The 71,654-nt window shown below is 42.6% G+C and overlaps 7 protein-coding genes and 1 pseudogene across 7 annotated transcripts; 2 read left to right on the forward strand and 6 right to left on the reverse strand.

Moving 5' to 3' along the window:
* Nucleotides 1–8,160: 8,160 nt before the first annotated feature.
* Nucleotides 8,161–15,967, forward strand: LOC139104327 (uncharacterized; annotated as a pseudogene).
* Nucleotides 15,968–26,433: 10,466 nt separating this feature from the next.
* LOC139103895 (uncharacterized) lies at nucleotides 26,434–29,224 on the reverse strand. The gene has a single exon (XM_070658995.1). It carries the CDS (start codon nucleotides 29,115–29,117, stop codon nucleotides 27,444–27,446), a length of 1,674 nt encoding a protein of 557 aa, XP_070515096.1. The 5' UTR covers nucleotides 29,118–29,224; the 3' UTR covers nucleotides 26,434–27,443.
* LOC139104328 (uncharacterized) lies at nucleotides 29,119–31,078 on the reverse strand. The gene is made up of 2 exons (XM_070659753.1): nucleotides 29,172–31,078; nucleotides 29,119–29,127 (listed from the first exon to the last, which is right to left on the reverse strand). The coding sequence occupies exons 1-2, from the start codon at nucleotides 30,459–30,461 to the stop codon at nucleotides 29,119–29,121; spliced, it is 1,299 nt and encodes a 432-aa protein (XP_070515854.1). The 5' UTR covers nucleotides 30,462–31,078.
* LOC139104329 (uncharacterized) lies at nucleotides 30,794–32,195 on the forward strand. Its single transcript, XM_070659754.1, has 4 exons — nucleotides 30,794–30,812; nucleotides 30,890–31,215; nucleotides 31,278–31,502; nucleotides 32,118–32,195. The coding sequence occupies exons 1-4, from the start codon at nucleotides 30,794–30,796 to the stop codon at nucleotides 32,193–32,195; spliced, it is 648 nt and encodes a 215-aa protein (XP_070515855.1).
* Nucleotides 32,196–46,316: 14,121 nt separating this feature from the next.
* LOC139104331 (uncharacterized) lies at nucleotides 46,317–47,498 on the reverse strand. Its single transcript, XM_070659755.1, has one exon. It carries the CDS (start codon nucleotides 47,496–47,498, stop codon nucleotides 46,317–46,319), a length of 1,182 nt encoding a protein of 393 aa, XP_070515856.1.
* Nucleotides 47,499–47,511: 13 nt separating this feature from the next.
* On the reverse strand, nucleotides 47,512–49,113 carry LOC139104332 (uncharacterized). The gene has a single exon (XM_070659756.1). The coding sequence runs from the start codon at nucleotides 49,111–49,113 to the stop codon at nucleotides 47,512–47,514; it is 1,602 nt and encodes a 533-aa protein (XP_070515857.1).
* Nucleotides 49,114–49,149: 36 nt separating this feature from the next.
* On the reverse strand, nucleotides 49,150–50,028 carry LOC139104333 (uncharacterized). Its single transcript, XM_070659758.1, has one exon. The coding sequence runs from the start codon at nucleotides 50,026–50,028 to the stop codon at nucleotides 49,150–49,152; it is 879 nt and encodes a 292-aa protein (XP_070515859.1).
* Nucleotides 50,029–50,099: 71 nt separating this feature from the next.
* On the reverse strand, nucleotides 50,100–51,829 carry LOC139104334 (uncharacterized). Its single transcript, XM_070659759.1, has one exon. The coding sequence runs from the start codon at nucleotides 51,585–51,587 to the stop codon at nucleotides 50,100–50,102; it is 1,488 nt and encodes a 495-aa protein (XP_070515860.1). The 5' UTR covers nucleotides 51,588–51,829.
* Between the last annotated feature and the right edge of the window lie 19,825 nt (nucleotides 51,830–71,654).

Here is a 71,654-nt window from a genome sequence, read left to right on the forward strand (position 1 = left end):
GCGCTATTTATATTCGATCTCCTTCCTTTAATTTTCGATACATTTCAACGAACTTCTGAGTTCATTGCTCCGGAATTATTAGCTTGTCCTTAAGACGCGTCGCTGTCTATATTTATTTTGCGTGTTTATATCGAGTTATTTCGTTTTCGTCCGCGCGCTTTGTTCCGTCGATCTTTTTTGAACAATCTGGTCATTTTCAATTATCCGAACAGTGTGCGACTACTATCCGCACGTGCCGCGCTTACCTTTTTATATGCCTACTATTTACAGAAAACTCTAAAATTTCCTTTGTCTGTTCGCTCGCGAGTCGTTATCCTCTGTGTTTTTCTTTTCGGTTATTATAATAAATATATAATAAATATGTTTATGTACAGTGGCCTCGTCATAGCCAAGAAAAATATGTTACAATAAGTCTTTTTTTTAATTTTAATTTTGTTTTGTTTAATTTTTTTTTTATAATACCATGTGCACAGAGAAATCATATTTTTTATAAATAAATTGTTATTTCGCTGTAGCAATTTATTTATAAAAAATATGATTCCTCTTTGCACATGGTCTTTAAGATGGACAGGACAAAATAGGCAAAGCGAGCAAATCTGGCAAAGATCTGTTATTTCTATATGCACGCATATTACGAAGCTCCAGATATCGCCACGTTCCGGTACAAAATTTGCGCTTGACCTGTCATATCGACGCCGTGCAAGTTCGGCGACGGCTTTAGCCTCCTCTTGACGAATTGGACATACGCGTTGGTTGGCGCCGGTTCGTTGGTATACGTTCTATCTGAACGCACAACTACGCCATCTCGGTCTTCATCACTTATGGTAGTGAGCACGAGTGGGCGCGAGTCGTAATCGGCATTACTTGGGAACTCTCGCATTTGATACATGCTTTGGAAGCGTCCCATAGTCTGACACCATTTAGCGACAATAACATCATTGATTTGCCAACATGGTTCAGGTTGAGCTGGTCGATTAAGAGGAGTGACATGGTAAATCACGCCACGAGAACGTGAATTAAATCTCCCCAAAGAATAGAGTAAATCGGCGAGCGTGGCAGGAATTGGTATCAATCTGTCAATCCTGACAAAGTGGTCTGCTCGACGCATCTTCTCCTTCTCGTAAACATCTTGAACTCTCTTCAAGATGAGTTTTCCACATGCGGATGAATTCCTGTCTCGTGATGACAAGGTCTGCCATCGTTAGTTGTTCCATCTGATCGAAGGTAGCTCCCGAGAGCGTGTCTTGTCCATCGATGGACACGGGAAACTTTTGTACTAATCAGTCTTGGTCTCGGCGACCGAAGGCTGATAGAGTCTCTCCTGTTAATGACGGAATCTGAAGCCCTAGTGGGCGATTCAATGTGGAGGGTTTTGCAACACTCTTTAGTGTTGGTGCTGCAGACAGTACGACATTCGTTGCTTCCGCTTTCTCTGTCCTTTGCTCTAGCGGCTTTTCGCTCATCCTCCAGGATTAATTTCCTAACTGAAGAACTTTGTAAATTGTAAGGACAAGCCTTACGGATACGATCAGCGGCTTTAGGGTATCTCTTGACACTCCTTTGACTGTTAGACATAAAATATACTTGGCTTCTTAGAAGATATAGTGTAAGTGGCAACAGTTTTTACACACTTATCCAAGCTACTTATTATCATAAACTTTTGTTTACATACCAGGTTGAATACCTCTTACTAGCACTCAATTCTTTGCTCCTAGTACTCTAGCGAGCGATGATTATCTCAGTGGTAAAATTATCGTCAGTTGATTTTTACCCAAATTAAATGCCTAATTGTCGTTCTCTTCTGCAAAAAGAAAAAAAAACAATCAGGTCCTTGCTTTTGTTTAATTTTTATTCGTCCGATCTTTGTTTCCTAACTCAACAGTACTTTAGTCGGATAAATAATGTTCGTTGAACATCGAATAAATAGTCGCATGACATTGCATCCAATACGCGCGTACAGTACTGAGGCAACGTAACTTTTGTTTTCTAGCCTATTCTATCTGAAAAAAAACAATGCAAAAAAGATGAATTTCGATGTAAAAATTAAGATTTCATACCGGAAGCGAAGTTCTGCGACCTGGTGAAGGACTGTTCAGATGGAAGCGATTAGTACGCCAATTGTGTACGCGATGTAAGTAAATCGATGCGAATTTTCCGTCTGTTATCTCGCAGCGTTTGCTATTGTTCCATGCTTATTGATTTTCTTGAAATAATAAACTCTGCTTTTATTGCACAGCTGAACTGCACCGAAAGGTTTCGATGCAAAGATCAGCATTGCGTATTTATGGAATGGGTTTGCCACGGCAAAAAAGATTGTCCCGATGGTAACGACGAATGGAACTGCTGTAACTTTTTTTTAGATTTATAATTATTGCAGCAATAAAATTTATGTATATATCGTATACAATTTTTCTTCACGCTTTTCCAGCAAATAATACGACCGATTGCGATTACAAAACTTCTCGCTGTTTGTGTAAGAATTATCGAAGTATATCTCTTAACGCAATATGCAATGAAAAGGATGATTGTGGTGATGGATCGGATGAAGGTGCTGGTTGTAAGTATGCTGTATTTCAAATTTTAATTATTGTTGCTTTTTATTGTTATAGAATAAAACCTTGATATAATCTGTACTGCGTACTGATGTATTGCGAAGCATTGCCATACGTTGCTATATATTTCTATTGTATTGCACGTATTGTTAGTAGTTTCTGTTTTATTGTTGTATTATCATAATATATGAATTTACAGAAAAAATGTACAATGATTCCCACCTGTTCATCCCTCGTGAGCATTATATTAATTTTTTTCTCTTTTAGGTACATCTACTGTAATATATTTGCAATATAAGATTCCTGATAATTCTATCTATTTAATGTAACGCGAGCACACAATGCAATTGTAATGGATACTAAGAAGTTGTGACTGTCATTGGTATTGTCTCGGAGCATCAGCTCATCTTCTTTATCTAGGAGCTTCAGTTCCTCTCTGACCGTCACGCAGTACGTTAATAAAAGTTCTTATCTTACTTCTGTCTTGTCATCTTAAATATAACATCTACTTGTTCATCAACGAGATGCAACGTAAACTCTGAATGCAAGCAAACTCCTAAAGAAAGTATATGTGTCTGTAAACCAGACTACGAATTACTAAGTGATAATCGCACTTGCACAGGTAAAAAGTAAAGAAACGTAATAATGTTCGAATTATATTCTAATTTCGTGTGTTAGCGGCTCGATGTGTCAGGTTGTATGTGACGTTCGCGTGTTCGATCAGCGGGTCAACCGAGCGTCAGTGTTTTTGTTGTTTATGTCGAGCGATATACGGCTTCAATGTAATGTATTGCGATAAAAGTTTATGTCCAAATTTTTCCTTATTATATTTTTGTTTAAATGCAGCTTCCAGCATTTTCTAGATAATTCTTTATGACGTATTTCCGCTTGCTTGATATGTCTCGAACCTTCGAGAGGTAGAAAAAATGTATTTAAGGAGATACCACGTCGAGTTCTTCACATTGTATTCGGTGCTATTTAGACTGTGCAGTTGTTTGTAAAAACTTGTTATTACACGTAGCAAGTTCTCGGTATCAACCGCAGGATTTTGTAAATCTAGTGCGAATTTTTCGAAACTGACTTTGTAAATATAGACTTTTTTTTTTGAATGTATTAAGGCTTGGGATTCTCTGTTTTTTTCAGCATTCCACTCTGTATCGTATGCTATTTTCGTTTCTTACAATACAAATAATGATATAAAAATTATATTTTATTTGTCTAACAAGTTTGTTTTTTTTTTTTTGGTGAGTGCATCAATTTGAAAAATCGCTGTAACTTGAATATTTGTAAAACTAGATGGATTTATTTTACATTATTGTATACAATATTTATGCACAGAAACATGAGGAGATCAATAGATTTTAATTAGAATGCGCAAACATCTTTTATAATGAAGCGGTCGCCGCTCACGCTCTGTTCACGTCACGTTGAACGTGTCCGCTAAATACCACACTGGGCGTAAGTTCAGTCGAGTTGAGAAGCACAATGAGTCCACAAATAAGAGAACACAAAATTATATTTTCGCGTGTAAATCTATTGTCTGATTTTGAGTCTATTCTGCCGCGAGTATCACTGAACCTCTTGGCGTTGATGAGATGACAATGGTGATGTATCTGTAGTTTGCGCTGAGTTGCTCCATTTTATAAATTGAGAAAGCTTACAATTTTAACTAAGTAGCTACCGTTGAGTCGTCCTAATCGCCAATGTAAATCTTGAGTTACACAATTCGTGCACGTGTTATCACATTGAGTGCCAACGTACAAATTGCCGGCACCGGAACCGGCATCGAGCGGGCGGAACATCAAAGCGCCGCTAATAGATTAACGGATCGATTAGAATTTAATCGGCGCTGCCGTGCGCTGAGGTGCTGCCGCTGGTGGGCGCGGTACATTTAATCGCATTATTATACACTCGAATTTTGATTGCACCTATCAGTCGGACGAGCAAAATTGTGGTATGCATAAGTGATAATTACGATAACAAATGTTACATTCTAATTCTGCCTTTATTTATTAATTACTTTACTTGATATTCATAAATATTTTATAATTTTTCACGTTTCCGGACAATCTCCCGGTTTGTAAACGTAGTAATGAAGAATCAAGCAATGTTAAAATCAAAATCCTATGTGTTTATGTATTTATTTTAACAAGATTACAAATATTAATAAGTTATATATTTCTTTGATAGGTGAGAATTCTGACGACATACAAAAAAAATTTATACATAAAATATATCGTATATTAGGAATTATTTGTTGCGTGTTTTATATTTATATTCTACTTTTGTTTATGGATAAACTTAAAACGATAAACTTTATGGAATATCCATCAATCACTCAGCGATAAAGGCCAGAGTATGTATTACATTATGGCGTTACTTTTTTATTACAAAAAAATATTGTTACGCCCGGTATACGGAGCAGCATGAAGCTGCCTGCTCGCTCTGAGGTTTCGGTTCCCCGTTGCCAGGGGAACGAAGATGTTTGATTATGGTTAAAATGACAGTTCTGCCCGTGTCTCGTATCGGTGCAGACGTTGTATCGTTTGTTTGCTCTTTTATTAAATCGTTCTCGTTCATTTCTATACAGACGTCTTTCTTTCTTTCGCGGAGCTCAGGCGCCGCGAGTGTGAGTGAGTGAGTGAAAGAGACGCGAACGCGGAGACGCTCGCCGACCCGTTCCCGGGGTAACATTTTGGGGGCTCGTCCGGGATGGCTACGCATACGGCGAAGAGGAGGCGATCCCGTCAGGAGGATCCTGCTTTGTCTGAGGCGGCGGCGTTTGAGTCGCTCCGTCAGGAGATGCGTCAGCTGCGGGTCGAGCAGGAGCAGAGGGAGGAGAGTCTGCGATACGTCTGCGCGATGATACAATCACGAGGATGCAGAGCCGAATCCTGCAGCTAAGTCCCTCCAATAATTTATCGCGCGTCTCCGGTGTTCTTCTGGCGGAGGGGGGCGCGAGTTTCGTTCCGGATGTCCCTCCGGTTGAGGGTGACGCGCGTTCCGTGTCCGGGTTGAATTTAAAATTAGATACGTATGACGGTTCCGTTCCATTGCGGGAGTTTTTCTCCCAATTTGATTTGATCGCTCGGGCGAAGCAGTGGGGACAGGAGGCGAGAACTGTTGCCCTTGTTTCTTGCTTTTGGGGCAGAGCGCGTTCGGTTCTCTGTACTTTTCAGGATTCCGAGGGCATGGGCTACGCGGAGCTTAGAGCAAAGCTCGAGTTGTGTTTCGGGGAACCGCGGTCTTCTCAAAATTATTATTCTCTTTTTACAAATCGGAGACAGAAGGAAGGGGAGGATTTTGCTTCTTTTGGGACGGAATTAGAGCGGTTATCTCAGTTAGCTTATCCTGAATGTCCCTATGAAGTACGGGACAAGATCGCTTGTGCACAGTTCATTTCTGCGTTGTTAGATGGTAGGGTTAGGAGAACGCTGCAATTAGAAGGGATCTCTTCATTTAAAAAGGCGATAGAGAGATCGAAAGTGATCAAGACGATTTTCGGGGAATCTTTCGATAGGAGAGCGTCAGGTTTTCAGGGGCGCGCGAGTTCTTTTAGAAATTTTAATTCTTTTCGTTCGGAAAAGTCCAGGGGGACGTTAGAGAAAATGAAGGAAAGGGGGAAAGTTCGGTGAATCCTAGGAAGTATAAAGGGAATAAGTTTTCTCGGGAGACGAAGGGGGGCTCGGGAGAGTGTTGGCTTTGTGGGAAGCCGGGACACTTCCAGAATCAGTGCCCTACCCGTAAGGAAAACTCGGAATAGTCGACCTCTTCGGGGGGTCGGCTATAGGAAAGGGGGCCCCGAGGGAGTTATTTTCCAGAAGAATCGGCTATTCTTCACGCGATTTTTGTTTCGCAGGAAAGATTAATGGTAGGAAATGTAATTTCAGGGTTGACACGGGCTCTGATATTACTATTTTGAGTTCTAGGTTTTTCGGAAAGGGGAATTCAGGTTTACAATCGCTTAGAGAGGGGCTAAGATTTCGATATCCTACAGGGGAAGATGTTTCTATTAGAGGAGAAGCTAAAGTTTCTATGGAGGTAGGGAAATTTGCTTTTGAAATGAGCATGTTTGTAGCGGAGATTTCGGATGATTGTCTTCTCGGGGCGGATTTTCTGAGGAAGGTTGGTTTTTCCAAAATTTTTGATAAAGCTTTTAGTTCTTGTCGGAATTCTTTGAGGGTGGCCAGAATCAAACAGACTTCCGGGGTGAATTCTTCTTTTCCTCAGAAGCTTTTTGAAGAAAGCTTAAAAGAATTAAATGATGAGCAGAAGAATGTAGCTTCTTTATTCTTTAGAGAATTCCAGGGGACATTTTCGGAGGAAATTGTTGCAGGGAATTGCGAATTAGTGAAACATAAGATTGATGTAGCGGACGCTCTTCCGATTAGACAGGTTCCTCGTCGGATTCCTTTTCGAATGAGGGATGAGGTTGATGGAATTATCGAAGATATGAAGAACCGTGGGGTAATTGAGGAGTCGCAAAGTCCTTGGGTTTCTCCAGCAGTTTTAGTCAAAAAGAAGGATGGGACAATTAGATTCTGCGTCGATTATAGGAAAGTTAATGCGGTCACGGTAAAAGATTCTTTTCCTCTTCCGAGGATAGATGATATTCTAGATCGTTTGGCTGGGAATTCCTGGTTTGCTACTCTTGATCTTAAGAGTGGGTATTGGCAAATCAAGATGGATCCAAGAGACAAGGAGAAAACGGCTTTTTCCGTAGGAAAAGGACTTTGGCAATTCACTGTCATGCTTTTTGGTCTCACAAATGCTCCGGCAACTTTTGAACGGTTTATGGAAAGGGTCTTGGAAGAGCTTCTTTCTAAGAGTTGTTTTGTATATTTAGATGATGTAATAGTTTTTGGAAAAAGTTTCGAAGGACTTATGGAGAATCTTAATGAAGTGTTTCTTCGTTTAAGAAAATTCAATTTAAAAATTAATCCAGGGAAGTGTGTTCTTTTCAGTAGGAAAGTTAAGTACTTGGGTCATGTGGTTTCTTCAGAAGGGGTAGCTACTGATCAGGAGAAAGTAGCAGCAGTGATAGATTGGCCAGTTCCTCATACGAAGAAGCGATTGAGAAGCTTCTTAGGTTTTTGCTCATATTATCGGAGATTCGTGAAAGGTTTTTCTTCAATAGCAAAGCCACTTTATTCTTTGACGGGAAATTTGGTAAAATTTTCTTGGACGGATGACTGTCAAAAGGCTTTTGAATCCTTGAAGCGGGCCTTAAGTTCTCCTCCAGTGTTAGCGTTCCCGAAGGAGGAAGGTCAGTTTATTTGAGATACTGACGCTTCTGGAATAGTAATCGGGGCTGTTCTTTCACAGAAGCAAGGAGATGAGAAGAAAGTTATAGCGTATTTCAGTCGGGTTTTATCAAAGTCTGAAAGAAATTATTGTGTTACTCGACGCGAGCTTTTAGCCATCGTTGATGCAGTTAAATCTTTTCGTCATTTTCTTTTAGAAGGGAAATTTTTAATTCGTACGGATCATATTTCTTTAAGGTAGCTCTTGTCTTTTAAGGAACTCGAGGGCCAGTTAGCTCGTTGGGTAGAAAGGTTACAACAATTTCAGTTCGAAATTGCTTACAGGAAGGGGACTTCTCACGGGAATGCCGATGGCTTATCGAGGCGACTTTGTGGAGCGGAAAACTGTCGGTATTGTTTTAAGGTTGAGCAAAAGAGTCTTTCTGAGGGAGGTGAGAATGTGGCTCGAATAGTCTTCCAAGTAGAAGAATTAGATCTTTGGAAAAAGGATCAGCGGGAAGATCCGAGTCTGAATGTTTTAATACAGGCGAAGGAGTCTGGGGAACGTCTTTCCCGTTCGGGATTTTCTTCTTTAGATACAACGGGAAGAGTTCTTAATTCATATTGGGATTCCCTTGTTTTAGAGAACGGAGTTCTTTATAAGAAGTGGATAGCTCCGAATTTGAGGAAGGTGCTGTTTCAGTTAGTGGTTCCTCGTAAACGGATTAAAGAGGTTCTGACTGATGCCCATGATTCTCCTTCGGTTGGGCACTCGGTCGGGATCAACAAGACTCTAGATAGAATTCGAAAGCGTTTTTATTGGGTTTCTTGTAAACAAGATGTAGAAGATTGGTGTCGTTCGTGTTCGGTTTGTTGTTCAAAGAAGGGACCTTCCGGCAAAGGAAAATCTCCTTTGCAAATTTACAATGTTGGATCTCCGTTTCAGAGATTACAGATGGACGTTCTTGGTCCTTTTCCTATATCTTCTTCTGGAAATAGGTTTCTTTTGGTAATTGTTGATTGTTTTTCTAAATGGGTGGAAGCATTTCCGGTGAAGAATATTAGGACAAAAACGGTAGCTGAGGTTTTTGTTAGAGAAATTATTTCGAGATTTGGAGTTCTTGAGGAAATACATACGGATCAGGGACGAAATTTTGAGTCCGGTCTTTTGACAGAGTTGTTGAATCTTTTGGGAGTTAGGAAAACTGGGACTACTGCTTCACATCCACAATCGGATGGGCAGGTGGAGCGACAGCATCGTACAGTTTTGGAATATCTTTCAAAATTTGTTTCAGAAAATCAATAAGATTGGGATCGTTGGATTTCAATGTTTTTGTTAGCTTATAGGTCTTCGAAGCATGAGGTTACTGAGGTTTCTCCGGCGGAGCTTTGTTTTGGCAGGGATTTAAGGTTACCGTTAGATTTGACGCGGGGAATGCCTCCTCAATCTTCTCAGTTTTCAGCTTCTCAAGGAGAGTTTGTTAGGGGTTTAAGACAAAAGCTTGATGAAATCCATTCTCAAGTCAGGAGGAAGATGACGGTTAAGTCCTCTCGTGTTAAGGCGTTTTATGATAAGAATGTTAGGGATATTTTATTCCAAGAGGGACAGAAGGTTTGGTTTTTTAATCTTTGTAGAGTTAGAGGTAAGGCTCCTAAGTTACAAAGTAATTGGGAAGGACCTTACTTGATTTTGAAAAAATTAGGGGAGGTGGTGTTCTGTATTCAGAAGTCGCCTAAGCATAGGAAAAAAGTCGTTCATGCGGATAGGTTGGCTCCGTATTTTGAAAGGAAAAATTAAATAGATTTTGGGGGCCGTGTTTGTTTTTTTGGGGGGGAAAATTGATTTTTTAGATACTGCTTTTCTTCTTTTTCTCTTTTGAGGAGGAGTTTAACTAGACGGGGAGGAAGGAGAATTTTCTTCAGGAGAAACGTGTTCCGCCCCATTTCGAGATGAAGGAAGACTTTTCGCTAAGAAGACTGTTCTTCCCATGGTTTTTGATCTGTGGTTTTCCATGGGACGAAGGGCTAATGCCGGAACAGAAACTTGGGGAGACCTTGAGTCGGAGGGTCCACAGAAAGTTATGCCCCCCCCTTGTTTGAAGATTTTAATTTCGAGAAAAGGAGCAGCGGAATCGAGCTAAAAGCCAAGGACAGAAGATTCTTCGCGTCGTTTCGTGGTGTTCAAGAACTTGGACAGGAGTCCAAGATGGAACAGGAAGCCACGGAGGCCCCCCCCTGATTGTCGGGGCGACAATCTGGAGGAAGGGGGGGGGGGCGTGTTACGCCCGGTATACGGAGCAGCATGAAGCTGCCGGCTCGCTCCGAGGTTTCGGTTCCCCGTTGCCAAAGGAACGAAGATGTTTGATTATGGTTAAAATGACAGTTCTGCCCGTGTCTCGTATCGGTGCAGACGTTGTATCGTTTGTTTGCTCTTTTATTAAATCGTTCTCGTTCATTTTATAAAGACGTCTTTCTTTCTTTCGCGGAGCTCAGGCGCCGCGAGTGTGAGTGAGTGAGTGAAAGAGACGCGAACGCGGAGACGCTCGCCGACCCGTTCTCGGCGTAACAATATATTACAAGATTTGATTTATTACCGTTTACTCAAATATTTCAGATTAATAATCTATGTGAGTTTAACTCGTGTTCTCAATTATGTATAATGAATAAAAATTAAGAATATACATGCGCTTGTATTTTGTCTAAGGAATTAAATCTCGATAATCGTACTTGTGTGATTTGTGTGTTACACAATAAATGGATTGGGAGCATATGTTAATAAAGTTAATTTTTCTGCTATAAATTGGATGTTCATATTTCCTTCCCAAACAGTTAGAAGAACGTCTTACATTTTTTGCGATAATAGTCGAGATATAAATTTAAAAAATACTAATATTTTTGGGCGATAGACCGCTGCTCTTATTCCATCGCGTGACTTACTCGACGTATGTATGGATGGGCAATTGATCGGCGGCTAGGCAAGCGGAAAATGCTCGAAAGTTTTTTTATTAAAAAAGATTTTGTACATGTAGCGCTTGCGCCATCTTGGAAATAACGAAGCGTTGAGTATGAGCCTTAAACTATGTCTTTATTTACACTTATGTACAGTTTTAATTTTGGAGTTATCTCAAATCGCACCACTAAGGTGCTTTCCACAAAAACCGAAGAAGTCGAGTTAGACCCGACGTTCTCGGTAGGATATATGGGGTGCCGTTAAAGTGACTTTAATCGGCCCCCATTTCTCGTCCCCCGGGTAGGCTATCGGTTCAGAGTCCGAAGCGGACGTAGTTGCCCACGGGTCGGTTTGCGTCCCGACTTCCGTGGTCCGCGGCGCGTGCTGGATCGCCGTAGGGGTCCCGCTGGTCTGAGTTCCCTGTGTGGTCGGCAGAGGCCTCGGCGTCGAGGGGAGTCGGTACCGCGGGCTCGTCAAGCGGTAGGCCCGGATGTCGCCGGGGATCAGGGCCGACAGCGGAGGACGCGTCAGCTGCGGCGGCGGTAGCCGCAGTGGACACGGGGCCCAAGGTCTTAGTGCCACTGGCGGTAGCCCTCGTGGCAGCAGAGGCAGCACCGGTTACGGCTGTGGAGGTCCGGCTGCTACTGGTTGCTCCGACTTCGGCCTCACAATCAGCAGCGACTGCCCCGGCGGAAAGGTCTCCACAGCGATGACCCGGGGTGTTAGCGGCCCTGTGGTGCTGTCGGGAGAGCTGGCGTCCTTCGGCTGCGGCTTCCGTCTCCCTCGCCTCACTTTCCGCCTCCTGGGTAGACCAGGGTCCTCGCTCCCTACTTCTACGTTCATGCAGAGTTCGATCGAGACCGAGCCTCTGCGATTACAGTTCAAAAGCGGCTAGCTTGCGGTGCTTATCTGGCACTATCGGTTAGGATGTGTTCTAGACTGGCTTAATGCAGGCTGAAGCGAAATCCGATCGTTATCTCGCTCCTTAAGTAGGACCTGTAAAGTGATCTTACTTCCGAGAGAGCCGCGCCGCCTAGCGGCGAGCTTTATACTACTCGGCTTTTCTATGCCTGCCGGGTCACTATCCGGCAGGTGCTTGTGGCGCACTTGCATGGTCGCTGTGGCGCATTTGCATGGTCGCCACAGTACACCATTTCTTAGAATTGCAATTAAAAACAAATTTTAAGTTAAGGCAGATTGCCGTGGATTGGATCACAGGAAATATATATTTTACTGGTACGAATAATAACCGTGTGGAGTGTGCAACAATAACAACGGCAGGAACTGCACTGTATTAATTGATGGACTTTCTAGCTATTTTTTTCTATTATACGTCTGCACAGAGCATCCAGAGAACGTCAAATATTGGCGAGCTTGACGTGTAAAAGCGATGTAAGGATCTAACATCCTTTATGGAAAGTCTGCTGTAGGCGACGAAGGAGTCCGGGGTCGGCAAGGACGGGCTGCTTGTTGCAAACGAACTTAGGAGTTTTTCGGTGATTATTAAGCTACACATTTTAGTATCACCGAGACATTGTTATGCTAATTACTATTTACGCTGTTACGCGTCCCGCTCTGGTATACCATGTACAACGTCTATAACATAGAAAATACTTATCTGGATGTTAGTGTAATGTAATGTTATGTGGAAGGTGTTTGAGTTAGATTAGGTGTTACCTTATCAAGATCATCTGACGCATGCTTCTTTAATTATATGTTTCTCGTTACTAATATATAATTTTGAAAATAAAAAATAATATCGTCGACATTCACGAAGGATCGAATAGGAAGGGTTCTCAAAGACAACCCGAGAAATAATGGTGCTTAGAAAACACAGAATGATACGAATAAAACAGAGAATCGAAGGCGATACGGTTTCGCTTGTATTTCAAACTTCTTAAGGGCGCGCACGAAAGAGAAAAAGCTCAGAATTGTTAAGTCAGCATCTTACTGTCTCTAGAATGTTAAACTCACCGCGATTTTACCGGCTCCTATCTAATTGCGGCCAAAATGTAGATGTCAGAAGATGGAATCTGCCAACGAAAATTATTGCTATCTAGATGGGTGAGGCGTTTGCGTGGCTGTAATCTTGATTTTTTTCTAAAGCAGTAAAATATGTAAACGATAACCCCCACTTGTAGCAAGAAGCTTGGACAGTCAGTTTATGAGGTAGGTGGAAGGTTTTCCACAGTTTCTAAGCGAAATTTTCTGTCTAACTCTGTCTAACTGATCTCCGGCTGGCTGGCTATCTCCACCGCTCACAAAAAAAATATATATTGATCACGGCAACAGCTTTAAGTTGTATACCGAAATTGAACAACAATTTATTCTAAGTCTCTACAATATACTTGTGAAGGAATCACGCAATCCCTTGTTACAAGAGCACGACAGCGTGATGCTCGGTGAAATCTCGCTCTATCATGAAAACTACGACAGCAACTCTTTCACGGAAATGCCACCCAGTTACAATCAGCTCAATTACAACGAAAACATCGAGTGGTTTTTCAAGAGCAGCTCTCTGGTTGTGACTATATACGGCAGCGACGAAAAGAACATCAACTAGAGCAACGACGAAGGCAGTAAGCGTCGTTTTTTTTTTTTTTTTTTACATATAATTTAAATAAGTCGCCGATAAATGGCAGCGGGGCAAGTGGTAGCGGTAGCGCGGAAAAACTTAGCAGCGGTACCAACAATAAAACCAGCACGGCGAGCCGGGGCAACACGTCTAACACCGCCAGTAACAGTAACACCGCTACGGAAAGCTTCAAGCTCCCCACACTCACAGAGTCGTTACTGAATCGCCACAGCGAAGACATGGAATACCTAATGATGCAGAAACACCGGGAGCTACTCTCCAGCATTAAGAACAACGACAAGCTGAAGGATACACGCATCGAGACAGATAAGGCAAACGCCACAGATCAGAGCGTTTATTACGTTAATCAGGGCCACGGAGTAAAAAAAAGTGGCAGTCACAGCTGGGAGGGTGACAATTTCAAGGTAGAAGCCTTATAGGAAACTAATTTTGTTTTCAAATAATTCTCATTAAATAAAAATAAATGTAACAGCGGATATATAAAATGAAACTTATACAAATTTAAATAGTAATATATGTTATTGCAGATATTGAAGTATGATAAAATCTCGAAGACGAGTATGGCAAGCCCAGTGAATCTTATGACTACCGTCACCAGTTTGAGTGTAGATCAATCGACCGTAGTACAAACGGGGACGAATATTAATCTGTAGCCACTGTTATCGGTTACCGTACCTTCTACCGCACCTCCACAACCCTGTATTTTCTCTCACAAGTAAACGAGCTCTTTTAAAATACTAACAGCATAAAATATAATTATATGGATTGTAACGGAAATAATAATGAAGATTATAATTTTAGTGCCAATTTGGAGGCTGTATCAAGACTTCCACTACTCTTATCAGTGATACCGGTGTACTACATGCCGGTACAGCAATCCAGCGAGTTAACCACGACAATGTCGTCATCGTAAGTGAAGTTGGGTCCGTCATCGTTGCAATCGACGCAATCGGTACAACAAAGTCCTTACAGTAAGTGTCTAACGCGACAAAAAAAAAAAAGAAAATATCAATTTAAATTAAAAACAATTTTCTATTTTTTTCTTTTCGTTTTTCTTGTGATTGTTCTATGTCTCCAAGTAACACGCGGGTTGAGATTTTTAAAAGAGATTTTCCCAAAACAAAATTTAGAAAGGAATTGAATTCGATTTAAATCAACTATCAAGAAATAAGTTTTTTTATAAGGAGCTACAAAAGAATTTTAGTGTTTGCTCCAGTATCTTATGTCGCGACGGCGATGACTGGGTGATTTATCCGGCTGTGATTGGCACATCTCAATCGCCTGCTATGATGTACCGACCTTTTTTAATACTCAAGCAAGCACCGGCGGCTACAACGTGCGAGAACCAGCAGCTCAATGACAAGTATTTCGATCGCAAACGACCGGTCAGTCAGACGACCAGCGTCAAAGCCGAGCCGGAAAGCATAATGGCCATATCCGAGTCCTTAAAAATGGTAACATTATTGTACCGAATCTTATAATTTTTTTTTATTAAATACTGGAACAAACAATAGCCCACGACGTTCCCGTTTTAAAATTTGTATATAAAAAAAAATTACGTCCGATTTGCGGAACACACGCTCACCTTCCCTCCAACCTCGGGCCAACTATCCGTCTATAATTAAAACAATTAAATCGTTTATTACACAAAATATAGGAAGTAACCTTTGGTATAATTATAATTTTTCAATAAGATATTATTTTAACGCTGATTCTAATAGGTTCTATCACCCAGAGAACTATTCTCGTCATGTGTGAGCAAAGACGGAGGGTGCTCAAGCGTGATGGACTTCTTGAAACCAGTGGTCACAAAAGAGCATTGTCGGCTGATCGATTACAACGGGGACGAATCGAGCTTGTTTAGCTTCTACAGCAGCTTTTTGTACAAGAGCAGCAATAGCAGTTGCAATCCGGATCAAAAGACGTGTGAGGTATGTTCCAAGGTAGAGAATCAAACGGTGCAATTCTCGAAAAACGTCCAAGAAGCGTCTCAATTTTTTGTACGTTTTTTTATTATTTTTTTTATAACTCTAATGCAATATATACTAATATCTAAATATTTCCGTGCTACGCTGTACAAATTTAAATATGCAGGAACATACTAAATGTCATCGAGGAATGCAAAGAAGGGATCCACCTTGGTTGGAGGACGTTCAATTTACACCAGAATTAATCTACAAATACCAGATACATCCAAAGACATTGAACAAAGTGCTAAAAGCTGACTTAGACACGATGAAAAATTTTAATCAACCATTATTGGTAAACGATTAACTAGGGCAATTCTATCTGGATCTGGAGATGGAAAGTTTCGGCACCGAGCTTATTCTCGAAGAAGGAATTACGTCGAGCGGAAGCGACAGCGGAAGTAGCAATGGTAGCTGGACTGAATCGCAGGTGAGAGAAATTATTAAGAACGCGTCGCGGCATCGAATCAGGTTTGTTTGAAATATTTTTTGTGCCATTACGCGACTTACCCGATTTACTTACAGCACAAGCAGAGGGGAAGAATGATAAAGCATGACAAACTAGTGATGGTTCATGAAAAGAATGCACCTTTACCGCCTCCATTGTCAACTCTGTACTTTGCCAGCATTCACAAAAGTTTCAACCGATTCGTTACTAACAATTTTAAAAGGTGCTCCAAAAGTTAGTGTTTATTTTATCACACTTCCATTACTTTCAAATAAATTTGGATCAAATCTAAATTAATTTTTTCAGTCAATCAATAATTTTTTTAAAAAAAGGAAAGGTTTTAAAACAAATTGATTTATGCGTATAAGCAGCAAAATAATTAACGGTTTTGAATAACGCTATTTCGATTGTTATACTTGCATTTACGGAAGGATAATTTTCTATCTAAGAGTAAAAAGACGATCAAGATACATCATAAATGTTATAAGACAGATTAATTGAAGGTACAAAGTTCAGAAAGACTTTTAAAATTGCCTTAGTCAAGCAGCGAGTACACTTTACAAAATTCTTAATGCGAAATCGAATATATAATCTATGTATAATATCTATATGAGATTCACATAACATTGCATTATATTTAGGTATGTAGTAAATAAATACCTGCGAAAAAGTCACGTAAAGAGTAATCAATATTTTATATTTCTAAAAGCGATAGATAAGCGACATATGATATAGCTGTGCGAAAAATCTTACAATCATCTTCGGGCTCGCAGCAAACAAACCTCGCAAAAACAAAAGACCAAGCAGTGAGCGATCGGACCTGGTCAAGGGTGTATCTTAAACTAATAAATACTTCTTTTTTTGAATAATTCTACTTTATTTTCGCTCAACTTCAATTTCACCTTCTTACAATATCAGAAGTGGGATTATCAAGCCCAATTGAAAGAATCGAGATTGACGATCGGAAACACTAACCGCGAGAAGTTGACAATAAAAAGAAACGGGAAGTGTATGTGTGAAGTGCCCAGGCATAAGTTTGAAAGTGGTTATCGCAATCTCCAATGGAAATCAAAAAGAGAGATCCGACTACGTTCATCGTTACAACGTTTAGAGAAAAGCTGCGTGAGCTAGGTTTGAATGTCACCGGTGTAAAAAGCGATCTAATTCTAAGACTAAATGAGGCAGAGTCAACGAGTCAGTGGTCGACATGGACGAGGAGAATCCAGGACGCAGCTTCGATCCCAGAGGAGCGGCCGAGTCGTGCTGCCACCCCAAACAGTGAAACGCTGCTCACGCGAGAAGCTGAGCTAGCAAGAAGAGAACGAGCGCTCATACTAAGGGAAATGAACATAATACGTCGAGAAAACGAACAACTGCGAAATATGATGAAGAACGACACTCTTCGTGGAACGGCTTCAAAAATCACCCTGGTGAATTTAAAGGAAATGTTACCGGAGTTCGACGGAAAGCAAGGAGCCTACCAGTGTTAGAAAGAAAAACTGCTGTTAGTGAAACTAATGTATCAGTTAGATGAAGGAACAACTAAGTTGTTGATTGGAGTGCGGCTCGGTGAAGACGCGTCCGAATGGTTTCATTCGGTACCAGAACATTTGTCGTTAACGGTCAACAAACTGTTAGTACGTATGGGAGGATTGTATGGCATAAGAGAAAAGAAACTGTCCTTAAGAAAAGATATTGAGGCAAGAATGTGGACGCCGGATGAAACGTTTGCAGAATATTTTCATAAGAAGAATGTATTAGCCAGGAAGGTCCCAATACCTGAGAACGAGCTGATTGACTACGTGATAGACGGCATCCCTATAAAGTCATTCAGATATCAAGCAATGATGCAACGATTTCCGAGTAAGGAAGCACTACTGCAAGATATGGAAAACATTACGTTAAATCCGGACCATAAAGTGTCAATGAAAAGTGAAAAGAATCTGACACTTAAGCATACCGCCAAGATGACAGGTACAACCAGGAGGAGCAGCGAAGAAACAAGTGCCAAAGCAGAAATTAAGTGCTACAATTGCAATGCAGACGGGCACATGACTGCTCAGTGTACAAAACCGAAACGAGAGAGGGGAGCATGCTTCAACTGCTATCAGCTGGGGCATAAGGCAAAGGATTGTCCAACGATAGGGCGTGTAAGGAACGTCTCAGGTGCACACGTTGTGGAAGAAGAAACACGCAACATCGCTAGAAACAATGCAGATGTAAGAACCAAGGACGTCAACAGTGTAGCAAGTAACGAAACCGGGAATTTTTGCAGGAAAATAAGCTGTTTGTTAACTGATGAAACAAACATTGTAACAGTAAATTGCATGTTTGATACGTTGTTAAATACTGGCGGTCCGGTCAGTTTTATAAAGGAAACGTTTGTGCCGCCAAAATTAATTTCGTTTGTAGTTCCGGAGGATACGAAATATTGCGGACTAAATAATAGCGTATTAGAAGTTAAGAGACGCGTTAAGGCCACAATGGCACTAGACAATAAAAAGCCGAAGTGCGTCTCATTACTAATCGTGCTCGAGCGATTGATGAAGACATCTGTAATTATTGGTCGCAATATATTAAATCAATTTTATGAAAATGGAACTACAGATAAAGAAACACTAGAAAGTCAAGTAATTAAAAAAATATTAAGCATTGGCGTTGCAGAAACAGGGGAGGAAAAAAAAAAGAAACGGAAATAAATATTGATCCAAAGTTAAGTTCCGCGGACCAACAAAAAATAAAGAAGTTATTCATTACTAAATATGTAGATCCGACAAGGCCTAGTCAGCCTCGAGTCAGCGCGGAACTTCAGTTAAGATTAAAAAACGATAATCTATTTCACTTTGTGCCAAATAAACCATCTTACGCAGAAGGAAAGAAAGAAATTACGCGTTTTATTAGATTCCTTGTTAGAAAAAAACTTTATACGACCAAGTGAATCAGAATATGCCTCATCTATCGTTTTGGTACGAAAAAAGACGGGAGACTTACGATAATACGTTGACTATAGAGAATTAAATAAGTTACTGTTAAGAGATAATTATTTCTTATCAAATATAGAAGAACTTATCGACTCGTTGTTTGGTAAAATTGTATTCACTGTTACGTAAGAACGTGCCGTTTACATTCGGACCTGACGAATTTCGAGTGTAGCGGTCGACGTATTTTGTGAAGCAGCATAATGCGTTGTCTGCTACAGGTAACCTGTCAACCATGACACCGCGATCTGTCAACGAGAAGTTTGCCTTGACGTCGCTAGGTGGCAAATTCAATTCTTAGTAGTAAGAATTGACAGCCAACTGGTCATATACCGAACCAGTTAACCGATCAATTCGCCAACGATCTGAGCTTTAGGGCAAAATTATTGGAAGCTTAATTAACCGCTGCGGTGTGCTTTGGCAACGGAAGCACCCAACGGAAAGTGTCGTAACTCATGAACAAGATTCCTCATAAGAAAATTAGAAGAGGGAAGAAGCAGAAGAGGGTGATCACACCAGCCTTCCTGCCATCCTTGCCGGAGAGCGAAAAAGAGAATAAGCCGAGAATCATACGAATAGAAGACTTCCAAGGGAGAATTAAGATCCTGCCGAAGAGGAACAAATTCAACGAGGGGATCAGCCTACTACCTTGAAAATCTTATCCCTTTGGAACGATTACCGGAAAAGACCAGACTATTAAGGTTAGCGTTAGGAGAAGAAGACGCCAGAAGGAGAAGGTCCACAAGTCCTCGCTGGCACCTCCAAACCGAAGAAGAGTTCTTAAGAAAACTTTAACCGAAGAGGAAAAAAATAGCAGTCCAGGCAGCACAATCAACGAAAGAGGCTGGAAACCAAGCTAAAGTTTCCTCTTAGGACAGGACTACGCAAACCGAAGAAGAAGAAAACTACCCGCTCAAATATTCTGGGGACGACAAGTGGGGACCCATCCAAGTAACCTTAACTGCCTCACACATAAGCTTCAGAGAACACCGGCAAAGCAAGTAAGCCTCCAGCATTTTGAAAAGGCACCTAAATCAGAGCGCCGCCTAAATAATAACAAACATATAAACTTGTACTTAATTGTAAGAAAATAATCAATAAAATATATGTTGAAAAACCTGTGGGGAGCCGCTGATCATACCATAGCGAGTTTTTGAAGAAATAAAAAAAAAATGACCCAAGCTCCAGTTTTAGTTATATATAACTCGGAAAGTAAAACCGAGTTACATTGCGATGCTAGTACTGTTGGATTTGGAGCAGTACTAATGCAAATGGAAAGTGATAAGAAATTTCATCCGATTTTCTTCTTCTCAAAACGAACTACGAATGCGGAGAGTCGCTACCATAGTTTTGAGCTAGAAATGCTCAATATTGTTACGCCGGGAACGGGGTTAGCGAACGTCTCCGCGTTCGAGCTACTCACTCACTCTTTCCACACTCTCTCACTCGCGGCACTCGGGCTCTGCGAAAAAAAAGAGACGTTTTAGAAAAGTAAAACAACAACGTTTTAATACAAGCAATAACCGGGAATACAAAGTGACATCCACACCGAACGAAGTCACGGGCAGAACTGTCAATTAACATAAAACAACATTTTTCGTTCCCCTGGCAACGGGGAACCGAAACCTCGGAGCGAGCCGGCAGCTTCAAGCCGCTCCGTATACCGGGCGTAACGCTGCCCCCCGCTCCTCAAGATTGTCGCCCAGACAATCAGGGGAGAGGGCTTCCGTGGCTTCCTGTTCTATCTTGGACTCCTGCTCAAGTTTACGAACAACGATGCCAATCTTTTTGATTTTCTGAAACAAATTTTGAAAGATATTCCAAAACTGTACGATGCTGTCGCTCCACCTGCCCATCCGATTGTGGATGTAAAGCAGTAGTCCCAGTTTTCCTAACTCCCAAAAGATTCAACAACTCTGTCAAAAGACCGGACTCAAAATTTCGTCCCTGATCCGTATGTATTTCCTCAAGAACTCCAAATCTCGAAATAATTTCTCTAACAAAAACCTCAGCTACCGTTTTTGCCCTAATATTCTTCACCGGAAATGCTTCCACTCATTTAGAAAAACAATCAACAATTACCAAAAGAAACCTATTTCCAGAAGAAGATATAGGAAAAGGACCAAGAACGTCCATCTGTAATCTCTGAAACGGAGATCCAACATTGTAAATTTGCAAAGGAGATTTTCCTTTGCCGGAAGGTCCCTTCTTTGAACAACAAACCGAACACGAACGACACCAATCTTCTACATCTTGTTTACAAGAAACCCAATAAAAACGCTTTCGAATTCTATCTAGAGTCTTGTTGATCCCGACCGAGTGCCCAACCGAAGGAGAATCATGGGCATCAGTCAGAACCTCTTTAATCCGTTTACGAGGAACCACTAACTGAAACAGCACCTTCCTCAAATTCGGAGCTATCCACTTCTATAAAGAACTCCGTTCTCTAAAACAAGGGAATCCCAATATGAATTAAGAACTCTTCCCGTTGTATCTAAAGAAGAAAATCCCGAACGGGAAAGACGTTCCCCAGACTCCTTCGCCTGTATTAAAACATTCAGACTCGGATCTTCCCGCTGATCCTTTTTCCAAAGATCTAATTCTTCTACTTGGAAGACTATTCGAGCCACATTCTCACCTCCCTCAGAAAGACTCTTTTGCTCAACCTTAAAACAATACCGACAGTTTTCCGCTCCACAAAGTCGCCTCGATAAGCCATCGGCATTCCCGTGAGAAGTCCCCTTCCTGTAAGCAATTTCGAACTGAAATTGTTGTAACCTTTCTACCCAACGAGCTAACTGGCCCTCGAGTTCCTTAAAAGACAAAAGCCACCTTAAAGAAATATGATCCGTACGAATTAAAAATTTCCCTTCTAAAAGAAAATGACGAAAAGATTTAACTGCATCAACGATGGCTAAAAGCTCGCGTCGAGTAACACAATAATTTCTTTCAGACTTTGATAAAACCCGACTGAAATACGCTATAACTTTCTTCTCATCTCCTTGCTTCTGTGAAAGAACAGCCCCGATTACTATTCCAGAAGCGTCAGTATCTCAAATAAACTGACCTTCCTCCTTCGGGAACGCTAACACTGGAGGAGAACTTAAGGCCCGCTTCAAGGATTCAAAAGCCTTTTGACAGTCATCCGTCCAAGAAAATTTTACCAAATTTCCCGTCAAAGAATAAAGTGGCTTTGCTATTGAAGAAAAACCTTTCACGAATCTCCGATAATATGAGCAAAAACCTAAGAAGCTTCTCAATCGCTTCTTCGTATGAGGAACTGGCCAATCTATCACTGCTGCTACTTTCTCCTGATCAGTAGCTACCCCTTCTGAAGAAACCACATGACCCAAGTACTTAACTTTCCTACTGAAAAGAACACACTTCCCTGGATTAATTTTTAAATTGAATTTTCTTAAACGAAGAAACACTTCATTAAGATTCTCCATAAGTCCTTCGAAACTTTTTCCAAAAACTATTACATCATCTAAATATACAAAACAACTCTTAGAAAGAAGCTCTTCCAAGACCCTTTCCATAAACCGTTCAAAAGTTGCCGGAGCATTTGTGAGACCAAAAGGCATGACAGTGAATTGCCAAAGTCCTTTTCCTACGGAAAAAGCCGTTTTCTCCTTGTCTCTTGGATCCATCTTGATTTGCCAATACCCACTCTTAAGATCAAGAGTAGCAAACCAGGAATTCCCAGCCAAACGATCTAGAATATCATCTATCCTCGGAAGAGGAAAAGAATCTTTTACCGTGACCGCATTAACTTTCCTATAATCGACGCAGAATCTAATTGTCCCATCCTTCTTTTTGACTAAAACTGCTGGAGAAACCCAAGGACTTTGCGACTCCTCAATTACCCCACGGTTCTTCATATCTTCGATAATTCCATCAACCTCATCCCTCATTCGAAAAGGAATCCGACGAGGAACCTGTCTAATCGGAAGAGCGTCCGCTACATCAATCTTATGTTTCACTAATTCGCAATTCCCTGCAACAATTTCCTCCGAAAATGTCCCCTGGAATTCTCTAAAGAATAAAGAAGCTACATTCTTCTGCTCATCATTTAATTCTTTTAAGCTTTCTTCAAAAAGCTTCTGAGGAAAAGAAGAATTCACCCCGGAAGTCTGTTTGATTCTGGCCACCCTCAAAGAATTCCGACAAGAACTAAAAGCTTTATCAAAAATTTTGGAAAAACCAACCTTCCTCAGAAAATCCGCCCCGAGAAGACAATCATCCGAAATCTCCGCTACAAACATGCTCATTTCAAAAGCAAATTTCCCTACCTCCATAGAAACTTTAGCTTCTCCTCTAATAGAAACATCTTCCCCTGTAGGATATCGAAATCTTAGCCCCTCTCTAAGCGATTGTAAACCTGAATTCCCCTTTCCGAAAAACCTAGAACTCAAAATAGTAATATCAGAGCCCGTGTCAACCCTGAAATTACATTTCCTACCATTAATCTTTCCTGCGAAACAAAAATCGCGTGAAGAATAGCCGATTCTTCTGGAAAATAACTCCCTCGGGGCCCCCTTTCCTATAGCCGACCCCCCGAAGAGGTCGACTATTCCGAGTTTTCCTTACGGGTAGGGCACTGATTCTGGAAGTGTCCCGGCTTCCCACAAAGCCAACACTCTCCCCGAGCCCCCCCCTTCGTCTCCCGAGAAAACTTATTCCCTTTATACTTCCTAGGATTCACCGAACTTTCCCCCTTTCCTTCATTTTCTCTAACGTCCCCCTGGACTTTTCCGAACGAAAAGAATTAAAATTTCTAAAAGAACTCGCGCGCCCCTGAAAACCTGACGCTCTCCTATCGAAAGATTCCCCGAAAATCGTCTTGATCACTTTCGATCTCTCTATCGCCTTTTTAAATGAAGAGATCCCTTCTAATTGCAGCGTTCTCCTAACCCTACCATCTAACAACGCAGAAATGAACTGTGCACAAGCGATCTTGTCCCGTACTTCATAGGGACATTCAGGATAAGCTAACTGAGATAACCGCTCTAATTCCGTCCCAAAAGAAGCAAAATCCTCCCCTTCCTTCTGTCTCCGATTTGTAAAAAGAGAATAATAATTTTGAGAAGACCGCGGTTCCCCGAAACACAACTCGAGCTTTGCTCTAAGCTCCGCGTAGCCCATGCCCTCGGAATCCTGAAAAGTACAGAGAACCGAACGCGCTCTGCCCCAAAGGCAAGAAACAAGGGCAACAGTTCTCGCCTCCTGTCCCCACTGCTTCGCCCGAGCGATCAAATCAAATTGGGAGAAAAACTCCCGCAATGGAACGGAACCGTCATACGTATCTAATTTTAAATTCAACCCGGACACGGAACGCGCGTCACCCTCAACCGGAGGGACATCCGGAACGAAACTCGCGCCCCCTCCGCCAGAAGAACACCGGAGACGCGCGATAAATTATTGGAGGGACTTAGCTGCAGGATTCGGCTCTGCATCCTCGTGATTGTATCATCGCGCAGACGTATCGCAGACTCTCCTCCCTCTGCTCCTGCTCGACCCGCAGCTGACGCATCTCCTGACGGAGCGACTCGAACGCCGCCGCCTCCGACGAAGCAGGATCCTCCTGACGGGATCTCCTCCTCTTTGCCCTATGCGTAGCCATCCCGGACGAGCCCCCAAAATGTTACGCCGGGAACGGGGTTAGCGAACGTTTTCGCGTTTGCGCTACTCACTCACTCTTTCCACACTCTCTCACTCGCGGCACTCGGGCTCCGCGAAAGAAAAGAGACGTTTTAGAAAAGTAAAACAGCAACGTTTTAAGGGTCAAGTAGGGTGACGGCCAAACTCCGAATTGATGTTGGGGGCCTCACGCGGCCACAATGAGAAACTCCGACTTCAGGGTTACCACATTGAGAAATATAATACTGACTACGTTGTGTGGGTTTACGTTTGTATACGTACTCATACGATTGCCCCGATTTCGTGGACGCACCGCAAGAGAGGAAGGACAGAAAAGGATGGATGCAACACTTTTCTCTTTGTTCTTCCAACAGGGCGCTTTAGCCGAGCTATCGTCTGAAAAGTCTTTCTGGCCTCTCGCGGCCAGAAAGCAGTAGCGTCGCAAAATAAATGGGGTACTTATTTGTTGTAAATTTTATATTTATATTATATATTTAGAATAAAAATAAACAATCGTTGCAATTTTGTAATAAAAAATTGTTAGTAAACTTTAATAGTAAATGTAAAACTAAAAATTCTATTATTAAAAATAAAAAATTCTCTTTTTTTAAATTTAATTTTATATAATATGTTATATAATAAAACTTAATTTATATAAATTTGTATAAAATTAACAATATATATATATATATAATTAATATTTTATATATTAAAACGTATATTTTTGTTCTTAATTTGTTGTTAAAAAATTGTTTTAAAAAATATTAAATTTATATTTTAAATTTATATTTCCTTAGATTTTTATATTTCCTAAGTTAACAAATTGATATTTTTTATGTAAATGCTTTTCATTAGGTAACGGTTGTTGCTATCGATTCGGGATAACAATTATTTTGTTTAAAAGTTTAAAGAAAGTCATTTCAATTGTTTAAACAATTTTTTTGCAAAAAAGTCACTCATCGGATTCGGTTGCCAGAGGATGCCATGAGTAACATAGTACAATCTTTTCTCTAATATTATCATTTTTCTTAATTAACAAATGGATATCTCCGAGACCGAGTATCCGATTTTTATAATTTTTTTTACAATATCAAGGCATCGTCCAAAGATCGAATCCGATGAGTGATTTTGTTGCAAAATTGTTTAAACAATTTTTTTTGCAAAAAAGTTTCTCATTAGATTCGGTTGCCGGAGGGTGCCGTGAGTAACATAGTACAATCTTTTCTCTAATATTATCATTTTTCTTAATTAACAAATGGATATCTCCGAAACCGAGTATCCAATTTTTATAATTTTTTTTTTAAACATCAAGGCATCGTCCAGAGATCGAATCCAATAAGTGATTTTTTTGTAAAAAAATCGTTCAAACAATTCTCCAATATTAACGTTTTTATTAATTAACAAATAGATGTCTCCGATTATAATTCTCTTCGACGTCTTGTCGCTTGAACAATTATCGCGCAGCCGAAACGTTATCGTCGTCGTTGTCGTCATGTGTAATTAAGCCATTTCATAATCTGAAAAATTATCAATGCGATTTAATGTACATTTGTATATATATATATATATATATATATATATATATATATATATATATATACAGGGTGTCTCATACTTCATGACGCACCCTGAAGAAATAGGTAGATCCAATTATTAGGAACAAGAAAGTCCCATGCCATTTTTTAATTTGGGCGTTTATTTTCGAGATATTAACAATTATATTCGACCGAGAGTGAGACGATGCGACGATCGCTCGCGCGTCGTCGCATCGTCTCGCTCGCGTATCGCCGCATCGTTTCGCCCGCGCGTCGTCGCATCGTCTCGCTCGCGTATCGCCGCATCGTTTCGCCCGCGCGTCGTCGCATCGTCTCGCTCGCGTATCGCCGCATCGTCTCGCTCGCGCGTCGTCGCATCGTCTCACTCTCGGTCGAATATAATTGTTAATATCTCGTAAATGAACGCCCAAATTAAAAAATGGCATGGGACTTTCTTGTTCCTAATAATTAGATCTACCTATTTCTTCAGGGTGCGTCATGAGGTATGAGACACCCTGTATATATATAAAATAGACATATTATTAGTTCTATAAAGAAAGTTTTAATATTATCAATGTAATGTTTTTTTAATTGGCTTTTTGTACAATATACGTAAAATATCTGTAGCTGAAAGAAGACAAATACCTGATAAGCTATTAGCTATTATCTAATGTCTCTTTCTCCGTTCTTAATTCAATGACGTTCAATATTTGGAAAACACACCTAAAATATAAAAAGGTATAGCTTATAGAGCTCTCTTTACCACGCCTCTGGGTGTGGCTTCTGAATCAGTATGTATATATACCGGAGCTTACCAATTCTCCCCTGTCCTTTAGACATATCAGTCGGCTTCCTCCATTTTTTTTTCTCTCCAAAATAATGAATCTGTCTGCAATAATAAAAAACTATATATTTTTGCAGACATAATAATGTATTTTACCAACTGGAAAAGTAAAGCTATTTTCTTTCAAAATCTGAAACAGAAAAAACACATTAATAATTTATAATATCACAAATTGTTTAGTAATTACAGCACGAATAATAAATTCGACTGGATCGCAATTTAAACTAAGTTAAGTGATCGCATCGCAAAGGACTTCAACCATATATAATGGAAAGTACTAATTATATTTCTTGTTGTTTTGTTCTAATTGTTTGTTGTAATGAATATTTTTGTATTATTTTATTTGCTTATTACTACATTGCATATTAAAAAAAAAATAATGCATTTTAAAGTATAATTTTATTTTAATACTTTGCGACACAACCACTAGCTCAGTTTAAATTGCGATCAACTTTTTCAACTTTAAAATGCATTATTTTCTTAAGTATTCCAATAAAAAGGAAACTTAGTATTAATAAAATTTTTAATTGCACATTAATGTTTAAATAGCAATGTAGTGATAAGCAATGTTTTCCCACCTCCTCTTCCCAAGCGACTCAAAAATTTCAGAATGTCATTACAATGTATCAAATAATTATAAAAATTTAAAAAAATTTATAATATTGATTTTAAAGATTTATTAAATTTTACTTAAACATTCTTTTTCTTCTGAATCGCTTTCTGTGCTTGTATAATGTACTGCGGTTCCCGAATCGGCATATTTCTTGCCGTTCTACTGTCTACTATTTCGGGAACCAAGCAGTCCTCATAAAATTTTGTCAGCAGTGGTAACATTTTAGTATTCCAAAAAATGTCATCACGCTCGACAAACACGTACTTCAATCCCCAGGGTGTCCACACAGCAAAGATACAACAGTTTCTTTGCGTTATGTGAAGCTGTCCCTGTACTTGGAAGAAGTACGCGTGTCTTTTATTCATTTCATTACTATTATTTTTGTCAAATACTTTATCAAGACCTGACACTCTATTTAAAATTGCATCGGAGGGAGACATTTGCCGTGCCGCATATGGACATTTAATTTCAACAATTGTATCGTCTCCAATAACTCCGTCAGGCGTAGCGGCAAGATACGGAATATTTTCATCAATAAATATTCCGCAATCATTAATATCTATTCCCAACTCCATTTGCAATTCCCTTCGTGCAATAATCTCTTTTTCTTTACCCCACTCAATAGCCGCATTCGTTAATTGAGAAGAATAAAGAATTGCTTTAACAAGATTTTTGCACGAAGTGGTTTCTCTTCTGCTACAAACTTTTCCAAAGTTTGAAGCAGTAAGTAAATTTCGCCGTATGATATGCCACTCCGGGTTTTCATGCTGACCCCGTGTAGCACATTCCAATACAATGCGATTTTGTTGCTGATCTAACAGCATTTTATTATGATTATATTTTAACTGTTCGTACATCTCGAGTTCTAAATCTGGTCGTTCCACATTAGGACCATAATCTTTATCTAAAGAAGACATTTTTAAATTATATTTTGATGTACGAACAGATTTACCTAAATTTTTAGCTACTTGCACACGTTGCTGATAGTTCTTTTTATCAACAATTTTTTTTTCTTCTACTTTTTGAATTTGTGAAGGTGGTTCTTTACCCATTGCGTGACAAGCAGAGGTCATAGCTTTTGAGGTATTAAATTGAATAGTTGATGCTTTTACGCGGGTTTCATATGAACCTTTTTTAGCAAAATGTATTCGTTTTCCACCAATAAGTTTACTAATAATTCCATTGCAACTTTCCACGGAATTACTAGTAAACTGATGTAACAAACTATCAGCATTGTCGATTATACGTTTCATCGCAATTTCAATTTTTAAATATAATCCAGCCTTGTGCAATTGAGGCACAAGATTTTCTTCACCTTCTTTTCTCTCTCCCGTACAAAAATATTTTAAAGAAGGGCAATCTTTGTGCTCGCCAAATACATGGCTGGGTATATTTTGTAAGTCTTTTATCAATCCAGAGAGCTTATGCTCTCGGGATCCTTTGCTATTACGACGAAACGTAACAGCCTTTACAATAGCGTTACGAATTTTCATAACGCTATTTGTTACTACTTTTTTAAGTTTTGAGATATTCCTACCACCAGTACTTCCTGCTTCGCGTATTTTATTACACAGATTGCGCAGAAGATGATTCGTACATTCAATCTTCTGCACAATAGTGTCAGGGTATGGTGGAAAATCTCTTAATTTTTTTAAGACATTACTGTCTCCATCGCCAATATACATGCTATAAATAAGACCATGCATTTCTATACTATTTCGGAAACCTTCTAGAATTATATCGCTTTCCATACTAGTGGAGCTCTGATTAGTTCCCCAGTTTTTAAAACATTTGTGCGCTTTTACTTTTTCATTAACTTTAGCGGCTCTTGCGCAAACTACACAATATTTGTTTCTAATTCCGACAAATAAAACTTTTCCCGTATAATATCCCATAATAACAGCAGCTCCGGATGGAGAATCATAACTACCACTGCGATAGGATCTTTTCATCCAAGAACCGTCTGTTACCACAGGTATATACGGAATATCATTAATCAGATCTCCTCTTTCTATTGCTAAACGTTTTTCTTCTTTGCCAGCTACGCGCATTTCTTCTTCAACAGCTATGGCAAAGGCTTCAGATATTTGTTCGTGATAATCTAAATACGATGTCTTACTCATACATGGAACATCCACAGCAGTAAGAAGCTCTTCAAGCTGCGTGTGACCAGTCCCTGTCAAAATGGTACCGCATACGGCACCTTTATTGACGTCCAATATTTTGTCGTTTGTCGGTTCACTCCAAAAACTATCTTTGAAGTGACACATTCGACATTCCACAAAATATTGGGTTTTGAGACCGTGACGTTTTATTTTTGTTATACAAAGATCAATAAGACGACATTCGTTGATCCAGTGACAGGATAGTCTTTGCAATTCAGCAAAAACATACCCAAAATCAACGATACATCGTCCATTAATCTCTATAGAATTCAAACGATCAACGTCGATGTTCTCGTCTGTATGGAGAGCGATATTTTCTATATCTTCAGTTTCACTGTTGTCTAAATTTTCTACGTTTTCTAAATTTTCTATATTTTCTACATTTTTATTAATCATTATATTTTTTACATTATTCTGACACGCGTTATTAATAATCTTTTCAGACGAAACATTAGAAATTGATCCTAATGACATCGTATCATCATCTATTTCCATATTTTCGTTTAAATTTGGCTCGTTTGCCACATCAAATATATTATTGATGCAATATTCGCGAACATCTAACACAGACCCATCGGAATCGTCATTGAAAATATCAATGACATTTCCTTTTTGGTTGTCATGTATTATTTCGCAAGTAGAAACAGCTAATGGCGATGTCACTAAATCATTAATAATGTTTACGTCATTTTCGCACGCGTTTAATTCTTTTGACGTTACTGGAACGTCTAATACCGAGAATTCGCGCCTATCCTCGTTATTTAATTCATTTGACGTACCTGGAACGTCTGACACCGAGAATTCACTTCTATCCTCGGAATTCTCGATTTCTTGTTTCTTGTTTATTTTATCCTGTCGAACGTGGCGCATTCTTCGTAAAAGAGATACCCGTTTCGCCATCACACACTTCTTCTTCATAATCTTCGGCATAATGAGCTATCCCGAATAATACCCCGTTTATGCCAAAATATATAAGCAAATATAGTTGTATATTATATAATTATACAATATATTCACAACTATATATTCACAACAACACCTTTCGCAATACTCAATGTAATACTGCTAATACAGAACTGAGGTGATATACACGGTGTGTATTACACGCATTGATGTCTTGCTAAACCCGTGAAATTCCGCTATTGGTTCCCTAAATAATAGGGCAGTGATTTTATTGGTTACGCGCTTGTATTGTCTTTGCGTTATCTATCACATGACACCTCCACCCAAGCTCTTCTTGTCATCTATTCAGTAAAAGAATAATGGCAGAAGAGAGAAGAGGTAAGTAACCTCAACATTTTTTTATATTGTCATATATATGCATATATGTATTTTAATTTATTTTTATTTATTATTAGCGATTCCAGTGCCGCCGTACCCGGGGCCGCCGCCACCGCTACCACCGCTGCTACCCTCGGCACTGCCGCCACCCTCGGCATCGCCGCCACCGCTACCACCGCTGCCACCCTCGGCATTGCCGCCACCGCTACCACCGCTGCCACCCTCGGCACCGCCGGCGCCAGCACCAGCACCGCTACCGCCGCTGCTACCACCGCCACCGCCTCTACCCTCAGCACCGCCGGCGCCGGCACCGGTGGCTAATTTCATGGCTGTTTCTTCGTACCCGGGGAACGTGCCCTCCGGGTACACGTACATAGTTGTACGCCAGCCGCAGCCGCAATCGGTAATTATAATTGTAAAATGTATATTATTATATGTTCATATAATATAAATACGTTTTTTCAGAACTTCAGAACAGAACGGCGCCGGCGGTACAGGGCACGTCGCCGTGACAGGCGACGTGCTTCTGTAGAAGCTCTGCCGGCGCCGGCGCCGGCGCCGATTCCAGCACCGATTCCAGCACCGATTCCAGCACCGATTCCAGCACCGATACCAGCACCGATACCAGCACCAGCACCGGCACCGATTCCAGCACCAGCACCGGTATCCTGGGTACCGGCACCAGGATGGGTGCAGAGAGGGAGAGGAGGAAGAGGAAGAGGATGGAAAAAAGAAAATATTAATAAAAAAATTAATATTGTAAACATTTATTAAATAAAAAAAAATTAATTAATTAGTTGTAAAATTAAATCAATATGACCTGGCAAAATTAATTTAGTAAAGCCGTAACTAAAATATTCCGCGCTAAAGTATATATACGTCACTGAGTTACACGGGCTACAACCAAGACGAAGACGGAATAATAATCAATCTGTCCTTGTCTAACCACCTGTATGTCACTAAGAAAATATCCCTAGATAATGTTTCTTAGCACCATCCGTATTTTCCATTTTCTGCCTCGAAGAAGATGAATTTTCCCGTGATCTTGGTCTCGATTTAATCGTAACATAATTCTACAGGGTGCTACAGAGCCGGATTTTGCAATTAGGCCGTCAAAAATTAATAATAAATGATATATCGCTTGCGGCTGACTGCACCTGTGTTCTCTACTAGATGCACCTCTCACCACTTTTATGAAAAATTTTATTTTGACGGAAATCTTAGAAAATCGCTCTGTAGCACCCTGTAATTAATCCTCCTGATTACGAATATCATTGATTTATTAATATTTATTCCGTATTTTAGCCAAAAAATGGAAAATACGATTTCGTAGTTCACGAACGGCCGCCAGAGGCTGTTACTGTCACCCTACTGGACCCTTAATACAAGCAATAACCGGGAATACAAAGTGACATCCACACCGAACGAAGTCACGGGCAGAACTGTCAATTAACATAAGACAACAATCTTCGTTCCCCTGGCAACGGGGAACCGAAACCTCGGAGCGAGCCGGCAGCTTCAAGCCGCTCCGTATACCGGGCGTAACAATATTATATATGCGTTGCGTAAATTTAAGATTTATTTACGCGGAATAAAATTTAAAATAAATACCGATTGTAACGCAATAACACTAGCTTTTAAGAAAAAAGAAATTTCGCCGCGTATAAGTAGATGGATGATAGAATTACTTGAATACGATTACGTTACGAAGCACCGGCCCGGTGTGAAAATGGGACACGTATATGCTCTCAATACTTTCGAGCGAAATATTAACGGTAGAAGATAATACATTCGAACTCAACTTTGCCCTCAGTCAAAATCAAGACGCAAAATTAAGCGAGTTAAAAGAAATACTTTCCAAATCAGAGGATCCGTATTATGAGATGCGAAACGGAGTTGTTTTTCGAAAATACAATAAAAATCTGTTATTTTACGTTCCTTGTAATATGGAAAATCATGTACTTCAAAAATATCATGATCAAATAGGATACTTGGCACTAGAAAAAACATACGACAATATTATTGGTTTCCAGAATTGAAAAGGAAAGTTAAAGAATACGTTGCAAATTGCCTAAAATGTATCTCCTACTCTCCTCAGCAAGGAAAAAAGAAAGGTTATTTACACTGCGTCCTCAAGGGCAAGGTCTCGTTTGAAGTATACCATATAGATCATTACGGACCGATAGACAAGAATAGATTAATTAAGCGATACTTATTAGTCGTAATAGATGCGTTCACGAAGTTTGTAAAACTATACCCCACAAAAACAACAGCTACACAAGTAAATGTATATAGGCCGGTTCTGGACCACTATGTGTTAGTGTGTCCGTGTGACCTGAAGTGAGGGGTAGTAATGACGTCACGCGGGAAGGGGTGTTTTTCCATGAATCGCCCTTTTGTAGGCGATTCTCGGAACAAATTGTTTATAAAAATAACAATAACATAAAAATTATGAAATTTGATATTTTTTAAATAGATAAGCGTGTTATGGCGCCGCGGTATTTTTATGCGGCATCGCGAATTTCGAAGGGTTGTGATTTTTTCAAAGGAGGTAAAAGGAGGGGAGAATGATGGGGGTGACCGCTCGAGTTTTAGTCGCGGCGTCGGCGGCGAGCGGCGGGGCGGCGGCGGATCGCAAAGTATCGCGCGCTTTTTGTTCCCTTTCGCTCGCACCCGTTCGCGCCGCCTATCGTTCTCACTCGCTCGCTCTCGTTCACGCGTTCATCACCATCGACTACGACTCGCTCGCATCCGTTCGCGCCGCTTATCGTTTATCAACAATTCTTTTACACGCTCATACGATTCGAATGCGGGTGACGCTGCACACACACCCTCGGCTAATCGCTCCTCCTTCTTATCTTATTTCTCTCTCACTCAGATACGTACGTTGCATACAAACGAGGCGAATTCACGCGGTGGACTCACGCTTCGCAATTATAATAAAATAAAGAATGGAATAGAAGCGATTAAAAAATAATACGTGTCGATTACAAAAGTATATATATATATATATATATATATATATATATATATATATATATATATATATATATATATATATATATATATATATATATATATACAGTGTCCCAAACAATATGGGTAGAAAATTGAAATCTAAGACGAAAGCAATTTTTAAAATTCTCAATAGTTTTCGAGAAAAAAATTAAAATATGTAAAATGTATAGACGTAAGAGTGACAAGGAAGCTGCTCGTGAATGAGCGCGACAAACGACGGTGCCATTTCTAGTCATTCGCCTGTCGCGCTCACTCACGCGCAGCTTCCTTGTCACTCTTACGTCTATACATTTTATATATTTTAATTTTTTTCTCGAAAACTATTGAGAATTTTTAAAAATTACATTTGACTTTTCGTCTTAGATTTCAATTTTCTACCCATAGTTTTTGGGAGTGACACATTGTTTGGGACACCCTGTATATATATATATATATGTATATAAAATATATTGTTAGTATTAGGAAAAAAGGGAGAGATTTAAAACTGAATTTGTTAATACTTTAAACATACTCTAAGACATTTCTTAGATAATTTATGTAAAGTATGTTTAAAGGCCATCAGATAAAATAATAGAAAAACAGAGCTTACTTTCTGAGTCATGGCTCTGAGTCATGTTGAAACGTCTTCTTGAACCAAGGCCAGCCTTACAAGCCAATAGCAAAATTCGTTACCATATAAGGAACCAAGGTTGAACCAACGTGGACCAATCTAAAACTCTGTAACCAAATAAAGATTGACAAAGTCGAAACTACTCTTTTCCATTGTTCTAAAATAATATATAAGCAGTTCAGAAAGCCACAAGCTAACTTTTTCGCTCTCGCTCTCTAGTAAAAGCTCTGAACCGGTCTCGTAAATTCTCTCGTAAAATCAGAAAGTTCTTAAGTGTAAGCTCTCAGCTTTTAGATAGTCTCAGAAGATCTCAAATAGAAAGATTGTTCATTGTATCATATTATAATTTGGCAAGAGACATAGAGAGATACAAATAGAAATACGCATATTGTAAATTCGTTAAACCATAAGATCGACTTTACTATTCATATTAAAACGTTGTAAAAATCTGTATTCAGTAATAAATCTACTCTGGGAACAAATTGTCAACTTCTCTACAGTGAATTATTAAGTGACCTTTATCTTGGAGTTTTAGCCTTTTTAACCGCAGAAGAACCCTTTAATTATTATTATTCATCATTACATGGTCGAACCAAGTCTCGAAACCACTTCGAACACTGGGACGTCACAGGGTACGTTACGCGGAGGTTTTGATTTGCGCTTGAAGACGCAGTGGGGGGCGTCGGCCCCCGCAAAATTTGCATAAATATCGAGAGACGATGAGACTGTCAATCAATCCTTTCTGACTGATTTCGAGCATAGAAGCTGAAAAGATGGCTGCATACACGAATCAAGAATATTATGACATGCTTATGGTACTCGGCGAGTACCATGGGCAATATTATGTTGCTGCAAGGAGATACGCAGAACTGTATCCAAACCGAAGAAGACATCCTTGTCCTCGAATTATACTCGATGCGGCTACACGTTTGCACGAAACTGGAAGTGTCTTGCCAGTAAAGAGGGACACTGGCAGACATCGAGATGCCAGAAATGTACGCAACGTCGATCGGGTTCTGCGCGCAGTAGAGCAAGAACCGGAAATAAGCATTCGCAATATTGCTCGACAAGAAGAATTGTCGTACTCGTCGGTACAACGAATTTTAAAAGAGGAAAAGCTGCACGCCTATCATTATACTCGTGTGCAGCACTTGCAACAAGAAAATTTTATTAAAAGAAGAACATTTTGCGAAGAATTTTTACGAAGAGCAGAACACGATCCAGAATTTCCTTCTCGTGTAATATTTAGTGATGAATCGCTATATACTCGAAAAAAAATTTTCAATTCGCATAATATGCATGTGTGGGACAACGAGAATCCACATGCAACGCGCACAAGCAATTTCCAAGTACGCTGGAAATTAAATATCTGGGCTGGTATTATGGGTACCAAAATACTGGGCCCAGTTATTCTGCCGGCAACACTGAGGAGCCCGTCATATTTGAAATTACTTCAAGAAAATTTACCAGACTTTTTAAAAGAAGTCCCTTCCCAAATAGCACAAGATATTCTACGGATATCCATTCTTGATCCATTAAGTACATAGTATATACAGGACATTATACATATATAAAATAAATATTCATGGATGGACATAAATTCATGTATGTCATTTGTACATAATATTGTTACGTCCGAAATTGTTTTTCTTTCGCGTTTAGGAGTTAATGAGTAATGAGAGGGAAGTTCTAAAGAAAAATATGTGTGAATGAATTAATTTTAATGATTTATTTTAAATTTTCACGAGCCAGTTCCATTTCTCGTTAATTTGCTGGCTGCTCCTTTGTACAATGGTGCCTACAGGCGTCCCGGTTTTGGGAGCCTGGGGAATAGGCTGAACAGGCGCGAGTTTGACGATGCGAATGCGCGGTTTGAAGTCTTCTACTTGCGTTATCCGCGGTAATGACGGTGCGGAGGGTCGCGGAGGAAAAACTTTCGATAGTTGCGCGGGAGGGGGTCGCGGAGGAGTGACCGCTGGCGGTGTTGTATTTGTATCCCGTGGTGGTGTTTTGTATCCTGCGGGAGCCGGCGTGGGCCCTATTGGGAAGACGGCCGGATTAAACACCCCCGGTGTCTTGAAGTTACGCAAAAGTTGCCGCGTCTTTTCTCGTCGCCCCGCACGGCAAGATCTCCGGCCCCTATGTCTCCTTTTATATGTCTATAATGAAATGTAGAAATGAAGTAAATGCCTTCTTTTGTGAATAGGATTTTAATTAATTATTTAGCACGTCGTTGATCTGTTTTCGTATTTTTGCCTGCGTTTCAATAGGTAATTTGTACACCCATGCCCAGAGATTTCCCTTTTTCTTATTGCTTACGGTTGATTTAAAGAGAGATGGGGCAGGGGTCGTAAGTTGGTAGGGAGTCCATTGGACGTTGTATCCCGTGATTGATTTGTTATTCATCTAAAAATTAGAAGGTTGTTAAATTTTGTTGCTACGCTACTCTTAAGTGGCCCAGCGCGCAACCAAGGATCGATAGGTTTAATTAGAGGCGATAATCGCTGCTTGGGGCAGCGCGTTGAATTTTCGGAGTGAAGGAAGCGAGGCGGCGATCGCTACTCGAGGCAGCGCGCCGTGGCTGAGGGTGAAGGAAGTGAGGCGGCGATCGCTACTCGGGGCAGCGCGCCGTGGCTCAGGGTGAAGGAAGCGAGGCGGCGATCGCTACTCGGGGCAGCGCGCCGTGGCTCAGGGTGAAGGAAGCGAGGCGGCGATCGCTACTCGGGGCAGCGCGCCGTGGCTCAGGGTGAAGGAAGCGAGGCGGCGATCGCTACTCGGGGCAGCGCGCCGTGGCTCAGGGTGAAGGAAGCGAGGCGGCGATCGCTACTTGGGGCAGCGCGCCGTGGCTCAGGGTGAAGGAAGCGAGGCGGCGATCGCTACTGGGGCAGCGCCGTGGCTCTGAGTGAAGGAAGGGATAGTGAGGCGCGATCGCTTTGGAGAAGCGCGCTTAAGCCCTTAAGGTTGTGAATTCAAACGATGAGAGCGTTGTACTTTAGCTGGCTTTTATTTCTTCGTCCGTACAACCTTGGTTCTCGCGCTTCCTAGTGCTCCTCACCGTCGGTGATTGCTGAGACGATAATACGATACTAGGTCCGAAAATTCGCGGCTTTTATATGAATAGATGTTAGGCTCCGAGGGCGAGGGGAGTAAGGATTCTCCTTTTGCCCCGCGAAATTCCTTTGTGAAAGATTTCGATTTTCCAACAGTTTAAACATTTAATTTTGCAACTTCGATAATTTTCCCGTCCTTTTTATATGGTCGTGATTTCGCTGGTGTGGATCGCTCGCGCCTAATTATTTTATTTAACCGTCAAATAAGAACCTTGTTTTTTTTATATCTAGTTTTACTTCCGCATTGCGGGTATATTCAAATTTAATTTTCTTATTTGATTGTTAAATTTACGTTGTTCTCGGGCTTTTAGTTTACGTAATCGTTTCTTTAGAATATCCGGACGCACTGCTTTTTATTTCATTAGTATTTTGTTTATTTAAAAAGGCGTACGGCATTGTTTTCTTTTCTTTTATTTGTTTTGTTGTTGAATTTAATTATTTAATTGATGTTTTCAAGTTTTCTTTAAACCTTTTCATGCCTGGCTTTTTTGTATGGCGCCCAAATTATCGCCGCTCTCGTTAATTGTAAAATTACAATTAGGCGATGATTTACGTACGTGATGTTCACGTGTACGCGGGCGTGATCGAGGGCATGAACGAGAGCGTGAACACCGGGTGATGTGTCGGGCGGTCGATCGGTACATTGATTGATACATCACGATGTATCGACCGCGCGACAATCACCGGTGCTGGGTAACTAGGTAGTGATAACGGTACGCCGGTACACCAAAGTAATTTTTAATTTGAATGAAAGAAAAGAAAAATAAGAAAAAGAAAAGAACCCAAAAAAAAAGAAATATATATATATTGTGGAGGCCTCCGGACGTAACATCCCCCTTCTTAAGTACAAACATAATGAGCTGGCGAGCTTGATGAGCCCATGCGTTTTATAAGTTCTGGAATACATTCGGAAGCGTCCGGTATATGTATATATATATGTGTGCGGCTTGGGATTTGTTTCGAAGTTGCATTACATTTAAAATATTTTCTTAATACTAACGCTTAATAGGAAGTTTTTGAGCCTTAAATGACTGGAATGTTCTTTCCTCTTTAAAGAAAAGAAAAGAAAAGAAAAAGATAATGATAAGAAGATAAAAAAAAAGAATAAAAAAGAGCGAGGTCTCTATTTTAGAGCATCACAGTCATTCAAATCCTTAATTCTAAAGAAAAATAATCTGAGTATTTACTAGATTTAACTAAATGTATGTAACGAACAGAAGAAAATTATACTACTGGCGATTTACTATTTTTCTGCGGCTTGACCATAAAGGGTTTTTACCTAAATAATAATAAAAAATAAAAAAAAGGAAAAGAATAGGAAGGAGAAGTAAGAGAAAGGAAAACGATTTTTACTAAAATTACGAATAAGCACATTTCTTTAATCGATTTGAGTGTACTACTCGCGTTGTATTTCTTATTTTTATTCGTATGTTTCCTCGGTCTAAAATTTCAGTGATTAAGTACGGTCCGAAATATTCTTTATCGAGTTTGCTGATTTTGCTGTTATTTAACAAAAGTACATAGTTTCCTACTTCGAAATTTTCCGGGTGGGCGCGTTTATCATAATATTCCTTGGATCGCAATTTATTTTTATTTAATCGGTTTCGGGCAGTGTCTTGAAGTTGGTAGATGTCGTTGATGAGATTCGTCAAGTAGGCCGGATAAGTTTCAGACTCGACGAGAGAACAGTAGGCGGAGGGGAGGCGTGCTGTTACTCCGAAGACCAGTTCATGGGGAGTGTACCCCGTTCCTTCGTGTACTGCGGTATTATATGAGAAATTGGCGCGTTCTATTAATCCATCCCAGTCGTCTTCAGCCTCTAAGAAGCATTTGAGATATTCGGTGAGAACGATGTGCGATCTTTCTAGTGATCCATTAGATTGAGGATGGTGGGTGGTCGTTCTAAGATGTCGTATTCGAAAGCTTTTGGCAATGTATTTAAATAAATTGCTCATAAAATTAGTCCCTTGATCGGTTAGTATGCTTCTGGGGCATCCGAACCGACAAATAAAATTATTTATAAATGAAGCAGCGGTGGTTTCAGCTGTAAGATCTCCGATAGGAACGTATATTGAATATTTCGTGAGGAGATCTTGAATTGTTAGGACGTACGCATTTCCCTGAGAAGTTCTTCTGAAGGGTCCCAAGATGTCGAGAGCTATTTTGTCGAAGGCGCGGCCTGGAGTGTCCGTGAGTATCATGGGTTGTCGGACTTTATTTCTTACTAGTTTTTGTTCCTGGCAAGGGCGGCATTGTTTAATATGCTGCTGGATGTCGAGCTTCATATTCTTCCAGAAATAGTATCGTTTAATACGATGATATGTTTTATTTATCCCTTTGTGTCCACCGGCGGTAGATCCGTGATATTCTTGAATTATTTTTTGACGTTCTTCAGGAGGGGGTATCATTGTGGTACCTGTGCAGACTGTTATAATTATTGGATGAAGCGTCGTAAGATCCTTTAATGATTCCATGATTTCGGTCCAGGGAACGGTGGAAGTGTTTTTGGCCTTCCGAATACTGAATGAGTGAATTCCTAGCTCAATTATAACATCTAGAAGAGATCGAAAACATTCTCGAAGAATATTTTCGTCTTGCGGAGTATTTCTTCGTTCTCTTATTGGTAATGCGATTATGTAGCGTGTAGATTGGTTTGATTGTAGTACTCGCGCTCTTCCTAATGTGATTGAATCGATGTTTGAAAATTGTTCGTTTACGTGGAGCTCGTGGGCTCCGTCATCTAATGGAGATCCGTCAGCGGCGATAAAGATGATGACATGATCATTCCTTCCAGTCAGAGGTACTTCGACTTCTTTTAACGATATAGAATTAGTGGAAGGGAGAATATTTTGGACGGGAGGGGAATGGTGAGGAATATCTTCGGATACCTCAGATTTTTCCGAGTGCGTCACGGATGGTTTCGCTTTTTGGTCACCCCTTGGGAGGGGATTTTTCCTCGGTAAATCTTCATCATCGGTATCTTGATCTTCTTTAACTACTTTCCATTGCTGGTTGTGATCTAGGCAAAATTTTTTATGTATTGGATAGAGAGGAAGGTAAGAAATGTCTTGGATAGGATTTCGAGATAGAGCGTCGGCATTTTTATTTGTTGAGCCGCTTTTATACACAATTTTATATTCGTATTCCTCTAATTTGAGGCGCCACCTCATCAGTCGCGATGTCGGATCCTTGACGCGATGAAGCCAGGTAAGTGGTTGATGATCTGTGACAAGGAGGAATTTCCTTCCGTAGAGATATGGTCGGAAATGATTTATGCTATACGTGATAGCTAACAATTTTTTTTCGATCGTCGAATAATTCTTCTCGGCAGGGTTCAGGACTCTAGAAGTATATGCTATGGGGAGGTCCTGCCCTAGAATTCCTTGGCTAAGTACGCTTCCTATCGCGTAATTTGAGGCGTCTGTAGTTAGAATAAATTCTTTTTCAAAATCCGGATATTGTAAGATCGGCTCTTTACACAATAACTCTCTTAAAGAGTCGAAAGCTTTTTGCGTTTCCTCGTTCCATCGGAAAATGACTCCCTTTTTCAATAAATTTGACAGTGGGCTAGCTATTTTTGAGAAGTCTTTAATAAATCGGCGATAATAGCCAGCGAGGCCCAAAAATTGTCGTATATTTTTACAATTTTTCGGTGCCGGAAAATGTTTAATCGCGGATATTTTTCTTGGATCAGGGCGCACGCCTTCCTTTCCGATGATGTGGCCCAAGTAAATTACTTCGAGATGGAGAAATTCGCATTTATCAATTTGTAGCGTTAAACTTGCTTGGCGCAGCCGCTGCATTAATTTGGCAATTTTAATATCGTGCTCCCTCAGTGAGCTCGCGTAGATAACGATGTCGTCCATATATACGAACAATTCGTTCCCCTGGAGTCCGGTGAGTACTTGATCCATGAGGCGCTGGAAGGTAGCAGGAGCGTTGCGCAATCCGAACGGCATCCGGGTAAATTCATAATGGCCGTAAGGGGTGGAAAAAGCTGTTTTCTCTACGTCTTCTTCGTGCAGTGGTATTTGATGAAACCCGCTTGCTAAGTCCAGTATTGAAAAATATTTCGCTCCACCAAGCTGATCCAAGATATCCGTTATATTTGGCAGCGGATATGCGTCCGGAATGGTTTTTTCATTGAGGCGTCGATAATCAATTACCATCCTCCACCTTTTGTTTCCCGCCGAGTCTGGTTTCTTCGGCACAATCCAAACGGGCGAGTTGTAGGGAGACGTGGAATGTTGAATGATGTCCTTGGCGAGAAGTTGGTCCACTTGAGTATTTAATTCTTTGCGATGAATGGGAGGGAAACGATACTGTTTTACATTTATCGGAATATCGTCGGTCGTGATAACGCGGTGCGAGATTACGTCGGTTTTATCTAATTGATCGTTCGGTAAATAAAAGCGATCGTGATAAGTCCTAACTATCGTAATTATGTTTTCTTTTTCCTCTTTATTTAAATGGTCAAGTCGCAGAAGTTGTAAAATTTGAGATATGCGTGAATCGCTTTCGTTTATTAAGATAGGAGTGAAATTTGGAGAATCTCCGGAAAATGAATTGTTTTGAGAATTTGAGAGGGTCGTCGATACATTCAGTATTGACGCCTTGTGAGATCTTACGCGGGAATGAATTTTTTGAAGACCCGTATAGGGATGTGAAGATCCTGCGTAAGATTCATTTTTAAGAGACATAGAGGCGGCTTCCTGGAGATCTTTATTCTTATCTTGCGGTGCGTTTGGGCGAAGAGATTCGGCGACGTGTACGTGATTCTGCGACGACGGCTCGGTATTTTCAGAGGGGGGAGAATTACGCGAGATTTGTTCGAATTCAATTATCTGAATGGTAGGAATTAGAATTTCAATTTCGTGGTTTAATGTGTTAACGATGGGGATGTAGGCTTTATCGTTTACGCATGTTACCAGACAGTTCCCGGCGTAAGCGCCGCTGCACGGCACCATGCCCGGCACGTATCCCGTTTTCTTTTCTGGATTCGATATATAGATAGTAAGTCCGGTTTTTGTTCGGGGAGGTACAACTATGGATTTTTGGCTTTTGAACGGCAGGGATCCGTTTTTCCAGGTTATTTCTTTTGTGGAGTAATTAATGCAAGCGTCGTTGCTAATAAAGAATTCAGATCCTAGTATTCCCTGCGTAACGATAGGAAAGTCGTCGGGTACGATATTGAAGGTTATGAGATCTTTTGCTACGCGAAAAGTAGCGGAACCGATAGTATCGGTTATAGACTCGGTTATTCCGGAAAGCTGTATAATGTTCTTTTTATTAATAGCGACGCACGGCTTGAGGCACCCTCTTTTTATTATATTCGGCTGGGCGCCGGTATCTATCATAAATGCCGTTGAGCCAATGAAAAATTTAGAATTTAGTTCGACAGAGGGAATTTCGTGATTATTTCCTCGGAGGACGTGGATTGTACTGGGGAGTACTCGAGTGTATGGACAGGACGCGTCGATCCGAGGCCTCGGTTCGTCCCGGCTGTGGGGACCTCGGAGGAGTTTCCCGTTTGATTTGATGGGTTAATCACGCGTGCTTGTGCGTCTGTGTTAGGTCGATTTTCTCGTGATTGCCTTTTTCGACACTCATGGATGAGGTGACCGATATTTTTGCAGTAACTGCATATTTTTCGCGCAGGATTCGTGGATGTTTCGTGGGAATTATAAGTATTTGTAGGGGGAGGGTGAGGGGAATTATACGGTGCCCGATATTCGCGGTTTCGCATTTCCTCTCTTTCCATGCGTTTATTTATGACGATTGTTTTAGCGTATGCATCAGTGAGATTTGTAAATCCTTCGGCGCGGAGTTCAATTCGGTATTCGCGTGGGAGTCCTTCGTAGTAGGCTTCAAGTGTAAAATTATCTATAGCGGTAATCTTGATTTCAGTAAGATCGCGAGCGAGGTTAATTTGGTGTCCTTCAATTATGACTGTTTTGTGGTCTTTTACACGACCGATATAATCTAATATATGCTCGTTGGTCTTCTTGAAAATTATGCTTAATTATCCGCGGTAGTAATTGGCACTCTTCCCCGGTCCGAAAGTGCGTTTTAAGATTTCGAGAAGTTTATCGATTGTAGGGATAATTTCATCTTCAACCGCGAGATATGCGTGGTGGCTTAATTTATTTTTGATCATTTTCACGAATAGCTTTTCGTTAATTAGAAGTAGATTTCCCCGAGCTCGTTTACAAGCCTTTGTGAATTGCCATACGGGTATATTATGCCCATCGTATTTTGGTATTGATTCTATAGTATCGCGAATGTAAAATTTTGGGTACCCAGCGTCGTCATTTGCATTGAAATTTATCGGAGAAGTTATCGGTTCCGAAACGTGGGTATTAGGAGTGAGGGGTTATGATGAGGGGGGTGGGTGGTAAGGAGGGTTTTCTGGGGGTGTTAATTTTCCAATATTTAATTTTGATATGGCTTGGGTTAATGTGTGAAGCATTACCTCGAGGTCGGATGTTCGCCGCGCGAGTTCTTTTTCGTGACCCTGTATATCGCGAAGTGTTTGTTCGATACCGGGTGTCTCAAGTGTTTCTGACGTAGTCGCGGCGTTTTCATATTCGGGTGAACTATCGTTAGAATTCATTGTGAATATCGATGAAGGAATTAATAAAGGTAATTCGAAATTTTTTCTTGAATTTGGCAATGTCATTGAGCGATAACGGGCGAAAAAGGAGAAATTTATAATTTTGGGGTATATCCCACCGCTGTCACCAGTTGTTACGTCCGAAATTGTTTTTCTTTCGCGTTTAGGAGTTAATGAGTAATGAAAGGGAAGTTCTAAAGAAAAATATGTGTGAATGAATTAATTTTAATGATTTATTTTAAATTTTCATGAGCCAGTTCCATTTCTCGTTAATTTGCTGGCTGCTCCTTTGTACAATGGTGCCTACAGGCGTCCCGGTTTTGGGAGCCTGGGGAATAGGCTGAACAGGCGCGAGTTTGACGATGCGAATGCGCGGTTTGAAGTCTTCTACTTGCGTTATCCGCGGTAATGACGGTGCGGAGGGTCGCGGAAGAAAAACTTTCGATAGTTGCGCGGGAGGGGGTCGCGGAGGAGTGACCGCTGGCGGTGTTGTATTTGTATCCCGTGGTGGTGTTTTGTATCCTGCGGGAGCCGGCGTGGGCCCTATTGGGAAGACGGCCGGATTAAACACCCCCGGTGTCTTAAAGTTACGCAAAAGTTGCCGCAACTTTTCTCGTCGCCCCGCACGGCAAGATCTCCGGCACCTATGTCTCCTTTTATATGTCTATAATGAAATGTAGAAATGAAGTAAATGCCTTCTTTTGTGAATAGGATTTTAATTAATTATTTAGCACGTCGTTGATCTGTTATCGTATTTTTGCCTGCGTTTCAATAGGTAATTTGTACACCCATGCCCAGAGATTTCCCTTTTTCTTATTGCTTACGGTTGATTTAAAGAGAGGTGGAGCAGGGGTCGTAAGTCCATTGGACGTTGTATCCCGTGATTGATTTGTTATTCATCTAAAAATTAGAAGGTTGTTAAATTTTGTTGCTACGCTACTCTTAAGTGGCCCAGCGCGCAACCAAGGATCGATAGGTTTAATTAGAGGCGATAATCGCTGCTTGGGGCAGCGCGTTGAATTTTCGGAGTGAAGGAAGCGAGGCGGCGATCGCTACTCGAGGCAGCGCGCCGTGGCTGAGGGTGAAGGAAGTGAGGCGGCGATCGCTACTCGGGGCAGCGCGCCGTGGCTCAGGGTGAAGGAAGCGAGGCGGCGATCGCTACTCGGGGCAGCGCGCCGTGGCTCAGGGTGAAGGAAGCGAGGCGGCGATCGCTACTCGGGGCAGCGCGCCGTGGCTCAGGGTGAAGGAAGCGAGGCGGCGATCGCTACTCGGGGCAGCGCGCCGTGGCTCAGGGTGAAGAAAGCGAGGCGGCGATCGCTACTCGGGGCAGCGCGCCGTGGCTCTGAGTGAAGGAAGGGATAGTGAGGCGCGATCGCTTTGGAGAAGCGCGCTTAAGCCCTTAAGGTTGTGAATTCAAACGATGAGAGCGTTGTACTTTAGCTGGCTTTTATTTCTTCGTCCGTACAACCTTGGTTCTCGCGCTTCCTAGTGCTCCTCGCCGTCGGTAATCGCTGAGACGATAATACGATACTAGGTCTGTTTGAAAGTAATGAAAATTCGCGCCTCGAATTTTCCGTCGGTCCGGACTGTCCGTGCTCGTCCCCAGGATGTTGAAGGAGGTAATTTTTAATAAAGACTCGATGGTATTTTCCGCGACCGATTTATTTTAACATTCTGCAGAAGGCAGAATTATGGTACGAATTCACGCTTACAGATAACGATGAGTGCGCGCGTACTTAGGCCGGGACAAATGTACTTATTACAATTAACTTGTTTATGCGACTGTGTGTTCTCGCTTCATACCGCGCTTTTTATACAGGGCCTGGTTTCGGCAAGTCGCGATATTCTCGAGGACGTTTCAGATCGTTGAACCGTCGTTATGTTATGATCCCGACGGTCTAGTCGTCTTCTCGGTTTATGTAACATGTTTTACTCGGCTATACTGTTTTATATACATTTTTTAAAATTAGTTGTTTGGTCTGAAGTCTTTGTTTCGTCGTCTCTTTTTTCAAACACCTCGCCCGCCTTGAAGGGATGTCTTCAATTTATCGTTTTTGCGCGAATGTGAATCGCATTGATATTAATAAAAAAATTACAACAAATTTGATGCCCGCTGGCAGTGGTCAAATATGAATCGCAATACATCAAAAACATTATTCTTTCGTTTTTTCGATTTCGTCGATTGGAAGTACAGCCAATTTAACAATGGGTCGGGTTAGATAGCCTCCCTTCGTTTTCACGGTGGCAGCCCGCACGACTCCGTCTGCCCCCGGATGCACCTCGCTTATGCGCCCAAGTAGCCATTGCAGCGGTCCGAGGCCTGGCTGCTGGATGAGTACTAATTGGCCGACCAAGACGGCCCTTCCTTTGTTCGACTGCCACTTTGATCTTTGCATCAGTGTGTGGAGATACTCGGAGCTCCACCGCTTCCAAAAGTGTTGTCGCAACTGCTCTATGCGCTGCCACCTCGACAGCCGCTTTTCGGATACCTGCGTTAATTCTTCAACGGGATAACTATATAGAGCTGCACCGATTAGAAAATGTCCTGGCGTTATACACTCTAAATCGTTTGGGTCTGTGCTTAACGGCGCAAGCGGTCGCGAATTGAGTATTGCTTCAATTTCACATAATACGGTCTGTGTTTCCTCGTACGTCAAATGCGCGCTGCCTATAATGCGATACATGTGTGTCTTCGTTGATTTTACGGCCGCCTCCCACAGTCCACCGAAGTGTGGAGCGTGAGGCGGTATAAATCGCCAATTAATTTCTCGCTCGCTGAGAAATTCGCCTATCGCCCGCTTTCCCTGTTCGCAATTAACAAACTCGTACAATTCTTTTAGTTGCTTGTTAGCTCCGACAAAGGTGGTACCATTGTCGGAGTACATGCATTCCGGCCTTCCTCGTCGCGAGATGAATCGCTTAAACGCAGCCAGAAACGCCTCCGAAGTGAGATCGCTTACCACTTCTAAATGGACTGCTTTAACAGTAAAGCATATAAATACAGCTATATATGCCTTTGTCATTTTGGCATTTCGGCGTTTATTATCTTTAATTAACATTGGGCCCGCGTAGTCCACTCCGGTGTGCGTAAATGGCCACGAAATTGTCACGCGCTTGTCCGGCAGGTCCGACATGACCGCCTGTGACGTCACCGGTTTGTATCTAAAGCACCTGACGCAACGCCGAATAATCTCTCGCACCGCCGACGAAGCCGCGATCGGCCAAAATCGTTGTCGCACCGCGGCTAGCGTTGCCTGTATTCCCGCATGCATGGTGTTGTCGTGCTCTCTTTGTATCACCCTCGTGGTGAGCACGTGTCCCTTTGGCAACAGCATCGGGTGTCGCGAATCATAAGGAATTGCGAAGCGCCCTATCCTCCCCCCCTACGCGTATAACACCGTCGTCGTCGCAAAAAGGTGTCAATAATCGAATGATACTCGTATTCCGCAATTCCATTTTATTTTTTAATAAATTATAATCTTCGTCAAACGACCGACGTTGCACGTTTTTTACGATAATTATTAATGCTTGCCGCATCTCGGCCGGCGAAATCTGTACCGTCTGCGGACGCTGCTCTCTCTTCAAACGCAGCCTCATGCAATACGCGATAATTCGTTGCACCTTGCTCAAATTTGATCGTTTTCTTAGTAACGCCTGCACGATATCCTCCCCGATCACCCCCGCGGCTGCAGTTATCATTCTCTTTTTTTCGGGTAGGTTTTCGTCTGATATCACGACGCGATCCCTTCTCGGCCATGCCTCAGAATCAGATTTTAAAAAACCAGAGCCGTTCCACCAAAGTGGCGAGGCCCTTAATGACTCTATCGTAGTTCCCCGCGACAATAAATCCGCCGGATTTTCGGCCGACGGCACGTGCCGCCAGTCCGCGATGTTTGTCGTGCGCTGTATTTCACCGACGCGATTAGCCACGAACGAATTCCATCGCCGCGACGACGAGACGATCCAATTTAGTGTTATTGTCGAGTCCGTCCACAAAAATAGGCTCTTCTTTCTTTCTTTAAGCGCCGCGCAAACCTTTTCCGTTAACTCGGATAACAATACCGCCGCGCATAATTCTAGCCTGGGCAAGGATATCGTTTTTATCGGCGCGACTCGCGATTTCGAGGCCAACAAAATAATTTTGTATTTCGCGGGTCCCTCCCGGGTGCGTACATAAATGCATGCGCCGTATGCCTTTTCGCTGGCATCGCAAAATCCGTGCAGCTGCATATCGGTCGCGTTTCGGCTTCCCACCCAGCGCGGTATTCGTATATCTTTTAGCCGAATTAAATCGTGCCGGAAATCCATCCACCGTTGATGAATCTCTTGCGATACAGATTCCTCCCATCCAGACTGCATCTGCCACGTGTCCTGCATGATCATTTTCGCGATAACGATCACCGGACCCAACAATCCCAACGGATCAAAAATGCTAGCTATCTCCGCGAGAATAGTCCGCTTAGTCACGCGCTCTGACTCACGCCCGGGATTAGCCTCGAAACCGAACTCGTCGCTCGCCGGATTCCATTGTATGCCGAGTACCTTGCACTCTGGCCGTTCTCCGATCGTTTTTCCCCCTTGCGTCTCGCGTGCCTGTTCGGGTATCAACTCCTTGCAATTTGACTGCCATTTACTAAGTTCGAAGTGCCCGCGTCGCAGGATCTCGATCACCTCCCCGCGTACGCGCTCAGCCTCCGACAATGTATCTGCCCCGGTGAGCAGATCATCAACGTAGAAATCCTCTAAAATGCTTTTAGAACCGGCCGGATATTCCTCCGCGTGTTTCTGCGCCAAATGGGTTAAACATCTGGTCGACAAAAAGGGCGCGGACGTCGTTCCGTACGTTACGGTGAGAAGCTCAAACGTTCTCACCGGCGTATTCGCGTTATCGTGCCATAGTATCCGTTGCAAGTGAGTCTGTGACTCATGTACCCGAACTTGACGGTACATTTTTACTATGTCCGTCGTGAAGACATACGAAAAAACTCAAAACCGAATAAGTATCGTCGCGAGATCCTGTTGTACTACCGGTCCCTTCATTAATATGTCGTTTAATGATGCTCCCGTGCTCGTCTTGCAGGAGGCATCAAATACCACGCGAAGCTTTCTCGATGCGTCGCCCTGTTTGTACACCCCGTGGTGCGGCAAGTAAATCGCGCCGTGTTTCTCGATCTCGTCGTCCGAAACCGGCCTCATGTGTCCCAACGCCAAGTATTCCTGTAGGAACCTAACGTACGCGGCCTTAAACTCAGCGTCTTGCTGCAATCTTTTTTCTAAGTTGCAAAACCGCTTGAGCGCGATATCTCGCGAGTGCCCGATGGACGAAGTCATATTTCTCTTTATTGGCAATTTCACCACGTACCTGCCGGTCGCGTCAGTCGTGACATTGCGCAAAAAATGTGTCTCGCACTCTCGCTCGTCGAGAGTATTATTTGATGTTCCGTTTCGTTCTTCCAATAGCCAAAATCGCTCAATTCCTTTGTGCAAATCTGCGTTCGTGATTGTAGCAGACAATGCACAGGCCCGCGCGATTTCGCCCGACGCGCCCCGCAATTTTCCAGCCAATATCCAGCCCAGTCGCGTTTTCTGTAGCGTCGGATGTTCCCGCGTCGCCCCGATCTGCCCGATACAAATTAACTGCCAAAACAGATCCGCGCCTATTAACATATCTATTTCTCCGGCCGTGTGGAATTGCGGATCCGCCAACTCGATATTCGGCGGCAGCTTGATTATATCGCGCCTCAAAGTAACCGCCGGGATTCTGTCGGTAATACCGTTGGCCACGATGCATTCAATTTCTTGTTGAAATGCATTTACTCTCGATTTTATTTTCAACTGCGTGACACGCGATGACTGGGTCGTCATTCTTCCTAAGCCCGATATTGAGATATTGGCTGGCCTAATGTTTAAATTTAACGTTTTTATAAATTCCTTTGTCACAAAATTTGCCTGTGACCCTGAATCCAGCAATACACGCGCTTTCGCACGTTGTTGTTGTTGACAACATATATAATTGCCGTAGACAGGAACACATGAGACCGGCTCCCCCCAACCGTATCGCGCGCGATCAAGGCCGTCATCTCGCCCGAATTTGTCGCCGAGCCCGCCGATCTCGGCGACGCAACCGACGCCCCAGCGACCGCCCCGTCGCTCCCCTTGGCAGCCAGGTGCAACAGAGTATTATGTTTAAGATTGCACGATCGGCAACCCGTTAGCGGACACTGCGCTGCCCGATGTGTGGAAGACCGCAGACAGTTCAGACATAGGCCCTTTTTTCGGATTTCTGATATCCGTTGGCTCACCGATAATGCCACAAACGCGCCGCATGCATAAATCGCATGCTCCCCTGCACAATACGTGCAATTTGCTCGAGTTGCGGTCGCGTGCAACGCCTGTCGTCTCCTGTCAAAACGCGATTTCGGACGCGTATCGCTTCGTCTCGTAGCCGCGTTCGGCTCCTTTCTGGCTAATGTCTCTAGTATTACACTTCGATGTGTCAAGAATTTTTTGAACTCCCTTAAAGTCGGCAGTTCTGTGTCCTTCAACGACGCTTGCCATTTTTCCGCCGTTACGCTATCTAACTTTTCGCTAAGCATGTACACTAGTAAATCGTCCCATGCGTCCGCGTTTCTTTTCAACGCTTTAAGCGCACCGATGTGCCGCGACACCCCATCGCAAATGCGCCTCAAATCCGCCGCGTTTTCCTGCTGCATTCGCGGCAGCTCGAGAATGGCACGAATATGAGCATAGACGATCGCTCGCCGGTCATCGTATCTATCTTTTAATAGTTCCCAGGCCCCCTCGTAATTAGTCCCCGACACTTCCAACGCCGCGATTACATTTTTCGCTTCATCTACTAGTGAAGCTCTCAAATAATGGAATTTTTGAACATTTGATAAAGGCTCGTTTTCGTGGATTAAACTGTTGAAAGTGTCGTGGAATGTGGTCCACTCCTCATACTTGCCCGAAAACGTCGGCAAATTGATTTTTGGCAAGCGTATAAACGCCAATGATTCGCGACCACCGCTACCTTCGCTGCCGCTCGGAACCGGCGAAAGACGGGCCGAGGAACCTCCGCCCGACGGACGGGTCAATCGCGTTAATTTAGCTCTGAGAGAAAAGTACGTTTTCTCGAACGTGTCGCGATCCCTCAATTCGCGCTCGTCTATCTCTTCTATTTGTAATTGTACATCCGCGTATTCCTGGTTATAGTCACTTAATCGCTCACGCCGTTCGGCTAGCTCGAAGCGAACCTCCTCGTCCAACTCATCTAACAATGCGCTGTTCGTAAACGTCTCGATGCGGGTGACCGCAGATTTAATCGCCGCACGCTTTTTCTTTAATGCTATGAGTTGTTTAGCAGCCGTCGCTGCCGCCTTCGACGCCGCCGCCGCCGCCGCGGATGCCGCATCAGGTTGCGACATAATATTAATTCGCGTTTATAATCTTTCGCAAGTCTATTTTTATTTTCTTTACGCAGTCCTTTCGTTAAATTTAGCACAGACCCGTACAACAGCGAGAAATGAAATAGTGTATTAAAATCGGTGCAGCTTCTATACAGCTTACCGTTGTCGTCGTACGGCTTTTCGTGCCTTGTCTCGATCCGTTCGGGCTGGCCCTTATGTCTCTGTCCAGTCCCGCGGTCTCCGGTCCTAACGTCGCAATTCTCCGCTCCTCAAGACTCGTTCCTGGCCGCTTATCGCCTATGCCGGACTGTCCATCCGGCTCGAAGGACCAATGTTTGAAAGTATTGAAAATTCGCGCCTCGAATTTCCCGTCGGTCCGGACTGTCCGTGCTCGTCCCCAGGATGTTGAAGGAGGTAATTTTTAATAAAAAATTTTAACATTCTGCAGAAGGCAGAATTATGGTACGAATTCACGCTTACAGATAACGATGAGTGCGCGCGTACTTAGGCCGGGACAAATGTACTTATTACAATTAACTTGTTTATGCGACTGTGTGTTCTCGCTTCATACCGCGCTTTTTATACAGGGCCTGGTTTCGGCAAGTCGCGATATTCTCGAGGACGTTTCAGATCGTTGAACCGTCGTTATGTTATGATCCCGACGGTCTAGTCGTCTTCTCGGTTTATGTAACATGTTTTGCTCGGCTATACTGTTTTATATACATTTTTTAAAATTAGTCGTTTGGTCTGAAGTCTTTGTTTCGTCGTCTCTTTTTTCAAACAAGGTCCGAAAATTCGCGGCTTTTATATGAATAGATGTTAGGCTCCGAGGGCGAGGGGAGTAAGGATTCTCCTTTTGCCCTGCGAAATTCCTTTGTGAAAGATTTCGATTTTCCAACAGTTTAAACATTTAATTTTGCAACTTCGATAATTTTCCCGTCCCTTTTATATGGTCGTGATTTCGCTGGTGTGGATCGCTCGCGCCTAATTATTTTATTTAACCGTCAAATAAGAACCTTGTTTTTTTATATCTAGTTTTACTTCCGCATTGCGGGTATATTCAAATTTAATTTTCTTATTTGATTGTTAAATTTACGTTGTTCTCGGGCTTTTAGTTTACGTAATCGTTTCTTTAGAATATCCGGACGCACTGCTTTTTATTTCATTAGTATTTTGTTTATTTAAAAAGGCGTACGGCATTGTTTTCTTTTCTTTTATTTGTTTTGTTGTTGAATTTAATTATTTAATTGATGTTTTCAAGTTTTCTTTAAACCTTTTCATGCCTGGCTTCGTTGTATGGCGCCCACCAAATTATCGCCGCTCTCGTTAATTGTAAAATTACAATTAGGCGATGATTTACGTACGTGATGTTTACGTGTACGCGGGCGTGATCGAGGGCATGAACGAGAGCGTGAACACCGGGTGATGTGTTGGGCGGTCGATCGGTACATTGATTGATACATCACGATGTATCGACCGCGCGACAATCATCGGTGCTGGGTAACTAGGTAGTGATAACGGTACGCCGGTACACCAAAGTAATTTTTAATTTAAATGAAAGAAAAGAAAAATAAGAAAAAGAAAAGAACCCAAAAAAAAAGAAATATATATATATATATATATATATTGTGGAGGTTTCCGGACGTAACAATATAAACATACTTCAATGGATTATGCTACTTACACATCTCCATTAATATTGTATGTTTATTATATGTATAAACATGTCTGTACATTTTGAAATAAACATGAATGTACATTGGATGAATATACTTTCATGGATCTGTCTAGAATATTTATCAATGTATGTTAAACGGATATTATATGTATATTCATGTATGTACATTATATATACATTATATATACAGGGTGTCCCGGACCAACGTCACTTTTTTTTAACAGTAGGTAGAACTCGCCAAGACAAAACAAAATGTCCTTTACCGTTTTAAAAAATTCGTAATAGTTTTCGAGAAAATAAATATTTTATTTATGCGCGAGTGCGACAAGGAAACGCGGAGTGAGCGAACGCGCGATAGACGACGGCGAGTATCGCGTAAAGAGAATAGGCGGAGTCAGTATGTCGCGAGCGAGACGAGGAAACGCGTGAACAAGACAATGCGACGATACACGAGCGAGACAAGGAAACAACGCGCGAACGAGGCGATGCGACGATACGCGAGCGAGACGAGGAAACAACGCGCGAACGAGGCGATGCGACAATACGCGAGCGAAATGAAACGACGACGCGCGAGCAAGGCGAGGTGACCACACGTGAGCGAAGAAAACGATTACACGCGAACAAGATCAACTTGCGAGTTCACAGCTATCGTTTCCGCACTACCTTTTGAGGTAGATAGCTCAGTGCGTTTTTTTTAATGTGGTATCCCCAGTAGGCCTATTCCACTGTAAAAAATTCAACGCAGCAATTGTTCAAAGTGCCGCTCCTGTGTTTGTAAGCACAGTTCAGCTTTTTGAACAATTTGCTGCGTCGCTCTTTGTGTCATTTGCGGGGTAATTGCACCGAAGGCCGCGATGATCGCGTCGCGAACTTCATTGACGTTACGTTCCCGCATGTGCTCCACCTGCGCTTTAACGTGGCCCCAGATGAAATAGTCTAACACATTCATGTCGGGCGAACGTGCTGGCCACGTAATTGGACCCCCTAGCCCCATCCATCTCTCCGTAAAAACGTTATCTAAAACGTTCCGCGCACGACGAGAAAAATGAGGGGGGGCACCGTCTTGCTGCAAAATGAGATCGACGCGCATTTGCAGCGGCAAATTTTCTAACAGAACGGGGAGCTCGTTCTGTAAAAAATTTGCATAAATTTCCCCGTTTAATCGAGCGGGAAAGAAATACGGCCCAATCTGTAAATTTATAAAAATATTACAATTTTTTTTCAATATTTCTTAAACGAGATTACGTATAAAAAAATACTTACAACTCGATCTGCAATGACCCCTGCTCATACGTTTAACGCCCACCGGTACTGAAACGCACCTTGACGCACGGCCCGCGGATTATCATGAGCCTATAATATAAAATTTTTTGAATTAAATATGCCATTCGGCGTAAAAAGGGCCTCATCTGTCCACAAGATTCGAGCGGGGAAATTTGGATTCCGCCGGCATTGGGCAAGGAAGCTTACAAGTGTTTATTCCTAATTATTTTTTGCTGAAAGTAAATTAAATAAATTTTTTTAATCCAAATATGCATACCTTCGCAAAAAATAGCACGGTCTCTTTCGTCCCGTTCAAGAACATGCTGCACCCGCTGATAGTGGAACGGATGCAGTCCATTTTCCTTGATAACTCGGTGCACGAAGGATCGTGACACACCGAAGGTACGCGCTATACGCCGTATACTATTAGCGGGGTTCTCCTCTAACGCCTCTAATATTTCCTCTTCAGCGTGTGCGTTTCGACGTACACCATAATCATAATGAAGAGGATTTCTTCGGTCTACGCCGAGATATCCTGATTCCCTTGCACGTCGAAGGCATCTAAAAATTTTTTTCGATAATAATAATTAGCAATTCACTACTCGCAATTACTTCTATTAATCGATATGAAATAACATATTGAATAAATAATTTACCTGGATACAGTTTTTACTGTCGGACGCGGTCGATTCGGAAATCTTTCTGCGTATACACGCACTGCTCTCGCTGTGCTTTTGCCAGCAATACCGTAACATATTAACATGTCGGTATATTCAGTGGCCGTATAATTCACCATTTTGCAATACGTATCTAACAATAAGCTAGCTATCACCGTGCGTCGACTAGCCGACTAGCCGAAAGCAAGCACATGGAACTCCAGAAAAAACAATTGCAAATCGAGAACTTTGTCTCTCTTGCTCGGCAACAAAGATGTTCTTGCTTCGGCTAGTCGACGCACGGTGATAGCTTTTTGTTACATACGCATTGCAAAATAAATTATACGTCGATCGAATATACCGACATGTTAATATGTTACAGTATTGCTGGAGAAAGCGCAGCTCGAGCAGTACGTGTATACGCAGAAAGATTCCCAAATTTAATTTGTTTTTTAATGTTATTCAATATGTTATTTAATTTCGATAAATAGAAGTAATTGCGAGTAGTTAATTACTAATAATTGTTACCGAAAAAAATTTTTAGGCGTCTTTGACGTGCGAGAGAATTGGAATATCTCGGCGTATACCGAAGAAATCCACTACATTACGATTATAATGTACATCGAAACGTACGTACTGAGAAAGAGATTGTATTCGCGCCTCTTCCTCAAGATCAAAATGTAGTACCCTCTGCCATGTTCCGATGTGACCACAAATTTTAAAGTTTAAAAACGCCGTCAGGTGGCGGATTCCAAGCCTGCACGGTGTTCGTAACTGATAACTCATTCTTCTTCTTTGTGCCGATGTCATCGCACACTAGATTAAGTTACTAAAATAATGGGGAAGAAACGTCGTTATTCGGAAAAGGAGAACGACCATCGCCTTCTAAAACGGATTAAGAAGTTAGAGCGAAAATTGGCAGATCGTGAATTAGTTTCACGAGGTAAGCTAGTAAACGTTTCATCACTCGTTTTGATGTTTTATCTCTTTCTTAACCTTTTCGAGTTGGTTAGCTACCAACGGCGATTGCTAGGTGGAAAGATTGATACATCCAGCCAAATTTAGTGCTGGTAGAGAGAATATTTATTTCTAATAAAGAAATTGGTCTCCTTCCTAACCTTTTTCGTGTTGGTCAGCAACCAACTACGTATGCCAGGTAGAAGGATCGATGACCTCTCTCGCTTAATATCAAATAGAAATGTTTCGATGCTAACATTAACACAATTATTCAGATTCATCGTGTATCATAATTCCATTGTTTATTTCGATTCAGACAGGGAAAGAGGTTATTTTGGTGAAGATTCTCCAGAGAACGAAAGACATCATCGTCGCTATGATTCTTCTAGTCAAGAATCTGTTCATGATGCCTCTCCTAGAAGAGATGATAAATCAAGATCGGTTTCTGTACAATCGGATCGAACGATTCCTTTAATCCAGGATGTATTTAATTCACCAAACGATACTATAACAGACCAATCAGCTCCCCAAGGACAAGAGGCTGCACAACCATCTTCCTCTGCACAAGATAATCCTCTAGATGCAAAGATTCTAGAAATTCTCAGTGCCCGGCTAGAACCGGAGAAAACCTTTGCATCTGCTGTTCACGAGGACTTGGCGATTCGTATTTCTGAAATCAGTCGGAGAGGATTACCGCAGGAAGAAAAGAAATCTTTACTGAAAAAATTTCTTCTACCAAGTAATTGTGCAACTTTAGATTCTCCAAAACTAAATCCGGAGATAAAAGTTTGTCTGCAGGAAGCTATCATTAAAAGAGATGATCGTATTGCAGAAAAGCAACAAAGTATTGCGGCTGCTCTAGCAGCAGTTATTGAAGTTTTAACAAAGATTTTTCACTTGGAGTTTTCAGAAAAGTTTGAATTATTGGGAAGCCTAAATGGCGCAGTACGGTTGATTTCGGATCTTCAATATAATGAGTCCATTATCCGGAGGAGTTTAATTCTAAAAAATTTAGACGCATCCGTAAGAGATATTTTATCATCCACGGTAACAGATGAATGGCTATTTAGCAAAGATTTGGAAAATAGAGTCAAAGCAGCAAAAACTTTGGAATCGTCCAGCAAAACGCTGAAACAAAAATCACGAAGTTTTTCAAACTCGGGTTCAAAAAACTTGAGACGCCCGCTCCGGCGTTCAACCAATTGTCAGAACAAGACGTCTTCGAGCGGGCAGAAACCGTCATCGTCCCGTCGCTCGACTTATCATCCACGGGGGACATCGAAGAGCCAATACAAAGTCCAGCGCCATTACAGATCTCGGAACTAGAATCTGTAAGTGTTATAGGAGGTAGGCTCAGCTCCTTTGTTTCGAAATGGTTTTCGATTACCTCGGACAAGACAATCCTTCAGTGGATTAACGGTTATGAAATACCATTTATAAACTCACCTCGTCAATACTCTCGGCCAGTGGAACCACAGTGGTCTACTCAAGAGTCTATCACAATTAAAAACTTAATCTCGCAACTTTTAGAAAAAGGTGCTGTGATATTTCCCCGTAGTAATGCGTATCTCTTTAGATTAGTTTCTTAGTCATTTCGTAATGTATCTCCGACTAGAACTTTGATACGTCCTTCATCATTTAGAATGATAAAACACGCGTGCATCTCTCAGCTGCGTTTCCAACAAATTGATACCTGATATCAATATACAGACAACGAAGGATGTGTCAACAGGATCGCTGCCTTGGACTTGTAACGGTCCAGAGCAGTCAGTCGCTCTCAAATAAAGCCACCGCATAGACAACGCTCCAGTCTCTTTCTTTTTATTCAAACCGCCTGCCATAATATCCCATAAAATTACAATACTGGCGACGAGGATGGGATTGTGCATTTTCCCTCTTGGGTGTGAGGTCTTTTGTACTTAATGCGGAAAGCCGGTAAAGACCAAGAGCAGAAAGTGACCGTTAAAATTGAACCACAGACTTCACCTTTACAACCATACGTTACGACTGGAGCAGGTACGAGTACGGAGTCTATGGAAACTATCGAGCCTTTCAACATGACTGAGATTCCCGGCTCGTTTAAAATTGAAATTTTCGACGCCACTAAACACCGGTGGACCACGTGGTTACAGCGACTACAAGGAGCCTTCGAGGCTTTTGGCATTACCACCGAGGCAAAGAAACGTACTTATCTCTTACAATACATTGGCATGGATACTTACACCAAGCTGGAGAGTACTATGGATAATACCAATCCCTACACCGCTCTTTGGGCTACGTTAATTGACAAATTGAAGGCGATACTGGAGCCGGAACCTCTCGAAGCAGCAGAAATTTTTGTTTTTCATAAAAGAAAGCAACAGGAAAACGAGTCGGTGCGCGATTTTGTCAATGATTTACATAAACTCAGTGCGAAGTGCAATTTTGGGGCTTATTTGAAGACAGCCTTACGTACGCAATTGATAGCCGGCCTCCGCAATCCAAATATTCAGGCAAGACTTCTGGAAATCCAAAATCTGACTTTCGATTCTGCAATTTCTACAGCCATTACCATGGAACTTGCTGAAAGCAGTACCACGCAATTGCGCAACCCTTCGCAAACAGCCGAAAGTATACAATACGTGAATTCGGAAACCAATCGGTACAAAGGAAACGCGCAGAAAAAAGGTCAACAAAAACGGAATGTGAAATCATCATCCGTTAACTACAAGAAGAATTTCAGAAGCCCCACGCATTCGAAACCGCACCGGAAATTTGAGAACGTGCCATCATCAATTAAAAATGTGAAGTGTTTTCGGTGCGGAAAAGAGCATTACGCAAATGAGTGTACACTTCCCAAAAATGTGGAATGCAGCTTCTGCCAGAAAAAAGGGCACCTAGCACGGGTGTGCTTTAGGAAAAGGAAGGAATCTGCCAATACTGTCGAGGAAGTCTGCACCATCGACACTGCCAATGCAAGGAGCAAATTCATCATGCCGCTTCAAGTCGAGCAACATCAGATGACTTTCGAAGTGGACACGGGAGCCGCCGTGAGTCTTATTAGTGCGGAAGACGCGAAGAAATTCTTTCCGTCGCATCGTGTTTTTCCGCCGAATGTAAGATTACAATCTTTTAATAAAGATCTGATTAATACAATCGGTTACATTCAAGTGCGAGTTAAATCGGATAAGCGTAGCTTAAATTTAAATTTATACATTGTTAAAATTCATTGTAAACCTCTTTTGGGCAGAGAATGGTTTCACGAACTAGTAAATACTAAAGAAATGAACGGTTTATATACCGATGACGAAATCACGACGCCATACATACATACAATTAATGAAAATTCAATAATAAAAAAATTATTACAAAAATACGATATTGTTACGGAACGCAAGGGAGCAATCAAATCTTACGTGGGTAAATTTACACTATTAGATAACGCGAAACCAGTTTTTATTAAGCATCGAACCGTCCCTTTCAAGATGCAAGATAAAATTAAAACTGAACTTGATAAATTAACCGCGAAAGGGATTCTATTACCCGTTAAATCATCCGAATGGGCCACGCCCATTGTCCCGGCACTAAAAAAAGATGGTTCAGTACGAATCTGCCGAGATTACAGTGTGACACTTAATAAGCAGTTGCTTATTGATGAATATCCTCTGCCCAAATTAGAGGAACTATTTTCGTGCATGTCAGGAATGACTATATTTTCTAAAATAAATTTAAAAAAAGCGTATTTACAATTACGTATAGACGAAAAACAACAAAAACTACTCACTCTCTCCACACATTGCGGACTGTATCAACCTACGCGTCTTATGTTCGGTGTAGCTTCTGCCCCCGCGATTTGGCAACGTACGATCGAAGAAATCTTTCACGATATTAGCGGGGTCAAAATTTTTCTGGACGATATTCGAATCGCTAGCGCAACAAAAGAAGAACATATTAAGAAATTAGAAATTATTTTCCGTAGATTACAGGAATTTAATATACAAATAAATTTAGAGAAAAGCGAATTCTTTAAAGATAGTATACACTTTTGCGGATACATAATAGATAAAAATGGAATTAATAAAGACCCGGCAAAATACGCGGCAATTAAAAAAATGCCTAGACCTACAAATAAAACAGAGGTACGCGCTTTTCTAGGTTTCGTTAACTATTATGCGCGTTTTATTAAAAATCTCTCGGAAATTTTACATCCACTTCATAACTTATTACGAGATAATGTCCAATTTAAATGGAATAATTCTTGCGAATACGCATTCGACAAAGCTAAACAAGCATTTAGTGAAAATAAAATACTTGCACATTACGATCCCGAATTACCTTTAATTTTAGCAGTGGATGCAAGTAATTACGGAATTGGCGCAGTACTTTCTCACGTGTACCCCGATAAATCGGAAAGAATCATTCAATGCGCATCTCAGAAATTAAACCCTACACAGCAAAAATACACGAACATTGATAAAGAAGCGTATGCCATTATTTTTGGCATTAAAAAATTTCATCAATTTCTTTTCGGTACCAAATTCACTCTTGTTACGGATAATCAAGCGTTAACACGAATCTTCTCACCGGATAAAAACTTACCAACATTTTCAGCATTACGTATGCAACATTATGCATTATTTTTACGTGCCTACAATTATGATATTCAATATAAGAAATCCGAACTTAATGCAAACGCGGACGGCCTTTCTAGATTGCCTTTGGAAAACGAAAATGACACACATGAAGTAATTGATATTTTTCATTTAGAAACAATTAACTTCCTACCACTTACAGCAGAAGAAATTGCAAATTGTACAAAAACGGATACAGAATTACAAAAAATTTACAAAGAAATTACAACACATAATTACACATCTAATCGCAAGAAACAAAACATTAACATAGAAGAATTCTCAATTTGTAACGGAGTTATATTACGTTCCGATCGGGTTGTTATCCCAGAAAAACTAAAACATAAAATTCTTCTTGAATTACATTGGGGACATTTCGGAATTTCAAAAATAAAAAATTTGGCCCGCAAGATAGTTTGGTGGCCATCATTAAACAAAGATATAGAAAATCTTGTTAAAAATTGTACAATTTGCAACCTGCACAAAGATAATCCACCAAAAGTGGACGTACATTTCTGGGAAGATTCTACAAAGGTTTTTGATCGTGTGCACATTGATTTCGCGGGACCTTTTATGGGAAAACTTTTCCTTATCCTAATCGATGCATATTCAAAATTTCCCATCGTTAAAATCGTCAACTCAATGTCAGCTGAATCTACTATAGCAACATGTCGAGAAATTTTCAGTGAATACGGTTGTCCAAAAGTGATAGTAACGGATAACGGGAGAACATTTATTTCTTCTGAATTCAAAACTTTTATGCAAGAAATTAACTGCACATTAAAGTATACTGCCCCATACAATCCATCTACGAACGGACAGGCTGAAAACATGGTCAAAACAATTAAAAATGGATTTAAAAAAATGTGTGCAGAAAACAAATCCATACACTACAATTTATGCAAATTACTCTTACAACATAGAACTTGCGAACATTCACAAACAAAACAAATTCCTGCAGACTTATTTTTCGGAAGAAAAGTTAATTCACCGTTAGATTTTATTCATCCTACTTACAAATTACAAACACCGTATAAAAATACAAATATTTGTAAAAAAATTTTTCAAGCGAGGGAAAGAGTGAGTGCGCGTAATTATACTGGTACAACTAAATGGCTCCTCGGTAGAATTAAGTCTCGAATTGGCGCTTTACATTATGAAATAAGTTTAGATAATGGCATTATCGTTCGGCGTCATGTAAATCAACTTCGTAAAATTGGGGATAAGACCCCGGCAGTCGTTTCGGATACGATCCGTTCTTATGCTCCACCACCTGGACTTGAAAAGAGAAACAGTACCCCGCGGAGACTTCCAAGTAGCGCGAATTTACAATCCGCTGCCGAGAATACGCTTGCGAATGTTCCACCCGCAGAAGATTCCGAAATAACGAGAACACCCGTAGTTTTTCGTAGGGGACCAATACGCGAACGTAAACCACCTACCCGGTTACAGTACGATAAATTCTAGAAAGCCTTTTGCAAGTTTCTCTTTTCTTTTCTACGAGGGGGAGTGTGATATTTATACATCATACAATTATGATAGAACTTTACTTACAGGTAAGTTTGTTTAATCATACAATTTTAGAGGCGTTCAAAGAGAACGTCTCGAATAGTATAAACCGTATAGCGCATACCCTCGATGTACCACGATCTTTCGTGCACCGCGTTATCGAGAAAGATGGGTTGCACCCGTTCCGTGAAACGAAAGAGACCGTGTAATTTTTTGCAAAGGTATACATATTTGGATTTTTTAAATTTATTTTTCAACAAAAAATAATCACAAGTTGAACACTTGTAGGTTTCCTTGCGCAATGCCGGCGGAATTCACAATTTCCTAATAGAATCTTGTGGACAGACGAAACTGTTTAAAAAATTTTGTACTGTGGGCTCATATGAACCCACGAGGCGTGCGCCAAAGTGCTTTTCAATACCGAAGGGCGCTTAACGTATGGGCAGGAATCATTAAAGATTAAGTTGTAAGTATTTCTTTTTTATACGTGATAACTCATTTAAGAAATACTAAAAAAAAAATTGTAATATTTTTATTGACAAATTTCAGATTGGGCTGTATTACTTTTCTGCTTGGTTAAATGGAGATCTACGCAAATTTTTTGTAAAACGAGATATCTGCGCTATCTACTTCACAAAGTGTTGCGGAAACGATAGCTGTGAACTCGCAAGTTGATCTTGTTCGCGTGTAATCGTTTTCTTCGCTCGCGTGTGGTTACCTCGCCTTGCTTGCGCGTCGTCGTTTCATTTCGCTCGCGTATCGTCGCATCGCCTCGTTTGCACGTTGTTTCCTCGTCTCGCTCGCGACATACTGACTCCGCCTATTCTCTTTACGCGATACTCGCCGTCGTCTATCGCGCGTTCGCTCACTCCGCGTTTCCTTGTCGTACTCGCGCATAAATAAAATATTTATTTTCTCGAAAACTATTACGAATTTTTTAAAACGATAAAGGACATTTCGTTTTGTCTTGGCGAGTTCTACCTACTGTTAAAAAAAAGTGACGTTGGTCCGGGACACCCTGTATATACATGTATGTATATTATATGTATAGACATGTATATACATTTCGAAATGAACATAAATTTACATTGGATGAATGTACTTTCATGGATCTGTCTATATATATCTAGATAAATCCATAAAAATATATTTATCCAATGTACATTTATGTTTATTTCAAAATGTACATACATGTCTATACATATAATATACAAACATGTATATATATATAATGTATATACATGAATATACATATAATATTCGTTTGGCATACATTGGTAAATATTTTAGACAGATCCATGAAGGTATATTCATCCAATGTACATTCATGTTTATTTTAAAATGTACAGACATATTTATACATATAATATACATACATGTATGTAAGTATGTATGTATTACATATTAATTATATTTATAATTATTTATAACATAAAACTTTACAAAAACAAACTATTAATATTTAATATTTAAATCATCCCGGTTCAATGACGTATACGATGGCGTTAACGTATGCGCACTCAATTGAAGACGTTTACACGGTAGCGAGCGAGCTCGCATAGTGTAGTGAGTGTAGTGTCGTTATACGTGCATCGCAAAAGCTCGCCATCCGAGAAGTCGTCATCAAGTCTCAGAGATATAAACCGGGATCGCAATTTTACTGGAGGGATATAATTACAGAAAAAGGTGAATATTGGTCAAAATTATTAAAGATTATATTAAATTTAAGAAGATTCAACCTGTATTGAAAAAGTGACCGCGTGCTGCCTGCAAAAACAAAGGAATTTATCACGTGAAAATACATATTCTAGCACATTGCAAAAGTAAGTTTTTTTGACTCGATTTTTTTTTCTTTCTCTTTCTCTCTGTTCTTTTTCTCCGCATTCTCTCTCTCACCGTTTTTTCTTTCCAAACTCTCTCTCTCTTTCTCTCTCTCTTCTTACATACATCACTCATACGCTTACACACATATGTATTTATGCATATAGATCGAACAAACGAGCGAGTTCGTAGACTAGTGTCGCATAAGCTCGCCATCCGAGAAGTCGTTATTTGTCTCAGAGATATAGACCGGGATCGCAGTTTTACTGGAAGAATATAATTGCCGAATAAGGTGGATATTGGTCAAAATTATTGAAGATTATTTTAAATTTAAGAAGATTCAGCCTGTATTGAAAAAGTGACCGCGTGCTGCCTCCAAAAACAAAGGAATTTGTCATGTGTAAATTCATTTTGACATATCGCTAAAATAATAAAATTGCACAAGAAAATGGAACGATTACATAAGCTACAGCATAAAAAATGTTTTAGAAAAGCCGGTAAACGATATAAACGATTGTTAAGCATAATAGGAATCGCCTCACTTTTTCAAAATGATACAACGTTCACTGATAATAGAAATTTCGATAATGCATGCACATTGACCGATCTGCCTATCATTCGTTCGTGCAGTAATGTTACTAGCGATAATTCGTTATGTAGTTCAGTAATTTTGAATTCTGCAACTGATCAAAGTAATTTTGAAATTATCGAAAATGAACATGAACTAGTAACATTACCTGCAATACTTACGAAAGATACAAGTATTTGTTTACATAATCAAGGCATATCTAATATTTTATTTAGTGATCAAGAAATGAATGTTGAAAATACTTTTGTAACTCGCTTAACTCAGTGGGCAATCGGTGAACGTATTGCATTATTTTCTTTGGGAAAATTATTAGTCGTTTTGTGTACACATCCTGCATTAAAAGGCTTTTTGCCGAAGGATCCTAGAACTTTTTTAAAAACACCTCGTTTATTATCTGTTCAATCGATGAGTTCAGACTTGTTCTATTATTTAGGAATTGCTAATTCACTAAATCTCCTTGTAGCGAAACATGGAATAAAAATTCAAACTGGTCAAACTTTGTATTTAAGTATAAATATCGATGGACTTCCAATATCCAAAAGTACAAGTAGTACTTTTTGGCCAATTTTATGTTCATTAAAATTTTTGCCAGATCTAAAAGCAAAAGTTTTTCTAGTGGCACTGTTTCATGGTGACCATAAACCAAATCCAGATGAATTTTTATCTGATTTCGTGAACGAATGTACACATTTATCAAACAATGGAATTATAATTAATTCTATACATTGTAAATTTAAAGTTTCCATGTTAATTTGCGATACGCCTGCGAAATCGCTTGTTTTAGCCACTAAGGGGCATTCCGAATATTATTCTTGTCCAAAGTGTACATTAGCATGAGATTTGTACAAAAATGTTCGTTGTTTCGTTGAAACCGAATTTATTAAAAGGACTGACGTTTCATTCAGAAATTAAGAACAGCCTGAACACCATATTGGTACAAGTAGTTTATTAAAAATACCGAATTTTGATATGATTAATAATGTTCCCATTGACTACATGCATGCATTGTTACTAGGTGCATGTAAAAGATTCTTATGCCATAAACGATATGGATGGATTTTTGGAAAACCTTCGTATAAATTACGTGCTCAACATGTTCACAGTTTATCGAAACAATTATTGGAGTTACGGAAATATATTCCGTGTGAATTTTCTCGGAAAACTCGTTCTATTGTCGAACGTAAAAGATACAAAGCAACAGAATTTCGATTATTTTTGCTCTACACTGGTTCAGTAGTCTTAAAGAAGGTATTACCAAAAGCAATGTATAATAATTTCTTAACACTAAGTGTAGCAAGTACGATTCTTATTAGTCCGCGGTATGCTATATCTAAAACGAATGTTTCTTATGCTGAAGATCTTTTAAAATGTTTTATTAAAAACTCGATTAATTTATACGGGCCAGATTTTATTTCACACAGCACCCATTGTCTTTTGCATTTGTGTGATTGCGTGAGATTGTTTGGCCCCTTAGATAACACAAGTGCATTCGAATTTGAAAATTTCCTTCAAATATTAAAACGTCTAATTCGCAAACACAACCAACCCTTACAGCAGGTGGTTCGTCGCATTTACGAAGAACAAAATACATTTGATCCAAGTAATTGTACAATTAAAAATGATTCTTTCGAGTTCTTAATGAAACATTATAAAGGTTCGTTAATTGATAGATGCAAATCGCAATATAAAAAATTAAAAACCGCAAGTTACTGTATTAATATAACAAGAAAAGCAGATAGATTTGTAGCATTAAAAGACGGTACAATCACAGAAGTAAAAAATATATCTTTTTCATATATCAGTTTAAACAGAACTCACTATTAAGATCTTAGAGTAAATTAGCTAGTCGCACAATGACTTAGCTCAGAGAAAGCTTTTTATTCGGTGACCGCGTTTTTTCGCGAGTGTGTGTGTGCGCGTTGTGACGTCCCCAGGAAGCGATTCAGCGTTTGTGAACGTGATTAAGTGTTTATCGCGACGACCGTGCCCCGTTCGAATTCGTACGTTGGATCGCGTGTAAATAGATAGAAGCCCGTGGAAAATTCCATCACGCCGCGGGATTATGTAACGAGCGTAACTTGCCGGACTAAAATCAACGCGAAACTGTAAAAGAAACGGTAAAAAGACGCCCTGCGACGGGTCCCTGCTCCTCGCGGTGAAAACGATGCAGCTGCGGATATGCATCGGACGGTTGCTGTGGAAGTTGCGGCGTGTTGCGGGCGGCGGACCGGGTAGTACCGGCCGGCGCTGAGTGACCGTCGCGGCGGAAGCTGCGGCCGCTCGGTGCGTGTCCTCCGCGGCCCGTGCGTAGCCTAAACCAAAGAGTAGAGTACCTGAAAATAAAGTTCCTGAAAAGCATAAAGAGTTGCATAGGAAAATGGAGCGGGAGCCGAGCGTCGTGGTGCTCGACTATCCGGTGGCGAATGTGAGATGTCCACGCTGCTGGATGTCGGAGACCGGCGTCGCCAAGTCGCGGGGTGAGTTCAGCGACCACGCTCACCTCGCCAAACACCTCAAGAAGTACCACCCGGACCTAACATTAGATTTTCGATGCTCAGTGTGCGGTGAGCGAAGTCAGGGGAAGAGCAAGTACCCATATAAATATATTAAAAGCCACCATGAAAAGGAGCACGTGGCGGGTGAGCGTGGACGCGACGATCGCGGTGACGAGCGGGGCGCGGCCGCGGGTACGAGCGAGTCGGTCGCTCTGAATACGCGGACCCGGGCGGCGGCTGCCGCCGGGCCGTCGTCGGACACAGCGGCGGGCCCGTCAATAAGTAAATCTGTCGCGACGCGACGGCCCGCCCAGCGTAAAGAGACCACCCCCCCACACATAGCAGAGACAACGCGGGACGAGGCAGCTGCATCTGCAACCATCGAGGTGGCTGCCGTGGAGCCCCCCAGGACATACGCGGAGGCGGCAGCAACACGTGGCGTGATGTCAAGGCGAAGCGCGAGGTTAGGAGGCCCGGCGACGACTAACAGTGCTGCCGCCGTGGCCGGGCGGAGCACCGCTGCAACTAAGGAAAAGGCGCGCCCGCAACGTAAAGGCGCACCCACGAGGAGGCGCGGCGCCACTAGGCAGAACAGCCTAACCTCGCCGGCCAATGAGGCACGAGCCGGCTGTCACATAACACCAGATGACAGCCGGCCACGAAATAGAGAGCCACTGGTCACCCCGCCGATCCCGGCCGGGGCTGTGACGACCACCGGGAACAGGCGGTCAATGAGCGTGCCTCTAAACGCGTCCAGGCCGACGCGCCGGCCCCCCCGCGGCTCACCGACGTCGCCGACGTTCGGACATGCAGGGAGAAGCCACGGAAGCAGAGCGACGCCCGAGAGGACCCCGCCGACGCAACCGCGGGCCGGAGCAAGAAGGAGGAGAGCGGCTCGGGCGTCAAGCGCGTCGGCTACGAAGAGCGAAGGCCGGCCCACGAGGATAGAGCCGCGGGAGATGCCAAGGAGGAGAAAAACTCCCGCGACAAGGAAACCAGGCGCCGCGCCGGCGTCACAGGTGAGCGGAGGTGCGGAGGCGGCAAGGAGACCGCCGCCTCTACACCATAGGAACGCACCTCCGTGCGGGGCGCACAGCGCCGCGAGTACGCGCGGTGAAGGGGGCCCCGCTCTGGGCATACCATCGCCCACACCTGTGACGTCGAGACCGTGCACGCTGACGACGGCCACGGTGACTACGACGACGTGCGGGACCCCCGTGATGTCCACGGGGCTGCCCGCGGGGGGAGACATGTGGCGTCTCTCCCCTCCGCCCCAGATCATCGAGGAGCGGCCGCGGGGGGCCGGCGGAAGATGGACGCGCCAAGCGGAGAGGACGCCAGAAGAGAGGATGAAGGAGACGTCGGAGGAAGAGTGTGGGGGCTCCGGGGGTGGTCTCTGGACCACGCAAAGAAAGAAAAAGAGTAGGAGGAAAATCCGGTGGAGCGGTAGCTCCCCGGAGGGCTGTAGTCCGGCGACGGCGCGGCCGCGGGCGACGCCGGAGCATCCGTGTCGGGCGTCGGTGGATGGCAGTCCTGAAAACTTAAAATCAAATGAAAATAATAATAATAATTACAAGGAATCAAATACACAAACCTTAGACGCACGTTGTTTTCAGCCACGAGTAGTACGTGTTCAAAACTTTGAGAGGAGGATCGTCGTGGTTGCTGCGCCCCATGAGGAGAGCGGACGGGGAGCGACGTGCGCGATGCGTGCTGAAGACCAGGGCGCCGGACATCCGAGTGACCACGTGGATGGACCGGGTGGTGGAGCTCGTCGGCGGGTCGCACACGCAACTGGCGGCCCCGGGACGGATGAGAGAACTCCGCCGAGCCTGGGTCAGAGCAGCGGAGGCGCGGGACGCCGTCGGTGGCCGCGGCAGGCCCCCGCCTCGACCGACCTGCAACCCGAAAGCCAGCCGGCGCCCGTTGCGGCAGAGATGCCGCGCGGTGCGCGCGGGAGGGCGGAAAGGAATGCGTTGGTCGGGCGGGCGGGGACTGTCGACACGGTTGCGGACCTGGAGGAGCTGGCGGCCTTGGTTGCCAGATTCTTCGGGGAGGATGCATCTAAGGCGGTCGGCGGCGGCGCCCCGAGCAACCGTGATTGCTCGGCACGGTCGCGGGAGGCTCGAGAGCGGCGGGGCGGGGGGTGTGGCCGAGAGCGGGAGGATGTCAGGCGTGGGGGGCGAGGACCGGCGCCGGCCGGTTCCTCAAACTCAGGAGAAGGTCGCGGGGGCTGGGTGCGCGAAGCTGCTCGCCTGCAGGCTCTGTACAGGACGAACCGACGCAGGGCGGTCCGAGAAGTGTTGCAGGGACCCGCGGAATTCTGCCAGGTGCAGAAGGAGCGGGTGTACGCTTACTTCGAAGGACTGTATCGCGGAGGGGAGGACCTGGCCGGGTCCGGGGCGGCGGTGGAGCGCGCTGACCCCTCGGTCGGTGACGAGGACGCATACCTCACGGAGCCGTTCACGGTGCGAGTTGTACTCCGCCGGCTGAAGCGCATGAGTAACTCTGCGCCGGGGCCGGACGGGGTTACGTACAAGGACCTCCGTGCAGCGGATCCGGGGGCGCGTCTTCTGACGGCAATGTTTAACGCATGCCTACGACTCGAGGCGGTACCCGTGGCATGGAAGACCTCCAATACAGTACTGATGTACAAGAAAGGTGACCGCGCGGATTTAAACAATTGGCGTCCTCTTGCTCTCGGCGACACCACCCAGAAGCTCTTCGCCGCGCTTGTAGCCGACCGTCTGACCGGCTGGGCGATCGAGAACGATAAGCTGAGTCCGGCTCAGAAGGGGTTTCTGCGGGACGAGGGGTGCTTTGAGCACAACTTTGTCTTGCATGAGATCCTGACTGACGCGCGGAGGGCTCGGTGGCAGGCGGTGGTGGCGTGGCTGGACCTATCCAGCGCGTTTGGCTCGGTCCCGCACGCGACTATCCGCCACGCTCTCACCCGTTCGGGGGTGCCGGGGGGCCTCATCAATATATGGGCTTCCATGTATGATGGATGCTCCACGCGGGTGCGGACCGCCGACGGCTTTACAGACCCCGTCCCGATTCGCTCGGGGGTGCGCCAAGGTTGTCCGCTGAGTCCGATAGTATTTGACCTCGCTATCGACTCGGTACTGCGTGCAGTTACCGGCGTTAAAGCGGGGTACGATTTATCGGGTGTACGCATTAGCACTCTCGCGTACGCGGACGACATAGCACTGGTGTCCGACACGCCCGAGGGAATGCAACGGCTGCTCGCTGTTGCGGAGGAGAAAGCATCGGCGGCGGGATTGCGGTTCAACCCAGGAAAATGTGCCACCCTCCACATCGGTGCGGGGGCGGGCGGAAGGGTCCTGCCTACGGTCTTCAGCCTCCAGGGACAGCCCGTTTCTCCCATGGCAGAGGGCGAATCCTATGGGTATCTCGGAGTGCCGACCGGCTTCGGGGTTGACCAGACTCCATATGCTACCATCGGGGGACTCCTTGAAGACATCCGCAAGGTGGACCGAGCCCCTCTAGCCCCGTGGCAAAAGGTGGAAACCGTGGCGACCAACATCCTGCCACGTGTGGACTTCCTACTTCGGGGCGCCGCGGTGATGAAGCGTCCCCTCCGTATCGCGGATAAAGAGATTAAACGTATTGTCAAGGCCTGGCTCAATCTCCCGCAGAGGGCGAGCGCGGAGGTGGTCTACCTCCCCCCCAGGTGGGGGGGGTGTGGACTGCTTCCGCTAGCTGACTTGGCTGACGTCCTGGCCGTCGCGCACGCCTTTCGTATGCTTACGGCGGGCGACGCGGCGGTCAGGAGCGTCGCACACACGTCCCTGGCGGGGGTGGTGGCCAGGCGTATCGGCCGTCCTCCGACCAGCGAGGACATCGCGGCATTCTTATCGGGCTCGCTTGATTACGACTTCCGCGGAGGGGGCGAACAGTCGCTGTGGTCGAGGGCGAGGAACGCGGCGCGGAGACAGTCGGAGAGGCTGAACCTGAGGTGGCGATGGGTCGGGCCGACCGCGGAGCTGGTCGTTGAATGCCGTGGTACCCCCAGAGCCGAGGCAGTCGTTAAGATCCCGCCTGGCGCTCGTGATCAGGTGGTGACGCGACTTCGTGCTGCGGTGGCGGCCTTCTATAGTTATAACTTGTTAGCTAAACCGGACCAGGGGAAGGTCTACGACGTGTCGCGGCGCGCGGGAGTGAGCAATCACTTTGTGCGCGGCGGCAGTTATACCCGCTTCGCCGACTGGCGATTTATCCACCGAGCCAGGCTGGATGTTCTCCCCCTGAACGGTGCGCGCCGCTGGGGGGAGTCGGACCGGAGGTGCAGGCGTTGCGGGTTGGCCGACGAGACTCTTCCCCACGTCATCAACCATTGCGGGGTTCACGCGGCCGCCATCCAGTATAGACACGACGCGTTGCTGCATCGGCTGTGGAGGGCTTGTCGGCTGCCGGGGGAGAAACGAGTTAACCGGCGGGTGGAGGGCATCGATGGGGAACTGGCGGAGCTGCGCCCAGACCTCGT

The sequence above is a fragment of the Cardiocondyla obscurior genome, linkage group LG07 (genome assembly GCF_019399895.1).
Source record: "Cardiocondyla obscurior isolate alpha-2009 linkage group LG07, Cobs3.1, whole genome shotgun sequence".
In the NCBI taxonomy this organism is placed as follows: domain Eukaryota; kingdom Metazoa; phylum Arthropoda; class Insecta; order Hymenoptera; family Formicidae; genus Cardiocondyla; species Cardiocondyla obscurior.

Excerpts from the sequence above, each read along its gene's own strand:
- LOC139103895 (XM_070658995.1), bottom strand. The coding sequence starts at position 29,117 with ATGGAAAGCGATATAATTCTAGAAGGTTTCCGAAATAGTATAGAAATG.
- LOC139104328 (XM_070659753.1), bottom strand. The coding sequence starts at position 30,461 with ATGCCGAAGATTATGAAGAAGAAGTGTGTGATGGCGAAACGGGTATCT.
- LOC139104329 (XM_070659754.1), top strand. Across the intron at positions 31,216-31,277 it reads GCCAGCCGCAGCCGCAATCG|AACTTCAGAACAGAACGGCG; the intron begins GTAATTATAATT and ends ACGTTTTTTCAG. Across the intron at positions 31,503-32,117 it reads GGGTACCGGCACCAGGATGG|CCAAAAAATGGAAAATACGA; the intron begins GTGCAGAGAGGG and ends TCCGTATTTTAG.
- LOC139104331 (XM_070659755.1), bottom strand. The coding sequence starts at position 47,498 with ATGCTGTTGCCAAAGGGACACGTGCTCACCACGAGGGTGATACAAAGA.
- LOC139104332 (XM_070659756.1), bottom strand. The coding sequence starts at position 49,113 with ATGTACCGTCAAGTTCGGGTACATGAGTCACAGACTCACTTGCAACGG.
- LOC139104333 (XM_070659758.1), bottom strand. The coding sequence starts at position 50,028 with ATGACGACCCAGTCATCGCGTGTCACGCAGTTGAAAATAAAATCGAGA.
- LOC139104334 (XM_070659759.1), bottom strand. The coding sequence starts at position 51,587 with ATGTCGCAACCTGATGCGGCATCCGCGGCGGCGGCGGCGGCGTCGAAG.